Genomic DNA, 59216 nt, shown 5'->3' with positions numbered 1-59216 from the left:
GGATCCATTTTTATTTACATTTATGAGCACTCATTTATCTATATACCAATTTTAATACCATGTACATGATGTATAGACACAAAACAACAATACACTAGTGTGCACACATAGACAAAACAGACAAGAAACGAGGATTTTATAACTTTTTGTGAGTGGAGTTCCACTAACTTTAGAGCTAGTGTGAAGGCTAGGGAAGAACATACATGTCCACATATATGAATACATATGTGAAAATCTATACAAAACAGGTATAAGTATTTGTTTTTATTTTTTTTTAAATTTTAATTATTATTTTTATTTAGCTTTTAATTTTTTACAGACTGCATTTTGATTCATTGTACACAAATGGGGTACATAATTTCATTTCTATGGTTGTACACAATGCAGATTCATACCATTCGTGTAATCATACATGTACATAGGGTAATGATGTCTGTCTCATTCCACCATTTTTCATACTCCCTCCCTCTCATTTTCTTCTACATATTCTAAAGTTCCCCCATTATTCTCTCATTCCCCACACCCACCCCCATTTATATCATCCTCCACTTATCAGGGAAAACATTTGGCCTTTGGTTTTTTTGGGCTTGGCTTATTTCACTTGGCATGATATTCTCCAATTCCATCCATTTATTTGCAAATGCCATAATATTCTTCTTCTTTATGGCTGAATAATATTCCATTGTGTATATATACCACAGATTCTTTATCCATTCATCTGTTGAAGGGCATCTAGGTTGGTTCCACAATCTAGCTATTGTGAACTGAGCTGCTATAAACGTTGATGTGGCTGTGTTACTGTAGTTTGCTGATTTTAGGACCTTTGAGGATAAACCAAGGAGTGGGATAACTGGGTCAAAAAGTGGGTCCATTCCAAGTTTTCTGAGGATTCTCCATACTGCTTTCCAGAGTGGCTGCACCAATTTGCAACTCCACCAGCAATGCAAAAGTGTGCCTTTTTCCCCACATCCATGCCAACATCTATTATTGTTTGTGTTCTTGATAAAAGTCATTCTAATTGGAGTAAGATGAAATCTTAGAGTTGTTTTATTTTGCATTTTTCTTATTACTAGTGATGTTGAATACTTTTTCATGTATTTATTAATTGCCTGTGTGTCTTCTTCTGTAAAGTGTCTGTCTAGGTCCTTGGCTCATTTATTGATTGGGTTCTTTCTATTTTTGGTGTAAAGTTTTGTAAGTTCTTTAAAATTTTAGAGAGAAGTACTCTCTCTAAAGTGTGTGTGGAAAAGATTTTCTCCCCCTCTGTAGCCTCTCTCTTCACATTCTTGATTGTATCCTTTGCTGACAAAAAGCTTTTTGGTTTGAGTCCATCCCATTTATTGATTCTTGCTTTGATTTTTTGTGCTTTGGGAGTCTTATTGAGGAAGTCTGATCCTAAGCCAACATGATGAAGATTTGGGCCTACTTTGTCTTCTATTAGGTGCAGGGTCTCTGGTCTAATTCCTATGTCTTTGATCCATTTTGAGTTGAGTTTTGTGCAGGGTAAGAGATGGAGGTTTAATTTCATTTCACTGCACATGGATTTCCAGTTTTGCCAGTACCATTTGTTGAACAGGCTATCTTTTCTCCATTATATGTTTTTGGCTCCTTTGTCTAATATGAGGTGACTGTATTTATGTGGGTTCATCTCTGTGTCTTCTATTGTGTACCATTGGTCTGCCTGTCTATTTTGGTGCCAATACCATGCCAGTTTTGTTACTATTGATCTGTAGGAAAGTTTAAGGTCTGGTATTGTGACACTTCCTGCTTCACTTTTCCTGCTCAGGATTGTTTTGGCTATTTGAAGTCTCTTGTTCTTCCAGATGAAGTTCATGATTGCTTTCTCTATTGTTATGATGAATTTAATTGGGATTTTAATTGGAATTGCATTGAATCTGTATAGTGCCTTTGGTAGAATGGCCATTTGACAATGTTAATTCTGCCTATCTAAGAACATGGGAGGTCTTTACATCTTCTAAGGTTTTCTTCAATTTCTTTCTTTACTGTTCTGTAGTTTTCATTGTAGCAGTTTTTCACCACTTTTGTTGGGTTAATTCCCAAGTATTTTATTTTATTTTTTTGATGCTACTGTGAATGGAGTGATTTTCCTAATTTCCCTTTCAGAGGATTCAACACTTATGAAGGAAATGCATCAGACTTACGTGTATTGATTTTATATCCTGCTACTTTGCAAAATTAATTTATTAGTTCTAGAAGTTTTCTAGTGGAGTTTTTTGGATCTCCTAAATATAGGATCATGTCTTCAACAAATAGTGACAGCTTTAGTTCTTCTTTTCCTATTTGTATCCCTTTAATTTCTTAGGTCTAATTGCTCTGGCAAGTGTTTCAAGGATGATGTTGAATAGGAGTGGTGAAAGAGGGCATCCCATCTTGTTCCAGTTTTTAGAGGAAATGCTTTCAGTTTTTCTCCATTAAGGATGTTGTTGGCTGTAGGCTTAGCATAGATAGCCTTTACAATAGTGAGGTATGTTCCTACTATTCCTAGTTTTTCTAGTGTTTTAAGCATGAAGGGGTGCTGTATTTTATCAAATGCTTTCTCAGCATCAATTGAAATAATCATGTGATCTTAACTTTAATTCTATTTATGTGGTGAATTACATTTATTGATTTCCAGATTTTGAACCAACCTTGCATCCCTGGGACAAACCCCACTTGATCATGGTGCACTATCTTTTTAATATATTTTTGTATTCAATTTGCCAGTATTTTGTTAAGTATCTTTGCATCTATGTTCATCAGGGATATTGGTCTAAAGTTTTCTTTCTTTGATGTGTCTTTGTCTGGTTTTGGTATAAGAGTGATACTAGCCTCATAGAATGAATTTGGAAGGGTTCCCTCCTTTTCTATTTCCTGAAATACTTTGAGGAGTATTGGTATCAGTACTTCTTTAAAGGTCTTGTAGAATTCAGCTGAGAATCCATCTGGTCCTGGGATTTTCTTTGTTGGTAGACTTTTGATGGTTTCTATTTCAGTGCTTGAAATTGATCTGTTTGGATTGTGTGCATCTTCCTGATTCAGTTTGGGAGGATCATATGTCTCTAAAAATTTGTCAATGTCTTTGATATTTTCTATTTTGTTGGAGTATAGATTTTCAAAGTAGCTTCTAATTATGTTATGCATTTCAATAGTGTCTGTCGTGATCTTTCCATTTTCATTACAAATTCTAGTAATTTGAGTTTTTTCTCTCCTTTTCTTCATTAGTGTGTCTAGGGGTTTATCAATTTTGTTTACTTTTTCAAAGAACCAATTTTTTGTTTTGTCAATTTTTTGAATTGTTTCTCCTGTTTCAATATCATTGATTTCAGCTCTGATTTTAATTATTTTCTGTCTTCTACGCTTTTTGGTGTTGATCTGTTCTTTTTCTAGGGCTTTGAGGTGTAATGCTAAGTCATTTAGTTGTTGACTTTGTATCTTTTTAATGTATGAGCTCAATGCAATGAACTTTTCTCTTAGTACAGCTTTTATAGTGTCCCAGAGGTTTTGATATGTTGTGTCATTGTTCTCATTTACCTCTAAGAATTTTTTTTTATTTCTTCCCTGATGTCTTCTGTTATGATTGCATGATTCAGTAGCATATTATTTAGTCTCCAGGTATATGAGTAGTTTTTGTTTGTTATTTTATCATTCATTTCTAATTGCATTTCCTTATGGTCTGATAGGATACAGGGTAGGATCTCTTCTTTTTTTGGATTTACTAATGGCTTCTTTGTGGCATAGCATATGATCTATTTTGGAGAAGGATTCATGAGCTGCTGAGAAGAAAGTATATTCACTCAATGATGGATGAAATACTCTGTAAATATCCATCAGGTCTATATCATTGATTGTTTATTTAGTTCTATAGTTTCTTTGTTCAGTTTTTGTTTGGAGGATCTATCCAGTGGTGAGAGTGGTGTGTTAAAGTCCCCCACTATTAATGTGTTTTGTTCTATTTGATTCTTAAAATTGAGAAGGGTTTGTTTGATATATGTAGATACTCCATTGTTTGGGGCATAAATATTTAAAAGTGTTATATCTTGCTGTTTTATGCTTCCCTTTAGCAGTATGAAATGTCCTTCTTTGTCCCTTCTGACTAACTTAGGTTTGAAGTCCACTTTATCTGCTATGAGGACGGAGACCCCTGCTTTTTACTGGGTCCATGTGCATGGTATGTTTTTCCCTATCCTTTCACCTTTAGTCCGTTTATCTTTTTCTATGAGATGGGTCTCTTGAAGGCAGCATATTGTTGGGTCTTTCTTTTCAATCCAATCTGCTAGTCTATGTCTTTTGATTATTGAATTTAGGCATTGATATTCAACATTATTATTGAGATATGATTTGTATTCCTGCTCATTTTGGCTTATTTTTGGTTTTATACTTGTCCTTTGATTGGCTTTTCCTTTAGGGTAGTTCCTCCCTTTGCTGACTTGTATTGTTTTTTCACTTCCTCCTCCCGAAATGTTTTGATGAGAATGTTTTAAGGGCAGGCTTTCTATTTGTAAATTCTTTTATTTTTTGTTTATCATGGAAAGATTTTATTTCATTGTCAAATCTGAAGGCTAGTTTTGCTGGGTATAGTATTCTTGGTTGGCATCCATGTTCTTTCAGAGCTTGAAATATATTATTCCGGGCCCTTCTTGCTTTTAGAGTCTGGGCTGAGAAATCTGCTGATATTTGTATTGGTTTCCCCTTATATGTAATCTGATGCTTTTCTCTAGCAGCCTTTAAAAATCCTATCTTTATTTTGAATGTGAGGTATTTTCATTATAATATGTCTTGGTTGGCTCTTTTGTAGTTTTGTGTACCTGGTGTTCTGTAAGCCTCTTGTATTTGATTTTCCATTTCATTTTTCAGGTTTGGGAAATTTTCTGTTATTATTTCATTGAACAGGTTTTTCATGTCTTTGGTTTGTATCTCTGTGCCTTCCTCAATCCCAGTAAGTCTTAAATTCGTTCTTTTCATGATATCCCATAATTCTTGGAGGTTCTGTTCATGATTTCTTAACATCTTCTCAGTTTGTTCAATTTTATTTTCAAGATTGAATATTTTGTCTTCATTGTCTGAGATTCTGTCTTCCACAAGGTCTATTCTGTTGGTGATACTTTCTATTGAGTTTTCAATTTGGTTTATCATTTCTTTCATTTCAAGTATTTCTTTTTATTTTATTTTTTTCAGAATCTCAATCTCTTTATTTAAGTGTTCTTTTGCTTCTTGCATTTTCTTCTTTAACTGTCTACTGGAATGGTCTTGCATTGCCTGCATTTGCTCTCTTATCTTGTCTTTTGCTTCATGTATCATTTTAATCATGCAGATTCTAAACTCTTTTTCTGTCAGTTCTACTGCCATGCTGTCATTGGAGTCTATCACAATAGCATATTGGTTTGTTAGGGACACTTTTTTCCCCTGTTTTTTCATATTGTTTCTGTATATTTCCCTATAGCAGTGAAGATCAGAGATACTGAAGTTTGCCCCCTGCAGGCTTATTATGACCCTGCAGTTTTCCACTACCTCTCCTTTGAGGGGGAGATCAATACCAGTAGCACCTAATACAGAGAAAATGCAGCCCTGAACGAGATAGCCCCTATAAAGACTTTAACATTTTAAAAATAAACAGGGTCAGTTCAATTACTATTTACAATATTTCTAGTTGTGAACAAGAAGATGGGGAAAGGGTGTAGGATTTAAGTGAGTAAATAGGGGTACCTGTCAAAGGGCCTCCAGTCTCCTATAGGTGTCTCAGGTAGGGAGCTGCCCTTCCAATGATGATGGTCATGCCTTCAGGAATAATTCAAAGTGCCTGCACCAGCTTCCAAAGGAGCTGGGGAGCCCCAGCAAGGATGCACTGAATCAGCACTGAGGCAGGTGCTGTGTCCCTCAGCAGTAGGGGGGCAGGCAGGCAGGCAGGCTCAGCGCCTGACTGACCTCTGTGTGGGGAGCAGGCTCAGCGCTGGACCAACCTTGGTGTGGAGGGCAGGCTTAGCTCCGAAGTCTGACCTCCGTGTGGGGGGGCAGGGCTCAGTGCCAAAGTCCAACCTCGGTGTGGAGTGGTGGGCTCAGTTATGGCTGACTTCAGTGTGTGGGGGGGCGGGCAGTATTTGTTTTTCTAATGAAAGAATTTCATTGTAAGTATATAATTATGGTTTGGTCCACTAGTAGGGAATAAATATGCAAATGACTGAGTATAAATATATATGTCATTTTATACTTTAAAATGAAAATGTAGATGTCAATATTAGTATGAATATTCATATAAACATGATATTTAATAAAAATTGTCTCATGGTGATTATTAGTGTTAGGATTGGGTCCTTGTTAGAATGTAGTGTTAGGGTTAGGGAAAAGATTATATATATCCATAAATATAGTTTTATATTTATATTTATATTAATATTTATATATATAAAACTATATTTATGGGTATATGTATGAAAATACATATAAAATATATACATATGAAAATATATATAAATGAAAATATATACATATGAAAATATATACAAAATATTTATAAAATGTGTGGTTTTGTATATGGAAAAATTTGGGGTAAGATGCATTCATACTGTTTATTTAAAATATAGGGTATGAATATGCTAAAATGATGTATGTGAACATATATGTAAATTATATGTGAAGGTATCAATATTTATGTCAATGCATATATAAATATGCATTGAAATATACACATTTTTATATAAAATGGCTTCTTTGATAGGGGTTGTGTCAGACTTAAGCACTAAATTTAGGGGTAGCGTTAAGGTTAGGGTTGGGGTTGGAACATACATATCCACATATATGAACTTTTATGGGAAAACCTATACGAAACATGTTAAAGCATTTGTTTTTACATAAAGACGAATTTCATGATGTGTATAGTTAGGGTTTGGTTTACTCATAGAATATGAGTATGCAAATGACTATTTAAAATGTCATTTTTACATAAATAAGTAAATGTACATGTTAATATGAATATCATTTAAACATGATTTTTAATAAAAATTGTATTGTCTGTTAGTTTTAGAATTTGGACCTAGTTAGAGAGGGTTAGGGTTAGGGTTAGAACATATATTCATAAGTATGAATATTTATATGAATATACATGTGAAAATATACAGAAAACATTTAAAAACATGTGGTTTTATAAATGAAAAAAGGGTAGGATACAAAGCTACCATTTGAATAAAACACAGGGCATGCATATGCACGTGAATGTATATGAACTTACATAGAAATTATGTGAACACATAAATTTTTATGTCCATGCATGTATAAATATGCATTGAAATCTATACATTTTTAAATAAAAAGGCTTCCATGGTAGGGATTGTGTCAGTCTTAAGTACTAAGTTTAGGGCTAGCATTAGGGGTATGGTTAGGATAGACATACATATCCACATATATGAATTTTTGTGTGAAAATCTATACAAGTGAAAAACATATATAAGTGTTTTCAAATACAAATGAATTTCATGATATATGTATAGTTATGATTAGGTCTACTCATAGGGTATGAATATGCAAATGACTGTATCAAGCATATATGTCATTTTATAGGTGAAAATGTAAATGGCAATATAGTATGAATATTCATACACACACCTATGAGTTTTAATAAATATTGTCTCAGTGACTGTTAGGGTTAGGAAAAGGACCTAATTGGAGGGTAGTGTTAGGTTTAAGGTTAGGGCGTGAAGATATATATGCTTAAATATGAATATTTTTATGAATATACCTGTAAAAACACAAAATATTTAGAACATGTGGTTCTGGATATGGAAAAATTTAATGTAAGATGCACAGCTACCATTTGGATAAATAATAGGGCATGCTTATGCAAATGAATGTTTTTGAACATGTAGGTAAATTATGTGAATATATATTTATATACATATTGAAATATAGATTTTTATATAAAAATGCTTTTATGATGGGTTTGTATCAGGCTTAAGGACTAAGTTTTGGCCTTGTTAGTGTTAGTGTTGGAACATACATATCCATGTGCATTTTTGTTTGAAAATGTGAAAAACTATACAAAACATTTAAGTATTCATTTTATATGTGGATGAATTTCATGATACATGTATAGTTATGGTTTGGTCTACTCAGGGTATGGCTATGCAAATGACTATATATGAATATATATGTCATTTATATGTGAAAATGTAAATGTAGATGTCAATGTCAGTATAAATATTCATATAAACATGCATAATGTTTAATAAAAATCATCTCATGGCTACTCTTGGTGTTAGGATTTGGACCTAGTTAGAGGGTAGGGTTGGGTTTAAGGGTTAGAATGTATATATACATCCATAAATATGAATATTTATAAGAACATACATGTGAAAATGAGAACATTTATAACATGTGGTTCTGTATATTTTAAGATTCATATATTTCCCTGCCTAACCATTATAAATTCACCTGCCCCATTTCCTCAGAACTGTTCCTCCCATCATGTAATTATATGGGAGAATTTTTTTCTATATGACCCTCTTCTTAGGACCCTTGGTTGACTCCACTCAAGTTGTGTCATATGCTCATACTTAGACAAGAGTCAATCTCTAGCCAAATGGATTTCAGTTTATCTTAGGAGATAGAAACCTGAGATCAATCATGGTGGCCATTTTCCAACAAATGTACTTGAAAAGAGAAATCTAGACCACAGCCAATAAGCTATTTATGTAGACAGGATGATAAGAATGTTTCTTGGGTTCTCTGATTCCAGTTCACCCTGGGTACCCAGGTACACCCCTGTAATTAAGTTTTGTAAGATACTCTAATATGTTTTTAACTCATCTTCTATTGTTAAGCTAGTTGAACTTAGTGTGCAAATTGCTATCTTTTTGTTTTTACACAACAGGAGCAAGTCTATGTGAGTTTGACTTTGGACATTGCTCTTTTTGCCTACTAGTTCTCCTCTGTGTAGCTCAATCTTAAAACACCTAGGTAGAAACAAATATAATAGACATACTTCTTATGGGCACCGCTCAGGTGGTGTACACTTAGATAAATAGGTTAGCATATAACAACATAAAGATATGGCACTTTTATTGAGTCTTGGGTCCATATATAGCTTTGTTTTTAATTTACTCTTTCAGAGTATGTTAAACTGATTAATCTATATATTTTAGGGGAAAAAAGACCTCACAAGCAAAAGACACATATATTCAACTCTGGTGCATTTGAAAATATTAATAAAAAGATAATTTCTAATAATGTTAAAATTCAAAGTGCAAGAAGAAACTCTGTTGAAAGCAAATGGTTCTATTGGTCTTAACAGTTTCTTTCTAGTGATGGTGCAAAGATAACTTTTAGATGGTACTGAAAGTTCAGTGAAGTAGTGAATAGAGAGCACATAACACAACATTTGACATAATACATGTACTTGAAAATGCACCCCAAACATTTATATTTCCATAATTTTAAGAGGTAGTTCTAGGTCATATTACAATTGTGGTCCTGTGTGAACTGGTACTAATATGTTCACTCTTTTCAAATAGATCTGTTGCTTAACAACTTAGCATCCATAACTTTTACTAACATTGGACTTGTTTACTAACAAGAATGCTTTCTATTTCTGAATACCAATGGAGTATAAGCCAGCCTCCTAAAAAATCTTATAATGATGTACCAAAGAAGAGTGAAAAGAAACTCCTTTTGCAACCCCTAAATGTAAGAATGAAACAAGATTATAAGGTTATTAAACAGTCAAGATTTTCATTTTGAAAAGTCATACTATTCATTCTGTATAAGCAACCTGAAGAATTGAATATATTCCTTACATCAAAGAATATGTGATGCAATAAATCATATGATGTAAACCAACAAAGTTCCAGTCCAACTTGCAACTAAAACAGGTATTTCTTCCCAGCATTTCCATCAGGATGGTTGCCCTAACAGCTTTGTGTTTCATTCAGGTTGGCATTTTCTGAAATGTTACTACTCAAATACTTACTGAGCTACATATTTCTGAAAGTGTACTGCTTCCCTGCACTGGCTCCAAACAGAAAATCCTGTGCCTCTCACAGTACACACAGACCCTGCCCTGTTGTATGAAGTGATGCGTTCTTGTTTAGTGCCTGGGACCCATAGTAAACACTTACTGTTTGTATTTTAAGAGATCACCAATCTTATTTGAACAAAGGTAGATTGTATTTCCTGTGGAGAGCTTGAAACCCAAGAATTTGCCTGTGTCTCCTTCTTTTGTAGGACTTAAACATTTTAACACTTTAGCGACTGTCTTCTCAAAGTTCAGGTATTGCATCCTGTTAATAAACAGGGCTGGGCACAGCAGGCCCTGCATTGTCACCCTAGGCATAACAGGAAGCCGTGCAGGTACTTTACCCCCATCACAACTACTTGTCTCCTTCCAGTTGGAGTCACTTTTAAGAATCACAATGAAAGAAATTATCCATAAAATTAGTGTTGAACACAAGTATCATCTAGTTTTACTGCTTCTTGGAGTACCATCTAGCTTTTATTGCCTCTTTGAGGCAGAAAGAATTAATTTTTTAAAAATTTTAGGCACCCTTACCTAGATATTTAAATGTTTAAAACACACACACACACACACACACACACACACACACACACAAACTAGACAAAGTTGTAATGCTGAACCAGACAAATAAGGTCCTTGTCTTCATGGAATCCTTAGAAGGAAAACATAAGCAAATACACTACAGAAAAAGGTTTTCATGCATGAAAAAGTTTGTTTTTTTGTCTGGTCTTAAAAATCAGACAGTGTAAAATAATAACATGGCACTATTTAACCTTGCATTTCTTTTAACAAATAATCAGTACACCCAAATGAATGTATAAATTGTAGCAAACAACCAACAAACCCAAAATAGTACATTACTATAGGTCATTTCATTCCTTAGTTCATTCTAGGTTGGAATAAATTTATCACCTAAATTTATCCCATTTTTTTTTCTTGAATAGTGGGAATTGAACTCAGCGGCACTCCATCACTGAGCCACGTCCCCAACCCTATTTTCTATTTTACTTAGAGACAGGGTTTCACTGAGTTGCTTAGGGCCTCACTGTTGCTGAGTCGGGCTTTGAACTCAAGATCCTCCTGTCTTAGCCACCTAAGCTGCTGGGATTACAGGCATGTGGCACTACTCCTGGCTCATTCTTTTTATTTCTAGGAATCTTCCAAGATTAGTACTGAAAAGACCATAGTAAAATTAGCAACACTGATTTTGCCCCATCCTCTTTTGCTAAATGTTCAAAGACATAACTGGAAGCACTTTCTAAGAACCTATTTCTCAATTCTATTCCCAGGGAGTCCCCACACAAAGACACGTGGTCCCTCTAATGTAACTTCGCCCAACCTTTTGTCAGAACTAGGTCTTTGACTTGCCAGCTCATTTCCTGATAGTAATATCCTCATTTTTCTTGCTATTTCCCAAAAAGCAACTTGGAAGCATGATGGTAGAATGAATTTATCTTCTATTTTGGCCTGTTTGACCTCATTCATATGTAAACAGCCAATACAATTAACATAGAAAGGTGATTTTAAATACTTCTTATCATGACCTACTGGAAGCAGCTATGGGTCTGTGTATACCTAACCTAGTATCTATTTTACTCTCCAATTCTAAACTAACAATCACTACCCTCAAGGATAACTGTGCCAGAGGTTGTGTTCTATTGCCTCATGGGAACAACAGGTGATTTTATACACAAGGTAGCCCTCACAATAGGCAGAGCCAAAAATTCTCAAATACCTGGCTTGCCTTGAAGTTTGTTTCTAGCTATAATCACTTACACATCATAATCTTATGATTTGTAGTGAACTATTTTTGTACAACCTTTCCTGCCACACACAATCTCTCTAAGGTCATCAGTCTAATATATGGTCTTAATTCCCTTCTATTATAATATATGACCCCAAACTGACTTTTTGTGTCTAGTCATGTTCTTTCTCTGCACATTTCCCTCCCCTACAGATACAGAGAAAAGTAAGAAAGAAAACTATGAAGTTAAAAGAATGAAGATTCCTTTGGTGACATCAAGAGATTCAAATTTTAGCCTAATTAGCTGGTAGATGAGCTTTCCTTCCTGTTTACTTGTTTTATGTTTTTTTTTTTTTCATTATCTTTATTATGTAAGCTGAGGTTGCAGACCCTGCTCTATTTCAAAGACAAACACATAGAATCAGATGCACGATATACTCTGAGGCCCACCGTGTGCCCTGGATGGGTACCTTTCTGTCTAAAGGGCTGCAGACTGGCAGGAGAAGCCCTAAGAAATGAAGGCACTGCTGTGAAGGTGCTGGCTGCACCATGGGCAGGTGGGAAGGTTACCACGTGTGGAATCCATGGTTTCCTTCCTTTATCCGCAAGGGAGGAACAACAGCATGGCATGGGTCTGGGATCTTTACAACAATCCTATGGAGTAGGCGAATATGTTGTTTGGGGCCAAATTATGACCATTTTTCCAATAAGAACACTTAGCATCTCTCAAATATGTGAGAAGTTTAGACCCAAATGAAGTGAATGATACACCAACACGTGACCTTAGAAGTGAGTTTATCACTTGTTTTATTTGAATGTGAAAAAACACCTTGTGATTTTTAAAGTGATTTTAAAATTATTTGTAGTTGTGTAAGAAATAACTTGCTTCAAGGCCATTTCACTTTTCTCATCCACAAAGTGAAAATAAAAATGAAGGCTCACAGGTTATCTAATCCTGCCACTTAGAGAAAAGGGTAGGGCTAGGACACATGTCTTCTTAGGATCTGAGTGACAGTGATTTGCTCAGCTCATGCCCAGGAGGGGAATGGCAATGGGACATTATTCTTTAGGCTCATTGGTAAACCCTGTTTAAAAGGATTTCTGAAGATTAGAACCAGTTTGTCATTCTCATTGACTTAATTATGGCATTAGAGACTGGGGAAGAGGGTTATGAGCTACAGAATGGACCTTACAGTAACAAGCTATCTGAGCACTGCTCTAAGCCTTGCCGTTGGCCCTGCCACTTTTCCCTCGTGGGTCACAGTGATCATTTGACTGGGACTCTCTTTTTCACATGAGTGGTTAAGAGACCACAGAGTTGGGCAGAGGAGTCTTTGGACTGTAGGCTTGGTTCAAGGGGACACTTCTCAGTGGCAGGATCCTCCAACACTCCTGTGGGCCAGGCCAAATTCCAAGGGCTCTGGTAGGATGGTGACTCTACTAGTCCTCACCATCTAGGGAGCAGATGGTCAGAGGAGCAGTGTTGTTGGCACCAATGCTGTAGCAAGGACTAAAATAGGGCAGGAGGCGTCCAGGGAAGGGATGGTGGGGGAAAGTGAAAATGTGGGAGCCATTGTCAGTCACATTGTAGAAGGAGATATCTTGGGCCTCATAATCTAGGAAGACTCCCACCCGGCGAGGAGGAACTGCCAAGGACAGGAGCGGGTATTTATCAGTGCCTGCCCGGTACTCAGTTCCCTTCCTCAGCCTTATCACCCAGAATCCATAGTGGGGGGATAAATAGACTACCTCCTTGCGGTCTACATTTTCTGTACACACTCCCAGACCCCATTCAGACCTGTCTCCCACCTCCACCTCCCAGTAGTGCCGGCCTGAGGAGATGCACTGGCTACCGAGGACAATATTATAGCGGTAAAATCTTTCAGGATTGTCAGGCAGTTCCTGTTGACTGTCTCCATAGCGCACACATTTTCTATCCTCTGATACGATGAGTCGGGAGTAAGCAGTATCTGGATCCAGGCGCACATCCGCTAGGGAAAAAGATCTGGGTTGGTAACACTATACAGAGCAAGGGCCACCAGAGAGGTCTCTCTGATAAATCTAGCCACGGACTTCTTAGTGAGGGGTGTTTAGAGGGCACTGAGTTATTTCACTTCTGTGGGAGGAATCTGTCCCACTGTCCATTGCAATCACCCTGGCATTCGTTACCTGCATACGTCTTCAGGATCTCTCTCAGCCCTGGCACATGGCAATCTGTCTTCAGCTCCAGGGAGACTGGTTCTGGCTGCTGCAGGCTCCAAGACTTGCTCCTGGTACAGGAGGGCTAATGTTGGGGCCAAGAATCCTGGCTCTGCCACATGGGCCTTTCCTTAGAGTGGAAGAGGGGCATGGCCAGGGACAGTCAGCAAGGTACCCCTCCCTAGCAAAGCAGAGATGTGGTGATGATTTGGCTGAGTCTCAAACTGTGACATAGAAATGAGAACTCTCAGATCTCCATGCCATGGGAGAGTTTAGGTATGTATTTGGTACCAGAAGGGGAAAAAGTGTCCTGAAAAGGAGAATGGCTGGAGCCTCTATGCAGTCTTTCTCTGCCCTTGGGTGATTTACTGGAAACTGCGAATTTTACCTAAAATTCTCATTGGTAATACGTGAAATGAATTTGATCAAGTACCAAGAAGAAAAAGGAAAGATCAATAAAATTTCTTTAGCCAATAATAAGGAAAGAGGGAAAAGATTGTGGATCAGTGTCTACTTTCTGTCACATCATTTTCCTTTCCCATTTGTGGTTCTGGCTCCTTTATCCCCTATAGGGCTGCCTAGAAGCTCCAAGGATGGGAACATACCTGTTTAAGACTTCCTGAATACCCTAGAAGGAGAAGAAAAAATGCAGCGCATGAGTGCTTTGGAGGGACCAGACGAGACACTGAACTCTGGGAGGGGTTTCTCAAAGTGAAGTGGAGAAAACTGTGCAGGGCTACCACAGGAGAAGCTGTGAGAGGGTGGCAGAGCAGAGCTGGCTGCACTGCCCAACATTAGGCTTCATCTCAAGACCCCCAACATGGAGGGGAGGAACTGGAAAGATGCCGAGCTGCTTGAGTACCTGCTGTCCTATCCCTGATTGGGATGATAAGCTGGTCTATAAGACCGCCACCCAACCAGGGAAAGGAGAACAGCAGGTATTAGCTGGGACATACAGGGTCCCTAACTGGCAGGCAGAGTGCTGACAGTCTGCATGAAGACCAGCTAATCCCCTCGGAGTCTCGGTCTATCTTCTACTCTCACTCAGGTCTCCCAGGAAAACATGGTACTCACCTGTAGCATCCAGCGGAGAGGGCTCTGATACCTCTCTTCCAGCTCTGCAACCATCTTCCACAGGACCCGGCTCTGCTGGCTGAGCTCATTATGACTCAGCTCCAGTTTATGCATAGTCTCTCCTTCCTCCTGTTCTAGCCTGGCCAGAGCTGCAGCTGCCTCCACCTCTAGCTGCCGACCTGTTGGCTGCTGATGATTTAGTAATTGACGGTATTTCTCAAACTCCCACATGATACTTTGCTTTCGGGTTTCCACCTGTACCTATGGAGCCAAGATTGGAATCAGCACTGATATTTTTGGTATAAGGGTCACCCAGAATTAAGGACAATGGTATGTGTGTAACATATACTGTGTAATGTTTGGTACGACCATGTGCTAGGCATTGTAGAGGCAAAGATAAAGGATACTACTGTTCCTACCCTTATTCTCCCACAGCTTCAGGGCATTCTGGGTCTCTTTTACAGGTCAAATATCCCTTATCTGAAATACCTGGGACCAAAGGTGTTTCAGATTTGGGATTTTTTTTGAATTTTGGAGTATTTTCATATGTGCAAAGCGATATCTTGGGAATCAGACCAAAGTCTAAACAAAAAATTCACTTATGTCTCATATACACCTTATATACATAGCCTATTTTACAATAATTTTTAATGTTCCTACATTTTGAATGCAATCCATCATGTTGGTGCTCAAAAATTTTGGATTTTGGTTCACTTTGGATTTCAGATTTTTTGGATTATTGATATTCAACCTGTATGACTATTACTGACCCAAGTAGGGTCCATGACACTATATTGATACTATAAGAGCTAGACTACTTTCCATTTTCAGAATAATAACCAAATAGGTTACACGTACACTTGCTAAAGATGCATAAGTGAACTATACTGATAGATGTAATATCTGTTCAATGTACTGTTTTAGATCACTTGAGTGTTACCTTTTCTTGATCAACCTTTCTGATAGTTCCATATTTATCACTTTCAAGTGTATTTCAGAGGTTACTTTCTAATATTTTAATGATCGATCCCATAGCAACTATACTCTAACTGGAAAAGTGAAATAGAAACTATGATTTACTAGCATTGGACAAGTCACACTACCATGAGCTATCATGTATATGAGGCTGAGGGCATTAGATCAGAGGTATCCCTAATCACAATCAAGAAATAGGTGGAATATTCTATGGCCTGAGGAAAAGGGAAAACTGGTATTGAGACCCCAGGCTCTCTGACTTCAAGCCCCATATTCTGCCAAATAGAGATGAGAAGCTACCACAGCCAACTCCAGGACAACACAGGGATGACAAACTCCTTTTCCCAGGTGGCAACCTGCCTTCCAGTGGGCAGTTCGTTTCTTCTCACTAACTTCCAGCTTCCATGCCTCTTCTTGTTCTTTTCTCAGATGTTCCAGAGCCTCATGAAGTTTCCACTATAAGAGATAAATAAAAAAAAAATGATAAGGCCGCCTCATACTGATTAAAAATAGGCTTCTTAACACTGGTAGGTAATGGGAAAACCAGTGAACCTCAGATAGTGAGAGTCTGAATAAATGCTGGGAGAAAAGGGAAAGCCACAGAGGGAGTGGACTTGGCCAGATGACATGCAGGATAGCTCATTTCAGCTCCCAGTGCCTAAGTGTCCTTAAAGTAGAAGAAAAGACCCATTACAACTTTTTTAGAAAAAATATCCTGGATTTTCCTAATCATGCCTAATTTTATTCTTATTCTTATCTCTCTTGTTATCCTATGGTATCCCAAGAACCCTGCTACTCAAAGTGTGGTCCAGAGTCAGCAACATCAGCATTGTTTGGATGGTTGTTAGAAATGCAGAATCTTATGATGTATCACATGCCTTTCAAATGGGAATCTGAACTTCAGGAAGATCTCTGAGTGATTCTTATGCACATTAAAGGCAAGAAGCACTTTCCTAGGATAGTAATGCAAGGGATTTCTACTGGAAAGAATAAAGTATTTTAATATGACTTTAAATTCTCATGATTTTGTTAAGATTTACCATCTTAACAAGTCATGCCACATATGACTTAAGCACTAAACATGTATTAATACTTTGGCATTATCCCCATTTTAAAAATAAGAAAACTGAGTGTAATTCAAAGTCATCCAGCTAACAAATGGCTGGGCTGGGATTTAGCCCAGCTCTTAATCCTTATGTTATACCTTGTCCTTATTCTAATACTCTCAAAAAAAAAAAAAAAGTATATACTTCTAATGTTTTAGAAATTCTTCCCATATAGAAAAAAAAAAAGCTAATTCAGGGGATTTATCTTACATTCTTACTTCTAATCTCAACTCCGAGAAAAAGAATTAAGACCAGAACCAGGATCGTTGATCACCAAACCATTGGGATAATGGTTCTGATAAAGAACCATTAGCGTGGGCCTCTGAGAAAAGATCAAGGAACAGCCTGGAGGCTGGAAGCTGACAAGGGTGACTATGAAAAAGGAGCAGATGTGACAGAGGTGACCCCAGTCCCATACATAAGTAAATAAGAGGAGTTGGGAAATGAGAAAGAACTGGCCAAAGAGCAAAAAACCGAAGACTAGTCTTTGATCATCCTTTAACTAACTTGAAGTCAGAAAGGATCTGAAAACAGATGCTGTGAGTATTAATACACATTTAGTGCTTAAACCAAAAGTGGCACTTGGCAAATCAATCCAGCTGATTTACCATGGTTCTTTCCAGTTCTAAAATCAATTATTATGATCCTAAATTTCTAAGCCTCAGTTTTGTCCATAAAATGAAGGAGTTAAAGAGACTTACCCAATGTCAAGTGATTTCTTGTGGCAGTGATGTAAGTTTATAGGTTCTGATAATTGTAGCTCTGACTACTAAATAATAGCCTCATTCCCAAACTCATCCAAGTCACCCCGAGCTAAAGTCAAACTGGTATCCTTCAAACTATCAGTACTGAAAATATATTTGGGTTGGACATTAAGCCATGTTGGGATTTGGGGTGGGATGTGGAGGAAGCAGGAGGGAAGAACATCAAAGAAGTTCATGAATACAAAAAAAGCTCAATGTACCAGATTGCAGGGAACTGTGGGTGGGTGTCAGGAGCCAACAGAAGTAGCTCTCAGTCTCTGGGACTAGCCCTTATTTTGGAGACAGCCAAATGAGGGGCCAGACATACCCATAATATGAAATGGCCAGGCCTTATCTCCTACCTTGTACTCCCAGGCAACGTCCTCCATGGGCAGGACACTGTGGCCCTCATGTTCTGGGGACTGGCTGCAGGCTTCACACATCATCAATCCATCCTCTTTGCAGAACATCTTTATCTGTTCCCTGTGGAGCTCACACAAATCACCTTTCAGTCCCATTCCTGGACATAGCTGTAACAAACGGACTTTTTCTACAACACTGGCCAGCTGCCAATTAGGCCGGAGGTTCCTTGGCTGGACAGGAGCTCGACAAAGGGGACAGGTGTGACCCCAGTTCTGGGATTCTGCTGGAACTTGCCAGAGTCCAGAGAGACAGCTATGGCAGAAGGTGTGGCCACAGTCAATGCTCACAGGCTCCTTCAGGAAGGTCATACAGATGGGACAGGCCACTTCTTCCACAATGGCTTGCACTAAGGCTGTGGGATCCATGTTCCTTCTTATACCCTACTCAGAACATGAATAAAACTAGGGAGAAGTACTGAAGCCTGCAAGAATAAGAGAAAAACAATTAAGAGAAAAAGGTAAAAGAACAGAGAGATCAGTAAAAATGATAATTAGTGAACAAAAAAATCTCTTTCCTTTGGATCCTTTACTGACCTTATTTAGTAAGTATTGACCTTCTCACCTGAAGTTCTGACAAGGTCATGTTACTCACACTTCACAAGGGACAGGTAGGGATGCCTAACTGGATGGAATATGTGAGTTGTTGGTTTTCATTCATTTGATCAACTCTGGTTCTTTTCTGGGTTTGCACTACTAAACCATTACCACTGCAGTTATGCTCTATAAACGCAGCAGTTTCTTTTGAACTAGGGTAAGGTCACCTAAAATGTTATTTCAGTTATCAAAGTAAGGTCATAAATACTTCCAGCCTCACTCTGGTCTCTCTGTGTGTACATTTATATACTTCAAGGTGCAAAAAGGCCTGTGTTAGAAGCCCATTGCTTTCATGCATAATTTGTTTTCTTATGCTGAACACCAGAGTTCAAAATATAAGAAAAACAGCAGTTCTTTCCTTGTGCCCTGTGAACCCCTGCTCACTTCTCCAGCACTAGCATACTTTTTCACTCACTAACATGCCAAGACTCTCTCCTCAACCTTTAGTGAGAAACAAACCCATACTGATGAGGCCATCATTCCAGAAAAAAACCTGAGATTTTTGCCAGGGCCACATATGGATATGGAACTTGCATGTCAATGGCAGACTCTCAGCTCATTGGCTATTATTTATTTATTAACTTTGCAAGCTTGTGTTATGTGATAGAGTCTGTAAAGAGAAGGGTCATGCTGGTTTATGCTATATCCTTAGCACCTAAATGGTGCCTGCTATGTAGATACTGCCCAATAATATTTGTTGAGTGAATAAACCAGCTTGACATAGAAGTAGTTTTTCTTCCCCGCCCTCAGTACCAGGGATTGAACCCAATGGTGCTTAACCACTGAGCCAAATTCCCAGCCCTTTTTATTTTTTATTTTGAGACAGGGTCTCACTAGGTTCTTTACAGCTTTGCTAAGGCTGGCTTCAAAACTGCGATCCTCCTGCTTCTACCTCCTGAGCTACTGGGATTACAGGAGTATGCAATCATACCTGGAAAAAAGTAGTTTTTAAACCCAAAATGCTTCTATAATTATAGGTAATTGGGAGCACAAATTAATAATAATAGCAAGCACTCCTTGAGCACTTACACAATGCTCTAGGCACTGTTCAGTGAGCTTTATACAAATTAATTGTTTATTTCACAACCCTAGATAGAATTCATCATTGTTCTCATTTTACAGATGCTTGACCCAGGGTTCCACTATTCTATTTTAGGCAAATCACCTAACCTCTCTGATTTGAAGGTACAATATAAATTCAAGACAAAAGAGAGAAATCACTGGGGTTTAGGCTAATGCAGGGGGGCTTCCTGGAGGAAGCAGGTTAGTAAATCTTGTAGGACTTTGTTAGAAGATATCAGCAGGTCATATCTTTGTATCTCCTGCTTTTTCTTCTTCTACTATTGGTACCAAACTATGGAATTCAGTTTAGCTAAACTACTAATCAACTCAAGAGCTTCTCTGGTTCCCCAGCACTCAGTTCCAGCTCAATACAAGCTATATCAAAGGGATCCTGTGGAAAGTGTTCTTCCTTCAATTTTGAAACAGCACCAGTGCCAGGCCAGCAAATGGATAAACTTCCACACTGTCCTGCAGATTCCATGTCCACTCACTGTAATGGATTTGGGTTCATGCTGTTCTTCCAGCTGGAAATGATGTCTCCATGATTCTACACTTAACATCATTTGCCATGTATTTATTGACTGTCTTTGCACACTAGAAGTTTCATGTAGATAGGGATATTGTCGGTTTTGTTCACTACTATTTTCCCAGTGCCAAGAACAGTGTCTGAATATTTGTTCAGTGTGAGAATTAAATATAAATATTGAAGTTCAGCTGAGAGTAGGTTAGAAGTGGAGCAAATATTAAATCCTCATCTAAGTGGAGTGGGGGCACTAACAGCACCACCTGAAACTGATAGAACAATAGAGGTTGACATCTATTATTTAGAGTTAGAAAAGTTCACAGAAGAACCAAAAGAGCAACTGAAAATTGAGAAGACAGTGACAGCAGGAAAGTGAGGCAGATATGTTAAAATAAATCAAGAAATGAGGTGAATGGAAGCATAGCATATTATTTTGACTTAAGAGTCATAAAAAGACATAAGATGGAAAAGTTAAAAGTGGTGGCCTCTGCAAAGATTTAGGGATGGATAATTATTGTTCTTCAGTAGAAGATAAGCTTTAATGATTTTTATTATACATAAATTACTTCCACAAACCTTAAATAATTAAACGTTTAGTTGTTTCAATTGTACCTTGGGCAGAGTAGCACAGGACTGAGGAAGGCATTTGAGGGGAGGGGACAGAGTCTGGAAAAGACTTTGGAGGCGGGAGCCAAGTGGGAGAAGGCAGAGGGTAATCTCGGGGTTGAGAAGTAGCGGGGTACAGTAATCTTCTGGCCTTAGGGCGCTGGGCAGGTCCCAAGGGCAGCGGGTGGATGGGGCCGACTAAGGTGACTTGCAGGATCTCTGTCTTCAAAAGTGGCACGGTGGTCTACCCACCTCCCTCCTCCACCTGGATTAGTATTTCGCTGGGGAAATCGAAAGTGGAGACGCCCAGTTCCGGCGGTCCAGAGTCCGTAGCGTCAGATGCGACGGTCCCGCACCAGAGCAGTGCCAACGCAGCACTTACCCGCCCGTTCAGCGCCCAAGGTCCAGGGTCCTGAACCCCGCGACCCAGGCCCAGGCGGTCGACAGCTCCCAGGCGGCCCTCCACAGCGCCGCAGGACCCACACTCGGCGCCAGAGCCAAGGGAGCAGGGAGGGGGCACGCGTCGGCTCCGCCCGGCTGGTGACGTTTCGACAGGAGCAGCCAATCACAGACAGGAATCTGGGCAGGTCTGGCCTATGGGAGATGGGAACCGGAGTTCTGGCCGCCTCTAGGCGAGTCAATGCACTCAGTTTTTCCGGCCTCTTTCCTCAGAGCCACTTAAAAGGTGTATTTAAAAAAAAAAAAAAAAAAAGAAAGAGGTCTACGAATCTCAGTTCCAGGACCAATCACAGGATTGAGATCTTCCAACGAAGACGCCCGGGGGTCCTGCGTTAAGAGACTCCTAGTTCATTTGTTCAGCAGGCTATGAGATCTGCTAGATTTGGTTCTGTGACTGAATCTACAACAGGGCCGGGTACACATATTTAGTGGACTCCGAAGTTCCCTGCAAGATATGCAACCTCTCATGGCTTCTGATTCACATATTGGGTTCTCTTTTAAAAACCTTCCTGCTTTTCCTGGCTAACTTTTATCCTTGGATGCTTCCACCGGAAGCTTCTCATCACTGTTGCAATCACCCAACTTAGGAATTAGGAGAAAATATTGAGAAATTATGGAGTAGAAGTGGAATCTTTGATTATAAACTTCATTTTTTAAAACTCTTGTTTTGTGTTCTCACAAAATTTCGACCTTATGATAACAGTTAAAAGTTCAGTGTTTTGACTCAGAAATAACTGGAATATATTATTATATATACATACATACATACATACACATTATATATGACTACTAATCACATAATTTATGAAAATTTATCACATTTATTTCCACCAGTTTTCTTTAAAGCATTGTACTTAGAGGACTTATGGAAATAGTAACCTTAAACAAAAATATTCATTGGGTATGTGGTTGCTGGCACATTCCTCTTACACTTTCTTTCCCTGCTGCTATGATGTAGGCTGCTCTCCTGTGCTCTAAGCTTCCAACTTCCCAGTTCTTTTGAAAGACAAAAGACAAAAACCAACAAAAAATTCACACTAGTGAAAAACCCTGCTGCAAGCAAGTGATGGATTTTGTAAGGGCATCTGGTGTTCCAGTTCTCTTCATATATTACTCTGTCCTCTATTCCTGTGTCAAAACACACGAGAAATTCAAGTTCTAGGGGGAAGATTTATGTTGTGATCACAGGTTTTCAGTTCATCATTGGCATCATTGGGTGACTCCGTTTTTTTTTTTTTTTTTTAACACAGCAGATAATCCCTTCCTCACCCTAACACACAGTCATACATGTGACACACACACAAAATGCTATTTGAGACAATGATTTGGGTTTTTCTGGTACTTCTAGGGCTTTGTCCTTTTTAAAAATACTTAGGTCTTTACCAAATAAACAAGTGAAGGTACTTCTAATATGGACAGTAACCAGGAAATCCTTTACTTGAAGCCCAGTTCCAAATGATACCTCATTAAGACAGACATTCTTTGAATCCTGCCATCGTCAGAGTTCAGGCCATGATTGAAATTTGAAGGGCGAGGCCCAGGATATTCCTGAAACAAATGGGACCATAAGCAAAAAGAAGAAAAGAGGTAACTGAGGTCTGAGCTGGACTGTCACTTGGGTCTGGATAAATGCCTACCCTACTGTAATAGTAAATGAATTAATTGAAATCAGCCATTTATTTATTTTTTGAAAACAGCCACTTATAACACTTACTGAGTATCATTTAGGTAGAGGAAAGAGACAGACCATGGAGTTGCGTTTAGAGCTGAGACGTAGAATCTGTCTAGAGGAAGAGGAAAACCTTTCCAAAAGTGCTTCTGGGTTACAGGGGTCACCAAGAGTGTGTATGAGGGTTTGAGTCCCAAATGACAGAGAGTAGAAAAGAGAGGACCTTTGCAGGAATGTGGTGGGCGAGTTTCAGTGTGAAATACCATGAATGGGAATATAGTAGCATATATGTATGTTGTGTGTGAGATGTAGAAATAAATAAATAAAAATATGTATCAGAACATAGTCATATACTACAATAGCAACTATTACTAAGTATGGACAACTAACAGCAAGACATTTGGAGGGTTGGCTCCAGAACAGGCCAGAAAAATTGTTACTAGTTTTTTTTTTTTTTTTGTACTGGGGATTGAACTCAGGGGCACTCAACCACTGAGTCACATCCCCAGTCCTATTTTGTATTTTACTTAGAGACAGGTTCTCACTGAGTTGCCTAGTGCCTTGCTTTTGCCGAGGCTGAATGTGAAGTTGCAATCCTCCTGCCTCAGCCTCCCGAGCTGCTGGGATTACAGGCATGCACCACCATACCTGGCCTGTTACTAGTTTTGATGTCAATGTTATGTCAGATTAAAACAAAATGAAATAGCTTCAGAATTTGATTGGATTTATTCAAAATTCAAATTTATTTCAGTAAGTTATTTTTCTTCAAGGGCCAATGTCTCCATCATTGAATTATGTAAAGTACTAACATTATTTTCATTTCCCTCTGTTTTTGAGTGTTTTTTTTTTTTTTTTTTTTTGATTTTTGGTCCCAAACATTATGTGTTTACCAAAACTTTATTATATTTTTCTGAGAGACTTATTTTTTTTTTCAGAGCTCTGTTTAGTTCATTGTCCCATTCAAAAAATCTGTTAATTGGTTATTATTTTAACTTATTTGTTTTAATTTTGTCTTTATTATTTTCTTTTGATTTGTTTTACTTATGCTTATTTTCTTATTTTTTCTGACTTCTTACATTGCTTCTTGATTTATTGGGGAGTATAAAATTTTCTCTATCTATGTCAGGCTACCTCCCATAAATCACAATGGTGATTTTATTTCATCAGTTATTAAATAAACCATAAGAACAGTTTTTAATTTATTTTTATCCAAAATCATAATTTTTTTTTTTTTTTTTTTTGGTACCGGGATTGAACTCAGGGGCACTTGACCACTCTCCATTCTCCTGCCTCAGTCTCTAGAGCTCCTGGGATTACAGGCCTGCACCACTGTGCCCGGTTAAATATCATTTAATTGAATTTTTAAATATATAATGTTTTAGGTTTGCCATATGACCACAATGCAAAAAAATTTAAAATGCCAATGTAACTTCTACTTTGAGAAAATGTTATGTGACCAACAACATAATTGCATTATTATTCAGAAGGTGTGGAAAAAGAAGACATAGGCTCTATAGTGGAAAAGATTAAATTATAGAGTCCCTTCATCATAATATAGGGTGTGATTTTATTGACCCATTGCCATGGATGTGGATAGCAGAAGATTGAGGCAGGAGTCAGGAGTCTGATGTTAACCAAAATGCCGACCTAAAAATAACAGTGAAACATGACAGGAAGCTATTTTAGATAGGAGAAGGACATATTAGAGAATATTCATTGCTTGATTGATGATTCTGGCAGCACCAAAATCAAATTATGCTGCAGGTCCACTCCAGTGGAGTGTTCACTCCTGACTACATTGGGTTTACTCGACTCGGATCTTACTCCAAACCCGGCACTAGAAGCTAACTCTAGAATCTCTACCTTTGCTCTCTTTGCTCTCAGACCTCTTCATCATCCTGATTCAGTGTGGCATCTGTTCTTTTATATCCTATTCCTAGTATCTGAATTGGCATCCTAAATCTAAGGAAGGATACTTAAATAGCTATATGAAGGTAAGACTGAATCAGAGCAAGGAGAGGATGAGTGTTCTTACCATGAGGAGATTGTATATATGAAGGCAGAAGACAGAGGGTATGTCACTGAAAGTGGTGGGACTCTTTTGGTACATTCGAGACTTAGCGTACAAAAAAAGAGGTAGTGTGGTTAGAGATGGGGATGAATAATTTTGCACTAAAATAGCTCATGGAGGTCTAAGAGGCTGGTTTATAGAGTATGAACTTTCAGCTTCCATTCTTAAAGCAGTGGGAAATTTCCATGAATTGCATTTGTGTTTGGAAGATCTTGCTGCCACAGTGTAGAGAATGGACGGATAGGAAAGCTCTTCAGGGACACTGACTAGTGAATAAACTACTCTGATGATCTAGGCAAAAGATTATCCTGGCTTTGACTGGAAAAAAGTCAAAAGACTGGAAAAAAGTCAAAAGAGATAGAAAAGAATGTCGGATCCCTAATATTTCTAGGACACACAAAAAAAGAGGACTTAATGCCTGGATATGGTTGAGAGGGAGGTGAGAGAGGGAGAATGCCAGAAGGATGACTTGAAAGTTTCTGGCTGGGGTAACTGGGTTAGTCAACTTTCTGTTGCTGCAAAAAAAAAAAAAACAACAAAAAAAACCTGAAAAAAATCGACTTACAGGAGGAAAGATTTATTTTGGCTCATGGTTTTATAAGTTTCCATGAATGGTCACTCAATCCCATTGGTTCCTGGGATGAGGCCGAATGTCACAGGGGAGGGGAAAGCCTGGCAGAGCAAAATTGCTCACCTCATGGCATCCAGAAAGAGAAGAAGAGAAGGAGGAGGAGGAGAAGCAGAAGGAAGGAAAGAAGAAGTAAAGGAAAAAGGTAAGAAGGGAGGAAGGGACTAGGGACAAGATACACCATTTCAGGCCATGTTCCCAGTGACCTACTTCCTCCACTAGGCCATACCTCCTACGGTTTCCACCTCTTCCCCGAAGTTCATTCAATTACGAGCCAGTTCATAGGTTATTCCATTGTTGTGATCAGAGCCTTCATGATCCAGTCTCTTCCCCAAAGTCCCACCTCTAAACATGGTTGCATTGGGGACCATGCCTTCAACACATGTGCTTTTGGGGGCCATTCCAGATCCAAGCTGTAGCACCAACAGAGTCATTTTTATTTCAGGGACATGAAACAGAACAAGGTTCAGACTGGGGACCAGAAATATTAAGCTTAGTTGATAATGAGATCAATGAGCTTAGAGATAATGAGTTAAGTATTGAGTTGTAGGTGCTCGAGGGTCTTCTGTGATACTACCCAGTCTTAAGTTTAGTGAGTGGTCTGGCCTGTTTGGGTGATGGAAACTATAGGATCAAGTAGAATTGCTCTGGGTTGCTATACAGAGGGTCTACCTGGGTCAAAGCCTAGAAGAACCCCACCAATAGTGTGAGACGTGAAGGACAGGTAACCCCACTACTAACTCCATCCTGTTGACATTTACTTGTATTCATCTCTTCTAGCTCCAAAGGCATCTTTAGAAACCGCTCTGTGGAGCTACCAATTCTTCAAGTCTTGCCCATTTCACTCCTTCTGTTCACATACAAATACCTTAAAGAGTCATCATTCACTTTCTCCATATGTCCCAACACACTCACTCCTCACTGCTGCCTTTGGGACTCTGTCCCCACCCCAACACATGTCAAGGGAACAGCGACCTTTCGTTCTCAGGCCTCACACTCATCTCTCTTAACCTCTGGCAGTTGTTACACTATCTCCACTTGCAGTTGTTTCAATAAATAATAAGTAAAAACACTCACTGGAGAATTGCTATTATTTTTTGCATCAAACTGAGCTTTAGGGTGGTCATATCATTAGTGAGTGTTCCAGCCCCATATTCAAACCACCCTGCTACACTGTCTCTGGAGGGACAGAAGAGCTATGAGTGGTGACCTAAAAAAGAAAGGGTTGACTTGAGAGGGAAGAAGGGAGGGAGAGCTGATGTGAAAGGTAGTGCGGGCCGGGGAGCTCAGATTCCTAAACCAGTTCCTTGGTCCCTGAGGATTCACACTCAGAGGCCTTGGCCTGGGTCGGGCAGGAGACTATAACTATCCTGCGTGACCACAAGAGGGCAGCATCAAGACGCGAGAGACAGTCCTTGGTGCAGGTTCGTATCCCGTGGATAGTGCTTCGAAGCGGGGCACTGTATCCCCATGTGCGCTTTAGGGCGCGCGTCCACTTTCCCATTACATTAGCTCCTCTCTTCCAGCCCGACCATTCCTCCTGTCCTCCGCACTTCACGAAACTACTTCTTCCCTTAGTCTCCTACATTGGCCCAGAAGAATTAGGTAGGACTCAGGGCTCAGCTGTCCTTAGGCGCCTGTCGGTCCCAGTTCACGCCTCATTACTCCGTGCACTCTCTAGGGTCCCCAGAGAAGCTATATATGCATGACGCCCTTGGGCAGAGAGGCATTGATGGTGAATGTGCCAGGTTTAGACCAGACAGGGGGCAAGTCGAGCTTGTCTTGGCTTTGGGAAGTCAGCGCATATTGAACACCGCACAGAGGTCGCATTATATGAGGGAGCGGGGCCTCTGATCAGTCTGGCTGCGGGGGTCTGACAATAAGTAGCCTTTCCAGATTATAGTAGCCCAGAACCTAGCCTGTATTCAGTGACCTACCCAAAGAAGAATTTCTTCAAACCTCTCTGAGGCCAGTTCCAAGTTTTGCAGATCCTTTGAACAATATCCTGAGTTCCAGCCTCCTACCCTTCACTTAAGAAGCAAGGCAAGGGAAATTAATTTCCAGGGAAAATGTCAAGTTTGTGTGTGTGTGTGTGTGTGTGTTGTTGTTGTTGTTATTTGTGCTGATGATTGTTAACAAAGAAGGAAACTGAGAAGCTGGGCAGTTAAGTTGGAGCCACACTGTGAAGGGCTTTGTGTGCAGACTACAGAGTTCCTACTTTGTCTTAAAGGCAAAGGAATCACTCAATATGTCCAGTCCTGCTGTTGAGAGGCCGTGATGTGAAAGGAGGATTGCAGTAGACTGGGTTTTGGAGGCAGGGAGGTGAGTGAGAAGGCTCTTTCATAAGCAGGGCAAAGGATTGTTTTAATGAGATTGGGAATAGAGAGCTTGTGTCAAATAAGAGGAAAAGTCCTAACAGATTAATTGCAAAAATAAAGTCACACATAAAGGTGAAAGGACAGGTAAGTGGAGATGGGGCTAGCTGCCCTGGCCTTGGTGACTTGGGTGCTGGGTGATCCACTCACTGAACTCAGGACCAGAGCTAAGGCACAGGTTTGGAAGGGGTCTTACTAGGGGCAAATGAGCGTGAGACCAATTAGGCTACCCAGGAAGAAACTTCAAGCAGGTATTAGGTTATATGACCAAATCTCAGGACAGAGGCTTAGAACAGAGTGGTCTGTGTAGAAAGAGCCTGTAGTGATGTGAGATCACCAGGAGGAGAGGGAGGAGGATGGGGTGTGCCTGTGGCCTCCAAATGGTAAAGGCAGCAGCAGTGACAGATTCTCTTTCCATGTCTAGGCTGTACATAGTTTCCATGTCATACCCCAGCCAAGCACGATTTGGGACTGACTGACATGGGTGTTGAGAGATCTCAAGTGGGCTGGAAATACAGTTCCCTTTTACCCCTACCTTGCCACTCTCCAGAGAGAATAACTTTCCCCAATTTCTCTGATAAAAAAAAAAAATCACCTAGGGGAAAGGAACTTACTGTTTTCCCAAACATATTACTGGGCCTTTCCTCTGGAAATTCTGTTTCTTTGAGCTTGGAGCAGGTCCTGGGGGGAATGGTGTTTGCTGCTACTTTTGATGATTCTATCAGGGAAGTTTGAGAAATTCCATACAGAGGTAAACATAAACCCATCTTGAAATCCAGTCCCAGACTGAGTCCCTACTCCCTATCCTAAATTTGATTATAGTGGGTCTTAAAGATAATCACAGACTGAACTCTCGGAGTCTGGACCTAAAACCTACCTTAACACTGACATGCCCCAGAAGAGCCAGGGTCAGAGTGCAAACCTTTTTACCCTCTTGAGGAGTGGCCAAGAGCAATGACCTGATCAGACACAGCAGTTTTGAAAATGAAAAATTGTTTTACATGCCTTGTGAGTGGACTTTCACACACTGAGACTAATAGGACAGGATTAGAATTTGCTCGTGCAGTGCTGGGACCTTGGAGGGTAAGGATAAGGTTTGGGGTTTTCAGAGAAGTGTGTATAATGAGAATCAGAGCAGGGAAAGTCAGGGGTTTAGAACTACTAGAAATACTCAGTCCTGTTTGCAACTGTCACTGCTCCAATGCCTTTTTTGTACAGTCCTTCCTCTTCTCTGAGCCATGACTGAATGATATTTTTCCCTTTTTTATTTCCTAGACCCTGAATTTGGGATGCAGAAGCCATGGCTCTTGTTCCCTGTCATGGCTGCTTCAAATGGAACTCTGGTCCACCCAGCCTATTTCCTACTGGTGGGAATACCTGGCGTGGGGCCTGCTATACACTTTTGGCTGGCTTTCCCACTGTGTTTTATGTATGCCTTGGCCACTGTGGGCAACCTGGCCATCATCCTCATCATTCGCATGGAGAGGCGTCTTCATGAGCCTATGTATCTCTTCCTGGCCATGCTTTCCACCATTGACCTTATCCTCTCCTCTGTCACCATGCCCAAGATGATCATGCTTTTCCTGATGGGCATCCAGGAGATTGAGTTCAGTGTTTGCCTGGCCCAGATGTTCCTTATCCATGCTCTGTCAGCCATGGAGTCAGCTGTCCTGCTGGCCATGGCTTTTGACCGCTTTGTGGCTATCTGCCACCCATTGCGACACGCATCTGTGCTCACAGGGCCTACTGTGGTCAAGATTGGACTAGCTGCCCTCACCAGGGGGTTTGTTTTCTTCTTCCCACTCCCCTTCATCCTGAAGCGGTTGTCGTACTGCAGAACGCATACTGTCACACACTCCTTCTGTCTGCACCAAGACATTATGAAGCTGTCCTGTACTGACACCACAGTCAATGTGGTTTATGGACTCTTCATCATCCTTTCAGTCATGGGTGTGGACTCCCTCTTCATTGGCTTCTCTTACATCCTCATCCTGCGGGCTGTGTTGGAGCTGTCCTCTCGAGGGGCAGCACTCAAGGCTTTCAACACCTGTATCTCCCATCTCTGTGCTGTCCTGGTCTTCTATGTGCCCCTCATTGGGCTCTCAGTGGTTCACAGGCTGGGTGGTCCCACCTCTCTACTTCATGTAGTTATGGCTAATATCTATCTACTGCTACCACCCGTAGTCAACCCCATTGTCTATGGAGCCAAGACCAAGGAGATCCGTTCAAGGGTCATCCATATGTTCTCACAAGGTGGCAAATGAGAAAGATACTCAACCAAATGTCCAGAATACTACCAAAGGTGAGGGGATGATAATCTGTAGGATGTCTTGTTGAGTGGAGTAACCAACCCCCTGGGATCTCTGCTTCCAGTTACCTAAATAGACCTTATATTTCTGTCTTTAGAGCTGAATCAATATAGAAAAAATTATGACCCAGTCTGGACAAACTGTCCTAGAAAATGACTGCTATAGTCTCTGTTATGAGGACCTTGCCTTCCCCCTCTTTCCCAACTAGAAAATACACATGGTTTTGGCTTGGAAAGACTGTAAATTATGTATCTCATGATTTACTCTGGACTTGATGTATGGTTTTTAACTTTGCTTGCCAAGATATAGCCACATAAGTCAATCTGTGTTGGCTATAAATTTCTTAATTGTAACCCAAAGTGGTGACATAGTTATAATTAAGAGTTAACGAAGGTAATGGGGGACAGTAATTGGAGGGAAATTTTAGTAAGAGAGGAGGCAGTTGACACAAAGTTTAAATTTCTTTATGCATGTGTGTGTATTTATGTGGAATCTACAAATATTTATCTGTGTGGTTCCATGTTCATAAGGACACAATGTATTCTCATTGTATGAATGTGTGGTTTATGTGAACATATGTACTTTGTATGTGTGTGTGCACATGTGCATGCATGAGGGAGAGAGAGAGAGAGAGAGAGAGAGAGAGAGAGAGAGAGAGAGAGAGAGAGAGAGAGAGAGAGAGAAAGAGAGAGGAGAAACCAGCTCTATCCTGGTGTGATAGCTGTATCCTGGAATATAAGTTTCATGAATAATGTCTCTGTGCATTTCCTGTGTTTATGTGCTTTGTGCCAGTTGGAATGTGTTGTGCATTTATGCGAGAAAGCTGGTATGTGAATCTGTATAGTGGGCAATGTCTTTGAGTGCCTGGTGTCTTTTCTTCATATTTGTAAAATGTAGAATATGGTGCACAAATGTGTGAAATGTGTAGTGTTGGGATGGCTGTACCTTTTAGCATGTGTAGTGTTTATTCTTGGGTATATGTGTGTTATGCATATATTTTTGATATGAAATCACTTAGTAACACACACACACAAATATATCACAAAAATATGTTTTTTTCTTGATTTATTGCATTGATCAGGAAGACCAGGACACAACAAAGGTAAATGTGAACTTCCTTTAGGATTTATCATATTAAGGAAAAAATTCAGTCTTTTGTCATTAGGCATGTTCTATCAATTCTTGAGAGAAGCATTAAAATTTCTTTGCTATAATTTTGAATTTGTTTACTTCTTGTAATTATGTCACATTTTTGGTTGTGAGTATATTCTTTACTCTAAAGTCTACATTGTCTTTTATTAATAAAGCCACCTTAGCTGTCTTGTGCTTGGTGTAACCATGATCTATCTTTTTTTAATTTGTTTTCTTTTAATCTATTTGAGCCTTTATGTTGGAGTACCTTTTTTATAGACAGCATCATGTTAGTCTTGCTTTTCTTTTCTTTTTTTTTTTTTTTTTTTTTTTCGCATCAGGGATTGGACCCAGAATCACTTAACCACTGAGCCACATCCCCAGCCCTTTTTATTTTTTATTTTGAGGCAGGATTTCACTAACATTCTTAGGACTTTGCTAAATTCCGGAGGCTGGTTTTGAACTGGCGATCCCCCTGCCTCAGCCTCCTGAGCTGCTGGGATGGCAGTTGTGGACCACCACACCTGGGAGTCTTACGTTGTTCTCTAAAATGATGATGGTTAGTTTTTGGGTGGGTTTAAGATATATTTCATGTCTGTTCTTAACTTTTTGAACCTATTTTGTACAGTCATAAAAATCATTTTAATGCCTGTGTCTTCTAGTTTTAACATCTGTTTTAATTCTTTTTATTTACTAATAAAATTTATCATTTTAATGCCTGTGTCTTCTAGTTTTAACATCTATTTTAATTCTTTTTATTTACTAATTATTATTATTATTATTTTTGCATTTTGATTCATTACACAAATGGGGCACAAATTTTCATTTTTGGTTGTACAGGCTGTAGATTCACCCCATTCATGTAATCATATATGTACATATGGTAATAATGTCTGTCTCAGTCCATTCTCTTTCCTTCCTCCAGCCCCTCCCCTCCCCATACTTCCCTCTACACAATCCAACACGCCTCCACTCTTCCCTTGACCCTTTCCTCCATTATGTATCATCATCCATTTATCAGAGAAAACATTCCACCTTTGGTTTTTTGGGCTTGGCTTATTTTACTTAGCATGATATTCTCCAACTCCATCCATTACCTACAAATGCCACAATTTTATTCTTTATGGTTGAATAATATTCCACCTGAGGAGTGGGATAACTGGATCAAGTGGTGGTTCCATTCCAAGTTATCTAAGGAATTTCCACACTGCTTTCCAGAGTGTCTTCATCAATTTACAACCCCACCAGCAATGTATGAGTGTGCCTTTTCTTGATTTGCATTTCTCTAATTACTAGAGATGTTGAACACCTTTTCATGTATTTGTTGATCGAATGTATATCTTCTTCTGTGAAGTGTCTGCCCTTCCTTAGCCCATTCATAGATTGGGTTCTTTGTATTTTTGGTGTAAAGTTTTTTAAGTTCTTTATAAATTTTGGAGATTAGTGCTCTATCTGAAGCGTGTGTGGGAAAGATTATCTCCCACTCTGTAGGCTCTCTTTTCACATTATTGATTGTTTCCTCAGCTGAGAAAAAGCTTTTTAGTTTGAATTCCTCCCATTTGTTGATTCTTGCTTTCAATTCTTGTGTTTTAGGAGTACTGTTAAGGAAGTCTGGTCCTCAGCCAACATGATGAAGGTTTGGACCTACTTTGTCTTCTATTTGGAGCAGGGTCTCTGGTCTAATTCCTAAGTCCTTGATTCATTTTGTGTTGAGTTTTGTGCAGGGTGAGAGATAGGTTTTTAATTTCATTATACTGCATATGGATTTCCAGTCTTCTCAGCACCCTTTGTTGAAGAAGTTATCTTTTCTCCATTGTATATTTTTGGCACCTTTGTCTAGTATGAGATAATGGTACTTATGTGGATTTGTTTTGTGTCTTCTGTTCTGTACTATTGGTCTACCTGTCTATTTTGGTGCCAATACCAAGCTGCTTTGTTACTATTGCTCTATAGTAGAGTTTAAAGTCTGATATTATGATGCCTTCTGCATCACTCTTTCTGCCAAGGATTGCTTTTGCTATTTTGGGTCTTATTTTCTTTTGTTCATCTAGATGAAGTTCATGATTGCTTTCTCTGTTTCTATGAGGAATGTCATTGGGATTTTAATTGAAATTGCATTAAATCTATATAGTGCCTTTGGTAGAATGGCCATTTTGATAATATTAATTCTGCCTATTCAAGAACATGGGAGGTCTTTCCATCTTCTAAGGTTTTCATTAATTTCTTTCTTTAGTGTTCTGTAGTTTTCTTTGTAGAAGTCTTTCACCTCTTTTGTTAGACTGATTCCCAAGTATTTTATTTTATTTTTTTGAGGCTATTGTGTATGGAGTGGTTTTCCTAATTTCTCGTTCAGAGGATTCAACACTTATGAATAGATATACATTAGATTTATGTGTGTTGATTTTATATCCTGCTACTTTGATGAATTCATTTATTAGTTCTAGAAATTTTCTAGTGGAGTTTTTTGGATCCTCTAAATATAGAATCATGTCATCAGTGAATAGTGATAACTTGAGTTCTTCTTTTCCTATTTGTATTCCTTTAATTTCTTTGGTCTGTCTGATTCCTCTGGCTAGCATTTCAAGGCCAGTGTTCAATAGAAGTGGTGAAAGAGGACATCCCTATCTTGTTACAGTTTTTAGAGGGAATGCTTTCAGTTTTTTCCATTTAAAATGATGTTGGCTGTGAGCTTAGCATAGATAGCCTTTATAATGTTTAGGTATGTTCCTGCTATTCCTATTTTTTCTAGTGTTTTGAACATGAAGGGGTGCTGTTTTTTGAGGGGGGTGTTAGAGAATAATAGAGGAACTTTGGATTATGTAGAGGGAAATGAGGGGGGGTGGGGGCTGGGGTAGAAAAGATGGTAGAATGAGACAGACATCATTTTCCTATGTACATGTTTGATTACACAAATGTTGTGAATCTACATCCTGTACAATGATGGATATGAAAAAAAATTGTACCCCATTTGTGTACAATGAATAAAAAAAATTGTGTATGCCCTTCAATGGATGAATGGATAAAGAAACTGTGGTATATATATATACAATGGAATATTACTCAGCCATAAAGAATAATAAAATTATGGCATTTGCAGGTAAATGGATGAAATTGGAGAATATCATGCTAAGTGAGATAAGCCAATCTCAAAAAACAAAACAAAACAAAAAAAAAAAACAAAGGACAAATGCTCTCGCTGATAAGCAGATGATGATACATAATGGGGGGTGGGAGGGAGGCCAGAATGGAGGAAGGAGGGATTGTATAGAGGGAAAAAAGGGGTGGGAGGGGTAGGGGGGAAGGAAAAAATAACAGAATGAATCAAACACCATTACCCTATGTAAATGTGTGAATACACAAATGGTACGCCTCTACGTCATGTACAACCAGAGAAACGAGTTGTACCCCATTTGTTTACAATAAAAAAGGGTGACTATAGATAACAATTATGTACTTTATATCTCAAAAAGCAAGAAGAAATGATTTTGAATGTTTTCATGATGCAGAAATGTTAGATTTTGAGGAGAAAGATATATTTACCCTGATTTAAACATTGCATAATGTATACATGCCTTGAGATATAAGAATACCCCATTAATATGTACAATTTTAATGCTTTAACATATACAATAAAAATAAAATTAAAAAAAATTGTGTATGTCCTTATGATTCAATTTGGGAGGATCATATTTCTGTAGAAATTTGTCAATGTCTTCAAGACTTTCTGTTTTGTTGGACTACAGATTTTTCAGAATAGCTTCTAATTATGTTTGAATTTCAATAGTGTCTGTTGTGATATTTCCTTTTTCATCATGAATTTTAGTAATTTGAGTTTTCACTCTCCTTCTCTTTATTAATGTGGCTAAGGGTTTATCAATTTTGTTTACTTTTTCAAAGAACCAACTTTTTGTTTTGTCGATTTCTTTAATTTTTTATTTTGTATCAAATTTCATTGATTTCAGCTCTGGTTTTAATTATTTCCTGTCTTCTACTACTTTCAGTACTGATCTGTTTTTCTTTTTCTAGAATGAGATGTAATGTTAAGTCATTTATTTGTTGACTTTTTATTCTTTTGTTTTAATTCTTGATAGGTTTGGATGGGTAATTACTATCTTCATTATGTGTCATTTTTTTGCATGCCTAATAATCTGATCTATTTACAGACACTGTAAAATTTACATCTTTACTAAATATTTTACTATTCCTATAGATATTCTTGTGCTTTTTATCCAGGAGGCTTTTTAGTAGCTTGGAACTAGTTTGGTTATTGTGGGTCTCACTTTGAAGATTTGTTAGGTGGAACTTGGTTACGACTGAGGCATGATCCTTCTATATTCTCAGTACTGAAGGATGCCCTGTGAATCTTGAGGTTTTTCCAGTGTGACTGGTGGGAAGTCATTATCCCTGAGCACTGGACAATGTTACCTCTCATCTTTTTATGTGATTCTTTCCCTAGCTTTTTTAACTTACTCACCTGATGAGCTGATTATTACTCAGGTAAGTTCTCAAGGAAGAGCCTCTGCTTATGTCTTGTGTTCTCTATATAGCTCTCTCATCTCTGATACTTTACCTTCAAATTCTAACTGGCTAGGTCTTCAACCCTCACTCCATCTCCTGTTCTCTGGCAACCCTCTAGACTGCATGGGTCTCCTTTCCTGATGCACCATGGAAACTCTCTTAAGGCCATAAACAGACAAACTGTAGAGGTTACCTCATTTGATTACCTTGTCTCATGTCCCACTGTCCTTTGCTGCCTAATGTCTAATGTCTTGCAAATCATCTTTTAACGTATATTCTCCACTTTTTATTCCTTCAGGTGGATGTAATTCCTGTTACTTCATCTTGGATAGAAGTAGAAGTCCCTAGGGTATTTTTTTTTTTTTTAAGTCTTTGCACCATCTAAGCCTGGACGGTGGTTAGTGGAGGCAGCAGAGATGATTCTAGGGTGATGACAGGGAGTGTCAGGCTACAAGTTCTGCAGACACTGGGGAGCCTTTGTGTGGAAATTTGATGTGGTCTGAGATAGAATGGTCTGGTTTCACATGATCTGTTTTGACATAATTTGAGTTACCATGAGCTGTGTTGTGAATTATAATGTATAACTATGATACTGATCATTGAAAAATAAAGAGAAACCAAGTAAAAATCATGTTGCTTTATTTATAGTCTTAACTTACTTCAAAATTTAAGGTGTTTGGTTTCATATTCAAATTATTCTCTAACTTTCTAAAATGCTGTTACTACTTTTGCCTTTAAGAGAGACACCAGATGGCAATGGTCTTACATGGTTGGTATTGCAGGTAGGAGAGGGTTAAAGAAACCACATCCTCCTTCCTCAGCCAGTAGTTCAGTAGAACAAGGCCAGGGAGCGGAAGACAGAGGCATTGTCCCTGGGGATCCCTGCTATGAATTAGACACAGGAGCCAGAACCTGGGAGACAAAGTAGCTGCTGGGGCTTTGGGGAAGGGAGGATGGGCCTACTGGGTTCCAGGGGCCTCAAAAGGAAAGGAGGAAGAGGATAAAGAAAGCTTCAGGGTGGAAATGGGCTGTCAATTGTGGGATTTCCCTGCAAATTAATTTTGCCTTTCTTCTGGCTGAGTTTTTATAAGCTTATGAAGAAACTGGTAGAAGGACTCTCATGAAGATCATGGGCACAAAAATGAGTCTCTTCTAACCTTTTCTTGCTTTCATTGCATATTAGGAGCTGACATAAGTAACCCAGTTGGCAAAGGCCCATTTGGGGAGGACTCTAGAGACCCATTCTACCCATTGCCCCTCCTTCTCCATACCCCGAAGCACATGCTCCTAGGATATAGAAGCTCAGAGTGAAACTCACACCACAGTTGGCTAGTGAGGCATATATGCTGATGGACCCTCTGGACATAACCTTGCACTCTCAGCAAGCAGGAGCAGAAGGAGGAAGGAGGGAAGATAAAGAATAAATAACCCCTGTAAGAGAGGTCCCCAGGAGGAGGTGGAGACAGGGAGAGGGCCGGGCTTCAGTGCAGCTTCCTGGACTTCTTCAGAAAGAGTTCCAGGGGAAAAAAGGCACACATTCCATCTTTCGGGACAGCTGAGGTGAGTAGAAACCAGGATGTGTCAGGGCGTGTGGGTTACTTGTGGCTAGAGATCTCCCATTAGACCTGCTGAGAGACTGAGAAGCCAGGCTGAAGAACTATATGGACCGGGGTGGGGCTGGGGGATGTGGGGAAAGCCACCCACTCCGAGGACAGTCAGTCTTAGTAATTTCTTTTTGTGTGATAAAGGGAGGTGGGCAGGTGATACATTTGCCTAATGATAGTTTTCAACCATTTTTTGAATCATCAGTTTTCTGGCACACTGGTCCAGAGGCCGGCAGAGTATATAAATGAATGTCAGTGGGGGCAGAGGGCAGATTGGGATGGGGTTAGATTGGGGTTGGATAGGGGCTACATTGTGTTTTGATGTGTGGACAGGGCCGACCCTGATTGTCAGGGTGAAGCTCAGTCTGTGACTGGGGATCAGGCTACAGCTAGGGGCATGTGGGGAACTCTGAGTAGGATCAGGACTCTTTCTACAGTTTGCATCAGGAGTCAGGCTGTGACTGAAACTGGGATTTAGTAATCTTCCTGGAGCTCCAAGGCTGCCTGAGTCTGTGTCTGGGATCGAGGTTCTTTCTTCAGCCCATTTAAGAAGTGGCTTATTGTTCACATTGCAGCCTTCCCTGCTTTGCACTCTTGACCCCAACCACACTAAAGTCTTGCAGCTTTCCAAACAAAGTCAGTTTTCTTTTGCATTGGGTCTTTGCCTTTGCCAAAGGGTACTTTCAAAAACAAATTAGATCAAGTCTATTGCTTAAATTTCTCCAAGTCACTCATAATTAAGCTCCTTACCATGTCCTGCAAATCACTGTGACACCACCTGGCCTCTGCCCTCCTCTGACTCATCTTAAACTCTCCAGTACTTTTGGTGTTCTGGCCAACTTCAGCTTCTCTCCGTTCCATGAGTCCCCAAGACATTCTGACCTTAAAACCATTTTCTTCTGTTGTATCCCTTGCCTGGAAAATGCTTTTCCTAGACCTCAGAGTTCATCACAGAACTCTCGGTCTTCACCACCTCTTCAGAGAGGCTTTCTCTGATGTGTCTTGACTCCTTCTTTCTCTATCCATCTCTCCGTCAGGTCCTTAATGCACTTGTCTTTATCTGAAACTTTCTTGCCTGTTTCTATATTTACTTTTAGTTGTCGTTTTCCTGGTATGTGAGCTGCATGAGAGCAGTGATCTCATCTGTTGTGTAAGCTGTTTGATCTCCGGTTTTGACACTCAGTATGCTTTTGTTAACTGAATCCTACTGTCTCTATCCTCCCCGACTCCAACTCTCTGGTTAACTGCAACTGGTCCTGTAAGCCATGGTTCAGTGTCCCCTCTTCAGGGAACCCTCTGAGCCTAAAGCACTTGGTGAGCCACCATTGTCTTTGCTTCTAAGATCCTGGTGCTTACCCTTGTCCTAGCACTTATCAAAATGTGTTATGATAACTGCATGTTTGTCTTAATATCTCCCCACACCTAAAGGGCTGGGGCTGTGCCTTGTTTCTTCTGTACCTCAGTGTCTACAGTGCTTAGTGCATCATCTGGCACACAGTAGTCAGCAATCAAAAATTGCTGAAAACAATAAGTGTACTGACCAAAATCACAAATCAGGCATTTCTGCTGCCCCACATTTGTCTTCAGGTAGGCACAAGCCAGATAACTCCACGGGGCACTGATAACTAGGTCAAGCTTTGCAAGCCTGACCCTACTTTGGAGGTGAAGTGTAAGGCACCTGAGCTCTAGGAGTTCCTCCTTGGGGTAACCCTAGGGGACCAGTTGACTTGAGGGAGTAAGATAGGGTAGAAGCTTCACTCAACTTTTTCGTAGTTATCAATTGCACTCTTTCTTGGAAATTTAAAAAAGAATGGCCAATATCCTTTAAGGGTTCATCTCCTCAATCAAATCCAATCAAGTATGGGTCACACTGGATGCAGATAATTTGGGTGGATGTGATTTGGCAAGACTGCGCTCATGAAGAGTTAGGATAAGTTCTCCTTCAATAATCATGACAAGACCCTGCAGTCTTTGACAACCACATCATTGCCCCTGAGCTCTTTTTGCCTTCTCTGGGCCTGGCAGTAGGAACCAGAGGTTCCCAGCTATGTCTAAGATTCCCTCCAAGAACACGTTCTTCTAAATATTCCCACATAATCTGAAAGTAGCACCAGAGTTCCCACTTTGTTGCTCTAGGAATGGGACATTATGGGTTCAGGTAATGACAGACACCATGAATCCCCTTTCCCGTTCCTTGTTGTTTTCCTTTTACACTGAATGTAAGTGGGGGGAACTAGTGGGGTGTCTTGAGTTCTAGAGAGGCACCTGGACTCAGGATTCTCAATTTTGCATTTGTTGGAGAATAATGGAATAGCCCTTACAAATCATCTATTTATTCTTAAGGAAACTTGGATCTGAGCAGGGCAGTAGCCTGGCATTTTGGAAAACGTGGATTTGCCACTCAGTGCTCTAACCTTCAATGTTTTACCTGCCAAGTGGGACTAATAATACCTGCTTGATAGATTGATGAGGAGTTTTAATTAGATAAGAAGGAGATACTTGGTAGAGAACGAAGTTTTTAATCTTCATGGTGGTTCCTGCCTATGTCATAGGAGTTGGGCCTGGAAGAGGAGGAGGGTGCCTCAAGTCCCCACCAGGAGAGTCCTGTTTCTTCTCTCTTGGTTCCCCCTGAGATTCCTGGGGCAGGCATCACACTTACTAAGCCATTCCTTTACTTTACCTCCTGGGAAGATTTTGTTAGCTTCCAGAGGTATATAGTTAAAGGCAGCCTAGAACAGGGAAGTGTACAGGTCTTGGAGTTGGTCTAGGTCAGGTTTCTACTTTACTAATCAACTGCTGAACCTGAGAATGCTGTTTAACTCCTTGGGATCTCAGTTTTTTTTTTTTTTTTTTTTTTTTTTTTTTTTTAATCTATAATGTAGAGAGGACACACAAAACTTCTCTCATGCAGAGTTGTTCTTGGGATAGAGATAATATTTATACAGTAGGTATTGTATAGTGTCTGGCATTTTTTTTAGGCATTTGATGATATCTGGCATTATAGAAACAGCAAAATCAGTGTTGTGGGTGACTTCATTGTTCTCTTGGGTCAGAAGAGAGGGTGAAGAGCTTCATCTTCCTCACTGTATGAGTTTCCATGGATCTATGGGGAGGAGTTGGACAGGGGATGGGTGCTGAGCTGGCCCTAGTTGGTGGAGTCCTGAAGGCCAAGGGGAAGGAAGGAAGAAAGAGGATTGAGGGCCTAAAGTGAATTTCCACTCTGAATAGCTGGGGACTCCCTTGTTCCCCATTCTTCATGATTCTCCAAGAAACTTTTCTGGGACTTGCTAAGATAGTTTGACCTTTTTAGAGAAAACTTCAAGTACAGAGATATTCCTTGGGGATTAGGGCAGTGTGTGGGCTTTCTAAAAATAGAAAGAAAGAAAAAGGAAAAAAAAAATGCTTTCTTTGTTTATTTTTCCTTAATTTTGTTTTATTTCCATAAGAGAGTAATTTAGTTCCAACCTCCTTCTGAGCTCAAACCATCTTTTTTTTTTTTTTTTTTTTGCGGTGCTGGGGATCAAACTCAGGGCCTTGTGCTTGTGAAGCAAGCACTCCACCAGCTGAGCTGTCTCCCTAACCCTCAAACCATCTTTTGAGTGCCTGCAAATGGTTTTAATTACTAACAGATGCTCAGGCTGGAAGGTTACCTGGGAGTTCTCTTTTCCCTCTGCTACCTCTTGGGGAGACTGTGTGAGACTGGGATGCTTCAGGGCTGGCAGTCAGAAGAGCAATACTCGGGCTTTCTGGCTGGCAACCTCTCTGTTCCTTCTTTTTCTCCTGCCAGTCTTCTGAGATCCAGATTGGTATCTCATCTCCAGCAATAGCTGCCCATTTTGTGCTGCCTAAGCACATCCCTTCAAGGTCACTTGACTCTTTCCACTTTTGATTTCTGCCATCTCTGTATCAGTGCCCAGTATTGCCATTGTGAGAAGGTGAATGTTATCAGTATGTGTATCTATCAGTGATAGAATGAGTGTGCTAGAGATCAAGTGGTAATTAAGATAACAAATTGGGAAAAATGAAAAATTTTTGAAACCTTCATACATTTTCATAGATTTTGTGTCCCATTTTTTTAATGGAAAAAAGTGTTATGTACACTGTGATATTTTTACAGAACACTTTGACATGCCTTATCATATAATTTCATAGCAGCACTATGAGGTTATTATTAGTCTCTGCAGTCTTTACAGACAAGATTCCTAGCCCCAAGATTCTGCTTACTATATCATTATCATTCTACCCTCTTCTACCCTCTAATGGGGGTGGGGTGTTGAACCCAGGGACACTCTCCCATTGAACTCTACCCTAGTCCTCATTATTTTTTATGTTGAGACTGAGTCTTGTTAAGTTTATAAGACTGGCCTCAAACTTGTGATCCTCCTGCCTCAGCCTCCCAAGTAACCTGAATTATATGCATGAGCCACTACACCTGGCAACCAATATGTTTTTAATGCAGCTAATTTTTATTATGGGGATCTGTCTGCTCTACCGTGTCTGTTCATGTGAAATTGGTAGATGTCATGGATACTTGCCCCTCTGGAGCCACCAGAACCTTCTTGCTAATATATTCAGGTGAGGGATCCTAGGTTCTGCTATCGGGCACAAACTGTGCTGCTTATCCACTTGTATTTATTAGAGTCAAGACATTGCAGTCGCTCTATTTTCTGTGTGTCCTCTCATGCCCTCTGGCTCCCTGGGTAAGAAAGGGCTCTTCTGTTTGACACTAAAGATTCTTGTTCTGAACTTAAGACCACCCTGCACTGACCTGGTAAACATTCTTTCCTCCCTCTTGAAAGTCTCTAATATTCATACATTTGGCAAACCGATCTTCAGATGCTCATTGGGGGATTCTGTTGTTGATAAAATTTATTTTCGTAATCAACAAACACTAACTTAACACTAATAAATATAGGAGGATGCTTGTTTGGCATTCAGCAGTTCAAAATTCAGGGAAAAATAAATATATTAATAATTGGATTTCTTATTATTAGGAGGGTAAATGCATAAAAAGAGAGCTAAGTAAAGTTCTTTGGGAGCACAGAGCAGGAAACATTTAATTACACCCCGGGGAAAGAAGCTTAGGAAAAGTAACATAGGAGAGAGAAAGTAAGCCAGTACATAAAAAAATGAGTGTGCGAAGTTGGAGGGAGGTCTGGGAGGAACCATTTCTCTTGATCAAGGGGTGAGAAATAAAATAGGCAAAAAGACCCAGGCACGAGAATCAGTTTTACATTTATGAAGCAGCATGTATTCCAATGTGGCTGGAGCACAGGGGCCAGGCATGGTGAGAAGCCTAAGGCCAGAAAGGCAGTCCTTTGGCCACATCCTAAGAAGTTTAGTCTTTATTGTAGAATCCATTTGGAATTTTCAAGGGCATTTAAAAAATATTGGCAGTGCCCTGACTTCATCTGGTTAGATTACTGAGATTGTGCTGATGAGGAAGTTTACACTAGAGGTAGGGAAATCAAGATCACAGTGTGTAGCCTGTGTGCCTGGTGAGGTCACACATAGGAGAAAGAAATACAAGAGGAAAATGGTGGACAACACTTGTGCTTTTTTATGCTGCTTCTGTGATGTATTATGTTAAATGCTTTATACTCATCATCTCATTTAATCCGCACATCGACCCCATGAAGCAGGGACTGTTATCATTTTAAAGATGAGGAAACTGAGACTTAGAAAGGTTAAATGATTTATTTGAGATGACACAGGTCATGCCTGGGATTGGAATGCAGGATTGACTTCAAAGCTCATTCTCTGAACAGCCGTAGAAGAGGTAATTTTTTGGACAGAAAGGGTTGATATGATTGAGACACAGACAGGTCGACACTTTAAAACTTTGGAATTATGAATTTGAACTACAAAAGAGAATTCAGCACACACTAAATAGATTTGGGAATCGAGAGTTTATACATAGAAAAATGGATATTCTGGAGGGGCAAGATGGTCTAGGAAGATAGTACAGAATAAGAGAAGTACCTAAGATAAAATTTTGAAGAGCATTATCATTTAGTGGTATTTTTATAATCAAGCAGAGGAGGGTAAAGATTCATAAAGGAGACCAGGAACTAGTGATCAGAGAAAAGTGAGGAACAGAAGACACGAAGGGAAAGTTTAAGAAGGAAATTGCTGAGCCTTGTTGCCTTTGACTTCTTTACCTAAATTCTAGGTTAAATATGGTTCCTGTCTTCAGACTTCTTCCAGAAGATTGAAACAAACTTTGTTATCCTTCGTTCTGAAATTCATACTCCCAGTGTTCTCCCACTGACCCTTCCATTCAAGGGAACCTCCTGATGACAGCTCAATGGTGGAACACAACTCAGGGACATCTAGAGCCAGGGAATGTCTAAGCTCTTTTGAGGCTGTCCTGGGCTATGCCTTATGCTGAAATGCTTTCTGATGACTTATGCATGAAGTCCCTTCCCCAACTCTTAAGGGTCAAATCCTAAGGCTCTGACCATATGTATCATAGGCACACACACAACTGGCCTTCTGTATCATGAGTTCTACATCTGGGAACTTGACCAACCATGGATAAAAAATAATAAAAAATACTGGTCTTTGGGGCCATTAAGTAAAATAAGAGTTTCTTCAGCACAAGCACTGTGACACCATGGCAGTAGAGGCAGTAGATCTGATAACCATGGAGGCTACTAAGTGACTAATGTAAGTGAGGAACATTATTAGTGTGGATGCACCAGGTAAAGGGATGATCCATGTTCTAGGTACCAGAGTGCGAAGGCACATTTCATCGTCGTATTCAGCATGGCATACAATGTAAAGCTTGTGAACAGCTTATTTCTGAAATTTTCCATTTGATATTTTTAGTATCTCAGTTGACCAGGAGTGAGTGAAATCATGGAAAGAGCAACTATGAATAATTGTATTGAGGGAATGATGATGTGAGAAGCATGAGGGAAGCAGGGGAAGAAAGCTAAGCAAAGTGTGGTCTCAGCTGGAGAGAGCTTCAGCCTGTTTCCATGGGAAATGATGCACAAATTATTTTGGGTGTTGGTGTACTAGTTGTGCTGTATTCTTTAACAACTCTTTACAAAGTGTCTACATTGTATTAAGTACTCTAAGTAATCTAGAGATTACTGAAAGTATATGGCAGGATATGCATAGGTTATACGCAAATATTAGGTTACTTTATATAAGGGACTTGAGCACCCATGGGTATTAGTGTCTGTGGGGTTCTTGGAGCCAATTTCCTGTGGGATAACATTCTGTCTGTCTGTCTGTCTATCTATCTATCTATCTATCTATCTATCTATCTATCTATCCATCCATCCATCCAGTGTGTTTATAAATAAATTAGAAAAATACAATGGACCTAGTCTAAATAATCTAGTAAGTAGTAAGTATACGTGAATATTTATTTGCTCTTAAAAGAAGGGAGGGAGGGAGGGAGTTGGTTAACTCTTTTTAACAGAGATGCTATCTGAGAGAACCCAAGTATCTGACATTTCCTTCCTCAGCAAAAAATCTATCTGTATCTCCATATCTCTTTCTCTTTCTCTATGTCTGCCTCTATCTCTCTCTCTATCTCTATGTCTGTTTCTTTATATACAATAGCCAGGTTCAGTTCAGATTCAGTCTGAACTCTACTATATGATTGGTTATCTAAGACCATCATCTTGGGACTAGTGTTCTAATTTTGTTAATTCCACTATCTAAGGCTGAGTGAGTCTCCTGGAAACAGATGAGGGATTTTTGCTCGAATGACATACAGTAGTCCCCTTTTATCTGTGGGGAATATATTCCAAGACCTCTAATGAATACCTGAAACTGACCTTTACATATGCTATGTCTTTTTGGACACATATATAACTACAGTAAATTTTTACCTTTTCACTTAAAGGGAGCATTTGTGGTTTCTGTTTGGCAATTCCAAATTACCAATATCACTACCTTTGCCACCCAGAGGCAAGGAGGCTGACCTTTTGTACTCTTGAGTCAGGCAGTCACTGGCTTCTAGATAGGGTGGAATCTCCTGCTGGAAATGCCTCCCATTTGATCAAGGACAAGTCTCTGGATAAAGGGGGAGGTGTGATCCCTTAGCATTTAACATCTGCTGCATATTGGAGATGGTGCTTTGGCTTTGTAAATGGGATCTGATAAAATACCAGTGCTATCCACTGTAGATAATCTGAGTAGTCTGGATGAGTTTAAAACTTTGAACATTTGGGCAAAGTTGAAATGTACAGTTAGAGTTCAGAGTAAAGTTATTTGGGGTATTTATTGCAGTAGGATTTATCATAATAAAATAGATGTTATTAATTTTAGATTAAAAGTGAAATAGTTGGGTTTGGGTTGTAGCTCAGTGGTAGAGCACTTGTCTAACGTGTGGGGGTTTAATCCTCAGTACCACATAAAAAAATAAATAAATAAAATAAAGCCATTGTGTTCATCTACAACTAAACATATAAAAAAAACTGAAATAGTTATGATTAAGTATTGGGTTAATGTTAGAGGGGTTAAGGATGGAATGTGGGAGGTCATTAGATTGGTGATGAGGTTAAATTTCAACGTTATTCTTTGTTACTACTAATATTGCTACATTGGGTCTGGAATTTGTTAATCTAATGATATGGTTAGAATTGTAGTCAGTATTAAGCATAGAAAAGCATAATTGCCAAATAGGATAGAGCAACTGGTAGCATTTTTAAAAATCATATGAGACCAATGTATACACAGTAGCCTTTCTTTTAGAACTAAATAACTTAAAATTTGATTAGAATTTTGTCCTGGTATTTTACTTGTTTTTAGGTTGGCTACACAAGGGGAGGGTTAGTAAGTAGGACTGGGTGACTTTGTGTATGATACTTTTCTTATGGTTAGATTGAGTTTAGAATAAGATTGATAGTTTAGAGTTTGGTTAGGCAATGGAATCAGAATTTGTGTTATAATAGGACATCAGGATTAAGGGAGGTGTGGCTTTCGGATTCTGGAAGATCTGACAATGGTTTATCTTTGCATTCCAGCCTCTACCTGCCTGGCACTGGTCACTGCTCAGTTTCTTCACTATGGTGGGCCCCAATGGCAATGAATCTAGTGCCACATATTTCATCCTAATAGGCCTCCCGGGCTTGGAAGAGGCTCAGTTCTGGTTGGCCTTTCCATTGTGCTCCCTCTACCTTATTGCCGTGCTAGGTAACTTGACGATCATCTACATCGTGCGGACTGAGCACAGCCTACATGAGCCCATGTATATCTTTCTTTGCATGCTTTCTGGCCTTGACATCCTCATCTCCACCTCATCTATGCCCAAAATGATGGACATCTTCTGGTTCAATTCTACTACCATCCAGTTTGATGCTTGTCTGGTACAGATGTTTGCCATCCACTCCTTATCTGGCATGGAGTCCACAGTGCTGCTGGCCATGGCCTTTGACCGCTATGTGGCCATCTGCCACCCACTACGCCATGCCACCGTGCTTACGTTGCCTCGCGTTGCCAAGATTGGCATGGCTGCCGTCGTACGGGGTGCTGCACTAATGGCACCCCTGCCTGTCTTCATCAAACGGCTGCCCTTCTGCCGCTCCAATATCCTTTCCCATTCCTACTGCCTACACCAGGATGTCATGAAGCTGGCCTGTGCTGATATCAGTGTCAATGTCATCTATGGCCTCATTGTCATCATTTCTGCCATTGGCCTGGATTCGCTTCTCATCTCGTTCTCATATCTGCTTATCCTTAAGACTGTGTTGGGCTTGACGCGTGAGGCCCAGGCAAAGGCATTTAGCACGTGTGTCTCTCACGTGTGTGCTGTTTTCATATTCTATGTGCCCTTCATCGGATTGTCCATGGTGCATCGTTTTAGCAAGCGGCGTGACTCTCTCCTGCCAGTCATCATGGCCAACATCTACCTGCTGGTTCCCCCGGTGCTCAACCCCATTGTGTATGGAGTGAAGACAAAGCAGATCCGTCAGCGCATCCTTCGTCTCTTCCATGTGACCACACATACTTCAGATCCCTAGGAGTCAGTGATCATGTTTCTTTTCTATTAAAAAATTCTCCAATTCTGATTTTAATAGCAACCTTTTTGAAGACAGTATTAAGAAAAAAGTCTTCTTTAACAAAAATGCAACTCAGATCCTTTAAAGATGAACCTGGTGGGGGGAATCTTCATGTGGAAAGGGAAGACAGGACCGTATATCTCCATTCCTCATTTTTTATATTATTACTCTGTTGATTTTTCACTGTATAATGAAGACCCTGGAGTAGTCATGGTTGAGTTATTACTTCCCATTTTGCCATCCAGCAAATTGTTTCCACTGATAGTCTGCTGCATTCTAAAACAAGGATAGTTCATCTAAAGAATACTTGCTAAAGGTTTAAGAATGACAAAAGACAATAGACACAAGAGTGAAATAAAGTTAGATAATTTGGCTCAAAAAGATGATTTCCTCTTCAGAATTTCCAATCATTTCAGTTGCAGGAAAGAAGATATACCTGTATTTTCTTCTTCAAAACAAACTCCAGAGAAGAAATAATTGTTTTTCTTCTGGGCATGGGGCTTGAAAAGACTACATTTGCCTACGTTAATGAAAGATGACAACGTTGTTCTGAGAGTTTTCATTTGCTTTCTTGTCAACCATCTGATTCAGGCAGGAATATTTTTAGTGCCCTCATTGTATCAATGGGGAAATTGATGTTCCATGGGGACCAGTGAATTGCATTAAGACATAAAAAGAAAGGAATTTTCATGCTCAATTCTACATTGTGTGAAAGGACTATTAGACCAGTAAGGTATTTCTAAAGTCTTGCATTTTCTAGAGGAAGTATTTACTTCTGTTTGTTACAAACCCCAATGTTTTTGGAGAACTCTTCTGTCAATCAAGTTCATGGCTTTAATTCCAATAGTTCTTGCTCCTTGTCCTGGTCAAGTTGTCACTTCCACTGGTCAAGTGGAAGCAGGAGTGTGTGGGAGGAGTTCCTAAACAGTGGCTTGTTTGGGAAATGATATGATTAGCACTGGAATCACTAGGCTATTTGAGAGACACTTTAGGAAGAGAAGCAGCTGAGAACTTCTAGGAGCCTGTGACATAATGTCAGGACTTGTTACTACAGTCTAGAGTCAAGAGCAAGGGGGATCATGAGACTGCATAGGGCCAGTGGCTCATATGGCTGGCCAGGAAGCAAGGGTAGGGGAAGAATGAGTTCACAGAAAGTGAGGAGAGCACATAGGTGAATACAACACATCCCAAGGACTTTGAGCTGTCCTGCAGGGGAAGTTTGTCACACTGATGATTGCATAACACCACCATGAAAGAGGATAGTAAAGATCCTACAGCTTGGGTATGGCCTTGTGATCCACCCAAGAAGCCCACCAGCCAGACAGAGCACTTTCAAGAATGGGTTGGCCACTGCCCAGTAGTGAACTGGGCAGGAAATGAGATCAACACCCATGAGGAGAGTACTAGTCAGATCCAAAGGGGTAGGCAAGTTTGGGAGGCAGGAGTATAGTGGGGAGCAGGGCACATGGTCACTCAGAATTTTCTGGCTATACTGAGTAGCACAGAGGCCTACCTGAAGAGAGAGAGCATAGAGACAGCATATCCAACTTCTTGTACTGGAACTCAGAAGAACGAGGGTTTGGGAAATTAGTGAGGTCTAGGCAAGCGGTAGCTAATAGAAATGGAAACATAAGCTGGGTTTTTGCAAGTGATTGTCACTTTGAACTATGGTTCAGAGGGCCTTAACTTTGGAGTTGAGAAAAAGAATGAAAAGAGATTTTTTAAAAATGAGGAAAATGATCTAAATCACTGTAAACAAAAATTGCAGATGCCCTTAAAATATAAAAGGAATAAAAATGTATGAAAATCTTCAATAAAATTGTCACCTTTAAAGAGTTTTAAAAAACATTGTTAATGTTTTGTCATTAATTCTTGTTTATTTTTTTGACTTTTTGAAAATAATTTAAAAAAATTTTTAATTTTTACTTGTTCTAATTAGAAGTCAACCCCCAAAAAACAAAGGCCAAATGTTTTCTCTGATATGTGAATGAATAGAGACACTTTGGATCTTCTGGATTTTCAATATGCATTTGTGTGTGGGCTTCTGCATGAACACATGATAAATGTGTCTGTGTTGTATTTGGAATTCTTTTGGAGGCAAACATAGATGGATAATAGATGAATCAGACATACACATTTAAAAAATTTTCCAGGAATGTCGTCAGCATCTTAGATTTTGGAAGGGATTCCAAGTCTGTGATAGTGAACATGACCAGGACAAAGACTCGTGGCTGTGACCCTAAATGACTTCTCTGTTCTGTGAATGGAAATGTACCCACTCCCTCCATTCTCACCCCTTTCTCATGTTTTCCAACAAGTACTAAAATCCAGAAACTGGCAATACTAGACCAGATTTCTGGTGATTTACTTTATAAATACTCATTGGGTTTCCTTGGAAGGGACTGGAGGAAAAACTAGGAAGAAGGAGAAATGCTGCTTCCTCTAGGAGATTTGGTTGGAACATCAGGATATGTTCTAGACAAACCTTCATTACATGCTTTTCACATGGACATCCTTTTTACCTTCTCTGTGTCCTCTGTTTGGATCCTCCTGTCTCTAACCCTACAATCTCAGCCATTCAGATCTTTGTTGGGTCTTGGAGAAGTCAGAATAATAGTAAAACTCTGTATCAAAGTTGTTTCTATGATTTTTCCAGGTTTTATCCAGAAATGTTTCCTATTTAAAATTTTTTTAAAAATCTTTTTCATTTTATTTTTTTTTAAATTTTGATTCCTTATACACAAATGGTATGATTACAGAAACGTTTCTTAATGTGTCTTATGTTCTCCATTCTGACTGCCAACGCCGGGGCCCAGATGCTCACCTCCTACAGGGGCAGTTGCCACAGCCTCCGTACTGCTCTCCTTATCTTTAACATCTTTGCTTCAGTCCTAAATTCCATGTAACTTCCACAAGTTTTTCTGAATACATCTCTGATTATATTACTCGCCTGCTTGGAATCCATTACAGGTTGCCTCTCAAGTAACATCCAAACGTCTTAGAATAACTGTAGGTTATTATACAGCAGGTTCCCTTTCTTATCTGTTCTCATCCTATTTTTTCATCATACTTTTTCAACATATTGTGTGTAATGATACTTTACAATACTTTCTGTCTCTCAATGTTTCATGGACTTTACATTCTCTGTTTCACTGTTTATTATGTCTGAATTGACTGCTACTATTTTTCTCTTAGTAATACTGCAGAAAATGAAGCTCTTGGTGATTCATTAGGACCCCAAAGCCTTCACTCTGTAGTGTTCCCAGACCTCTTTTTCAACTTTATGACTGGACCATTTCTAGTTCACAATAATTGGAGAGAGCCTACTGTCACCATCATATCTACTCAGGTTAATAAACTACCTATTCCATTTCTTAAGTTGCAATAAGATCCCCTTGGATGTGATGGGCACACACGAGGAGTGTCGTCCCCCTCCATTGTGTCTGGTTTTTTGGAAACAGGCAAACCTGAATTTGGGAGAGAGGTATGTTATACCATTGGTTTAGGGTTTCAGTGTGGATGTACATGATCTCTCTCTTACACATGAAACTCTCAAAGTTGGTCTTGCCTGGAATTGTATAGGTTTTTATTTTAGACTCGATTCAAAGAAGGCAAAACTGATACGGAATAAAATTGTGATCTTGCCTTTTACACTCCTAAGGGAGCTAAAGTGGATGCAGGGTTTTTAACTCCAGCTAAGTTAAAGTGAAGGATGTGGGTATGGAGAATCTTGACATCTGAAATAAGGACTTTGAAGAGAGAGCAATTTTCAATGTCAGCTTTCACTGTGGAAACTGACAGGCAAGAGAGTCTTGTGGATAAATGGACATTCCTAAAGGAAGTTTCAAGAAGAACCAGTGCTAAGGCATATAGCACCATATCATCTGATCAACACATTTATTTATTCACTTATTCAATAAACATTTATGGAAGAAAAAGCAAATTAGGTAAGGCAATGAGTCAGGGAGGCAAGGGCTAAGGAGAAGAATAAGACAGAGAACCTAACCTTAGGAAACTTCTAGCTTCTACACAGTCTCTTAATAGTAATCTTGTGAGCTAGCTTCCTGACTCCAAAGCATCTCTTAATTTCTGCCACTGGAGTTGTAAAATGGAATGGTGTTATTAGATTAAGAACTTTAATTGATTAGTTCTCCTGGATCCAGTCTTGTGCAATGTCCAACAAACTTCTAATAAAAATGCAAAATAGTAACTTATTTTATAATAAAATATTTAATAAGTGATTTTTATGTATTAGGTACAAGCCAAACTATGTAGCATAGTTTGTGCAATTCTGTACAAACTGGTCACCTACCTTTCTGGCTTCACCCTCTCCCATAAGATTATAAGCTCTGGAGGTATTGCTCAGTCTTTAATCTTCCTTACTTCTTTACAAAGTAAATGCTAGACATGGATTTATAATATAACTGAACCTTATGGTATTCCCAGTGTCTTAGCATGGACTAGGTACTTTCAGTACTTTCAGTACTTTTAGTACTTTCAGCTTGCTGAGCCTAACAGGTTCCCATGAAGCTACAGAAATATTTCACTAGTTTTCTCTGTTATTTATGCATATTAATTATACAGAATAGTAAGTTTCATTGTGGCATATTTGTACATACACATAACATCATTTGATTCATTTCACTTTCTAGTACCTCTTCTTGCCTACTTCCTTCCTCTGCCTAGTCTTCTTCCTCTACTTTATTGGTTTTCTATTTTCACGAGATCCTTTTTTCCCTCTTCTAGCTTCCACATATGACAGAAAATATGTGACAATTATCTTTCTGAGTCTGGTAATTTCACTTAATAACCTGCTTTCCAGTTTCCTCCATTTTCCTGCAAATGACATAATTTCATCCTTCTTTATGCTGAGAAAAACTCCATTGTGTATATATCCACCATATTTTCTTTATCCATTTATCTGCTGATGTATGTATATGTTAGTTCTATAATTTGGATATCGTGAATTGTGCTACTAAAAACATGGGAATGCAAGTATCCACCATCTTTAATTATTTAGATAAATGTTAAGGAATGGTAAATCTGGATTGTATGGTAGTTATATTTTTAGTTTTCTGAGGAACTCCCACACTGATTTCTAAAGTGGCTATACTAATCCACATTCCTGACAACAGGGTATATGGATTCCGTCCCTGTCTCCACATCTTCACTAGTGTTTTGGTTATTTGTAATTTTGATGATTGCCATTCTGATGGAGTGAGATGGAATCTCATTATGGTTTTGATTTGTGTTTCCCTGATGGCTAAAGAGGTTCAACGTTTTTTCATGTGATTGTTGGCCATTTGCATTTCTTTGTGAAAAGTGTCTCTTTGTTTCATTTGCCCAGAAATTTAATGGTTTGGTGTGTACGTGTGTGTGTGTGTGTGTACGTGTGTGTGTGTGTGTGTGTGTGTGCTGAGTTTTTTGAGTTCTTTATATATTCTAAATATTAATCTTCTGTTAGGAGAGAAGCTTGCAAAGATCTTCTCCCAGTCTGTAAGTTCTCTTTTCAGGCTATCATTTCCTTTGTATAATAGTCTTTAATTTAACACAAAGTCTGTTATATCTTAAGTTTCACCACCCTTGTCCTCTCTTCCTCAACACCCTGAGCATGGCTCCCCTGATGGGCTTGGACTTGACGCTGTAGATGACGGGGTTGAGCACAGGAGGCACCACCAGGTACACATAGGCAACCAGAGCATGTACAATGTGAGGCAGGTGCCTCCCAAAACGGTGGATCATGGACACACCTATGACTGGGATGTAGAAAACCAGGACAGCCAAGATATGAGAAACACAAGTGTTGAGGGCCCGGGCACGCTCCCTGGGAGAGGCCAGCCCCATCACTGTATGAAGAATAAGGGTGTAGGACAGGACAATAAGCAAGGAGTCCACCCCCACGGTGGACAGAACCACATAGAGCCCATACAGGATGTTGACAGTGATGTCAGCACAGGCCCTTTTCATGACATCGGCATGGAAACAGAACGAATGGGACAGGAGGATCTTGCCAGGGCAGTAGTTCAGTCGTTTCAGCAGGAAGGGAACTGGGAAGAGGGACAGAGTGGCTCGAGCCACAATGGCCATCCCAATCTTGACGATGACATTGTTTGTGAGGACAGTTGCATAGCGTAAGGGGTTGGTGATGGCCACAAAGCGGTCAAATGACATGGCCAGAAGCACTGAGGACTCCACTACAGAAAAAGAGTGCAGGAAGAACATCTGGACCAGACAGGCATTGAAACCAATGAGCCGACGGTCAAACCAGAGCACAGCCAGGGTCGTGGGCAGTGTGGACAAGGTGAGGCCCACATCCGAGAGGGCCAGCATGGACAGGAAGTAGTAGATGGGCTGATGCAGGCTGGGAGTCCTCCTCACAGCCAGGAGGATGAGGCAGTTTCCAGTGAGTGCCACAGTGTACATGGAGGAGAAGGGGATGGAGATCCAACCATGGAAGTCCTCCAGCCCTGGGATGCCAATCATGAGGAAAGCAGGTGGCTGAAAGAAGGAGATGTTGACGTAGGACTGGGAAAGAAGCATCCTTGGAAGGCAGCTGAGGGGTCTAGAGAGATGTAAACTCTTCAGTCTGGACAGATGATCTTGGATGACAAAAAAGAAAAAGCTGGTGCTGAATCTTAAGTTTAAAAACCAAGTTTAGAGCTGATTCTACCTTTTGCTGATGTGTGTAAAAAGGCATAATAATGATAATGATTAAATCTTCATATGCTATCATCTTATATTCAAGTTAATATGCTAGTACATTTGCTTTTATTTTTTTTTCATTTCATCATAAATGTCAAAACTCTCATTTGAAGATCTGACCCCTTTCAATCCCAGGATTTGGCCCTTACAGACATGTCAATGCTACTTCCATAACCTTATATTGCAGAACATTAGTATCTCTAAGGTTGACACTGGGTCTGAGATGGTGCAATGAGATTCTATCTTCCAGGAAATAGTAATTAGAGTTCAGATAATCTAGTAAGGATCTACTTTTTGCTCAAATTGAGGATGTGCTCTTTCCACATGAATAGATGGAAATGAAGAATGCCTGTTTGGAAAAAGACAAGGACAATTGGTTCAGATCAGCAGAGAGGAGCATGGAAGGGTGAGAATTCATGCAGCCCTATAAGCAGAGTCTGAGAGAGTGAGGGATTGCCATGCTTTTTCTAAAGTCAGTTATTCCTGAGGCCGTTTGTTTATCTTGCCCTTGACTTTTCTATAATACACTTTTGATATGTAATAAATTCTATGACTTATGATTAAGAATTTTGGGCCAAATTTCCTCATACTAAGAATCAACAGAGACTTTCTTTTTTTTTTTTTTTGCGGTACTGGGGATCGAACTCAGGGCCTTGTGCTTTCGAGGCAAGCACTCTACCAGCTGAGCTTTCTCCCCAGTCCCTCAACAGAGACTGTCTATAAGGCCATTTTTTCTTTCATGGTACAGGTGAGGAAACAGTGTAGGGAGCTGCAGAGATTGACCTCTGGTGAGTGTCTCCTCTATTGTAGTCTTGGAGTTTGAATAAATGTGTGTCTGATTCCAAATTTAATCCTCTTTCCTCTGATGGTGGCCTCTTCTGTTGGTACAAAGTATGTGAAAAATCACCTGAAGTGCAAGACACCACAGACATGATTTTTTATTGTATTGTCTAACACTTTATGTTTCTCAGTTTCTTTCATTGTATACGAATCATTTAATCTTCACAGTTATTCTTAAATGTAGACCCAAAAGATTACTATTCCTACTTACGGGATGATATGACTAAGGTTCAGGGAAATACTTGTCTGTGTTACTCCTCGGCTTCAAATCCTTCAAGGGTTCCCTTGTGCACTCTGGCAAAATGCTTGGGATATGGCGCATACACTCCATCCGTGATCTAGTGCCTGCCTAGTCTCCACTGCATGCCAGACTAGTTTTTGCTCAGGAATCTGTAGCTATGCTGATTTTATTTCATTTTTTTCGGATGGGACAAGTTACTTCTGTTTGGGATTTCTGCTATCTCTACTCACCTCTTGCTTTTGGCATGGCTGGCTACTCATTCTTCAAGATCTTAAACATCTTCTCAGAGCCATTTAGGTAACCCTCACCAAGTAGATGCCCTGAGCCACACACCCATTCAGTATCCTCACTAAATATTCTTAGTTTCCTTTATAACACTCAGTTCGTTTTTTAATTTTATAATTATTTAATTTTATGATTTTTTAATTTTATTTATGTCGCCCTGTGATTTTTTTCTCTCTCTCTCACATTAGATGGTAAGATCCATGAATACAGCAGCCATATGGTTTTGTTTGCTGACACATAATTCTTATATAGTGCAGTGCCTGGAACAAAGGAAATTATCAGTCAATATTTGCTTGTTTGAATGAATAAATAATAGAATGAATAACCAAGCCTATAAACACATGAAGGAAGAGGAAGGCAGGATAAGTTGTGCTTCCCCAGGCTTTAAATATTAAGTTCAGTGCTGGCTTGGAAGATGAAGGGAAATGAAGCCCTATAACTGGAAATCATGAATTATATACTTGGGATGAACTTGACACATGTTAAAAATATAAGTGATTTTACACAGAAGAAATTTCCAAAAAAGGTTTTAGTTAAATTTTCTGAAAAAATGGATTTTTATCAAATCAATGAGTCTGAAATATTTCATCTATCCATAACCTACTCTGAGATTTCTGGTGTGGATGCCCATAATAAAAAACATCCTTACATAAAGAAAATGTGCTATATATACACAACAGAGTATTACTCAGTCATAAAGAAGAATTACTTTATGACATTTGCTGGCAAATGGATGGATCTGGAGACTTTCATGCTAAGTGAAATAATCCAATCCCCCCAAATCCAAAGGTCAAATGTTTTTACCTATTTGTAGAAGCTAACCCACAATAAGTGGGAAGGATAAAAGTTCAGTGGAGTAAGCAATGGGCATTGAAGGAAAGGGAGAGAGGATGGGAAAAGGAAAGATAGTGGAATGAATCTGACAGAACTTTCCTATGTTCATACATGAATACACCACAGTGAAACTCACCATCAAGTACATCCACAAGAAATTAATTAAAATAAAACTATAGGTAAATGGTAGAAAGGTCAACAGAGGGAAGGAGTAGCAGGTGGGGTAAAGAAAGGGGAAGGAGAGGCCCGGTCGGGGGGTGGTTCTGAGCTAGACATGATATACTCCATGCTTTTATTATGAGTTCAAGTTGGATTCTATTGTCATGTATACCTAAAAAGAACCAATAAAAAAAAGAAGCCTCCTTACAGCTCACTGTCAGAGGATCTGATAGGATTAAGGCTGATGAATGTCTCCTGAGCAATTCATTTTCTCTGACCAATATCTGTACTCTTCTTCCCTTTGTTCAGTCCCTAAGTAAACTGCTCATAATTTCATCATTTCTCTTATAGTTTTCTTAGGCAGCTGCCACTGTCATCATTGCCCTCAACTTATACCACCACATCCCTCCTCTCCCCTGACCCTTCCTACAGCTTTCTCAAGTGGTCTCAACTATCCTAATCTGAGTTACGCCTTTAAATCGTCACCCCCCTGCTCCACTGTTTTTGTCATCCTCATTTCCATGCCAGTCCGTCTGTGTCTTCGGCTGGAGCTCAGCACTGGCACTCACATGCACTTCTTTGCAAGACTCTGGAACTGGGATGTCTGAGATGACCACAGCTGAAGAGACCCTGAGACTTTCTCTCCATGTCTCACTGTGGTTGAATAAAGAGACACTAACAGACAGCATGAAGCAGATGAAATGAATTTCAACACTTTTTACAATGTCAAGAGAGAAGAGACTGTGAATTCAGCCCTGTACTGTGTCATTGTATTATGGTGGGTATATATGATACATATAAAGAATTCAAACTTTGAGGAACAATAAATTTGATGATTCTACTATCTTTTTAATGATTTCATGTGGTATATATGCAGCAATAACTTCAATATACTGTCCGTCAGCTCCAATGCAGCATTGTGTGGTAGAGCTAACTTTCTTGATTTGTGCATTTGAAGACAGAGAAATGAAATTTAGACAATCCAGTGTCTTATTAAATTGGAAGGGCAATTCAATCTTGGTTCTATTTGACACCAATTGCCTTGTTTTTCCAAATGAACTGCACTGTTGATCACAGATTGTGCTATGTTGCAGGATCACTGTCTCCTCATGGTTCTCAATTTCCTCATCTGTAAAATCAGGGACTTGAACTAGATTCTGTCTTTTGAATTCTGCCATTTGGCGATTGCAATATCCACTGTTCCTAAAATACAATTCTCTTTCACTTTCTTACTGCTTCACTTGGCTCTGAATTTTATCCTTCTGGGTCTCTTTCCCTTAAGACTTCTTTGCTCATTCATTCATTCATTCATCATTCATTCATTCATTTTCTCTTCTTTTGTGTTTTTTTTTCTGATACAAATCCATGAGTGTTTTCCTTTCCTTCTGTTTATCAATTCATGACTTTAGAAAACCCTACATGTACATTTTCACAATAATTTCTGATTTCTCTCTTTTCTCAACAGTTTGAATTTTCCAAAACCAGTATGTCTGATTCTTATTGATAGAGTTCTGCTTAAAAACATGTGGTACATATGATGGTTAATTTTGTGTCAACTTGGCTAAGTGGTGCTATACAGCTTTTGGTCAAACACTATTCTAGATGTTGCTGTGAAGGTATTTTTTAATATGTGATTATCAAACTAGTAGACTTTGAATAAAGGCAATTACCCTCTCTAATGTGGGTGAACCTCATCTAATTATTTGAGGGAAAAGACTGAGGTCCTCTGAGGAAGAAGGAATTCTGTTCCAAATTGCCTTCAAACTCCAGACTGTAACATCAACTTTTCCCTGAGTTTCTAGGCTGCCCAGGGTGTTTCAGATATGTCAGCCCACACAACTACACAAACCAATGCCTTAAAAGCTCATTCTGCCCGTACCTCCCACCCCATTTATTTGTTCTATTTTTCTTAAGATCTTGATTAATATACAATACCTATTAAATATTCAATCATTTTAATGAAAGTATAAAAAATTCCCTGGAGAAATCTGTAGACCATACTTATATGTTGCTGTCATGAACATTTAAATTTCTTCTAAAATACTAGTCCAGTAGGGACTCTGGTCCCTCAACCATAACTACTTTAGGTCACCAATATAGGCATCTTGATTTGAAGTAGTGTCAGGGCTTCTGAGCCCTTGCTTGAGCTACTTCATCCATTAACCACAGAAAGGAAGCTAGTCTTCTTGGTCTTTTTTTTTTTTTTTTTTTTTTTTTTCCTCTTACGCAAAGCATGTAACTGCCAGTTAGTGGTATTCAATACGTAGTTTTTTTTATTTCCCTGATACTTCTGTCTCTGTCATTTCTTTTTCTTTGACTAT

At 39.5% G+C, this 59216-nt stretch overlaps 3 protein-coding genes across 5 annotated transcripts; 1 reads left to right on the top strand and 2 right to left on the bottom strand.

Annotated features, from left to right (window-relative positions):
* Positions 1-12534: 12534 nt before the first annotated feature.
* On the bottom strand, positions 12535-21566 carry TRIM68 (tripartite motif containing 68). Of its 3 annotated transcripts, none has more exons than XM_079104704.1 (7): positions 21431-21566; positions 18204-18685; positions 16293-16448; positions 15018-15278; positions 14549-14571; positions 13914-14014; positions 12535-13735 (listed from the first exon to the last, which is right to left on the bottom strand). In XM_079104704.1, exons 2-7 carry the CDS (start codon positions 18627-18629, stop codon positions 13185-13187), a joined length of 1518 nt encoding a protein of 505 aa, XP_078960830.1. In that variant the 5' UTR covers positions 18630-18685; positions 21431-21566; the 3' UTR covers positions 12535-13184. The 3 variants fall into 3 exon arrangements, with proteins under 3 accessions (XP_078960830.1, XP_078960832.1, XP_078960831.1); XM_079104706.1 differs by having other exon boundaries at positions 16353-16448; XM_079104705.1 differs by having other exon boundaries at positions 21301-21434.
* Positions 21567-29539: 7973 nt separating this feature from the next.
* On the top strand, positions 29540-48332 carry LOC306639875 (uncharacterized protein; the record flags this gene model as incomplete). The annotated part of the gene is made up of 3 exons (XM_079103565.1): positions 29540-30503; positions 37659-37768; positions 46800-48332. 3 exons carry the CDS (start codon positions 29540-29542, stop codon positions 47793-47795), a joined length of 2070 nt encoding a protein of 689 aa, XP_078959691.1. The 3' UTR covers positions 47796-48332.
* A 5074-nt stretch (positions 48333-53406) lies between these two features.
* Positions 53407-54638, bottom strand: LOC306640448 (olfactory receptor 51I2-like). The gene has a single exon (XM_079104728.1). The coding sequence runs from the start codon at positions 54372-54374 to the stop codon at positions 53409-53411; it is 966 nt and encodes a 321-aa protein (XP_078960854.1). The 5' UTR covers positions 54375-54638; the 3' UTR covers positions 53407-53408.
* Between the last annotated feature and the right edge of the window lie 4578 nt (positions 54639-59216).

This window comes from Sciurus vulgaris, assembly GCF_902686455.1.
Source record: "Sciurus vulgaris genome assembly, chromosome: 11".
NCBI classification, from domain to species: domain Eukaryota; kingdom Metazoa; phylum Chordata; class Mammalia; order Rodentia; family Sciuridae; genus Sciurus; species Sciurus vulgaris.
The sequence above is the reverse complement of the archived record's forward strand: the minus strand, read 5'-3'. Positions and strand labels throughout refer to the sequence as shown.

What these genes read in the sequence shown, in the direction of transcription:
- LOC306640448 (XM_079104728.1), bottom strand. Translation starts at nt 54,374, where the DNA reads ATGCTTCTTTCCCAGTCCTACGTCAACATCTCCTTCTTTCAGCCACCT.
- TRIM68 (XM_079104704.1), bottom strand. Translation starts at nt 18,629, where the DNA reads ATGGATCCCACAGCCTTAGTGCAAGCCATTGTGGAAGAAGTGGCCTGT. An exon ending in TTGTCCTGGAGTTGGCTGTG is followed by an intron (nt 15,279 to 16,292) that starts GTAGCTTCTCAT and finishes TTGGCTCCATAG; the next exon opens with GTACAGGTGGAAACCCGAAA. An exon ending in GATCCTGAAGACGTATGCAG is followed by an intron (nt 13,736 to 13,913) that starts GTAACGAATGCC and finishes CTTTTTCCCTAG; the next exon opens with CGGATGTGCGCCTGGATCCA.